We start from the raw sequence: 72,089 nt of genomic DNA, 5'->3' as shown, positions 1-72,089 counted from the left end.
GAAGAAAGGATATCAGAGGTCGAAGATCAACTCAATGAAAAAAAATGTGAAGGCAAGATTAGATAAAAAAGGGTAAAAAGGAATGAACAATGTCTCGAAGAAATATGGGACTATGTGAAAAGACCTAATCTAAGTTTGATAGGTGAACCAGAATGTGACAGAGAGAATGAATCCAAGCTGGAAAATACTCTTCAGGATATTATCCAGGAAAACTTCCCCAACCTAGCAAGGCAGGCCAATATTCAAGTCCGGGAAATACAGACAACACCACAAAGATTCCTCAAGAAGAGCAACCCCAAGGCACATAATCATCAGATTTACCAGGGTTGAAATGAAGGAGAAAATGCTAAGGGCAGCCGGAGAAAATGCTAAGGGCAGCCAGAGAGAAAGGTAAGGTTACCCACAAAGAGAATCCCATCAGACTCACAGCAGATCTCTCAGCAGAAACCCAAGAAGCCAGAAGAGAGTAAGGGCCAATATTCAACATCCTTAAAGAAAAGAGCTTTCAACCCAGAATTTCATATCCAGCCAAACTGAGCTTCATAAGTGAAGGAGAAATAAAATATTTTACGAACAAGAAATTACTCAGAGATGTCATCACCACAAGGCCTGCTTTACAGGAGCTCCTGAAAGAAGCACTAAACATAGAAAGGAACAACCAGTACCAGCCACTCCAAAAACATACCAAATGGTAAAGAGCATCAACAGAAAGAAGAAACTGCATTAATCAATGGGCAAAACAGCCAGCTAGCATCAAACAGCAGGATTAAATTCACATATAAAATATTAACCCTAAATATAAATGGGTTAAATGCCCCCATCAAAAGACACAGACTGGCAAATTGGGCAAAAAGCCAAAACCCATCAGTGTACTGTATCCAGGAAACCCATCTCACATGCAAGGATACACAAAGGCTCAAAATAAAGGGATGGAGAAGATTTACCAAGCAAATGGAGAGCAGAAAAAAGCAGGAGTTGCAGTTCTCATCTCTGATAAGATAGACTTTAAACCAACAAAGATCAAAAGAGACAAAGAAGGACACTACATAATGGTAAATGGATCAATGCAATAAGAGGAAATGATGATCCTAAATATAAACACACCCAATACAGAAGCACCCAGATACATAAAGCAAGTTCTTAATGACTTACAAAGAGACTTAGACTCCCACACAATAATAGTGGGGGGGACTTTAACACCCCATTGTCAATATTAAACAGATCAATGAGACAGAAAATTACAAGGATACCCAGGACTGAACTCAGACCTGGACCAAGCAAACCTAATATACATTTACAGAACTCTCCACCCCAAATCCACAGAATATACATTCTTCTCAGCACCACATCACACCTACTCTAAAATTGACCACATAATTGGAAGTAAATCACTCCTCAGCAAATGCAAAAGAACAGAAATCATAACAAACAGTCTCTCAGACCACAGTGCAATCAAGTTAGAACTCAGAATTCAGAAACTAATTCAGAACTGCACAGCTGCATGGTAACTGAACTGGCTCTTCAATGTTGACTGGATAAACAATGAAATGAAGTCAGAAATAAAGATGTTCTTCGAAACCAATGAGAACAAAGACACAACATACTAGAATATCTGGGACACATTTAAAGCAGTGTCTAGAGGAAAATACATAGCAATAAATGCCCATGTGAGAAAAAAGGAAAGATCTAAAATTGACACCCTATTGTCAAAATTGAAAGAGCTAGAGGAGCAAGATCAAAAAAACTCAAAACCTAGCAGAAGACAAGAAATAACTAAGATCAGAGCAGAATTGAAGGAGATAGAGACACAAAATACCCTTCAAAAAATCAAGAAATCCAGGAGGTGGCTTTTTGAAAAGATCAACAAAAGAGACAGAACACTAGCCAGATTAATAAAAAAGAAAAGAGAGAAGAATCAAATAGATGCAATAAAAAATGATAAAGTAGATATCACCACAGATTCCACAGAAATACAAACCACCATCAGAGATTACTACAAACAACTCTATGCACATAAACCAGTAAACCTGGAAGAAATGGATAAATTCCTGTACACTTGCATCCTCTCAAGCCTAAACCAAGAAGAAGTCGAAACCTTGAACAGACCAATAACAAGGGCTGAAGTTGAGGCATCAATTAATAGCCTACCAACCAAAAATACTCAGGTCCAGATGGGTTCACAGCAGAATTCTATCAGACACACAAAGAGGAGCTGGTACCATTCCTTCTGAAACTTCCAAACAATCCAAAAAGAAGGAATACTTCCCAAATCATTTTATGAGACCAACATCATCCTGATACCAAAACCCGCAGACACCCAGCAAGAAAAGAAAACTTCAGGCCAATATCCATGATGAGCATAGATGCAAAAATCTTCAATAAAATACTTGCAAACCAATTGCAACAGCACATCAAAAAGCTTATCCACCATGATCCAGTGGGCTTCATCCCAGGGATGCAAGGCTGGTCCAACATATGCAAGTCTATAAAGATAATTCACCACATAAACAGAACCAAAGACGAAAACCACATGATTATCTCAATAGATGCAGAGAAGGCCTTTGACAAAATTCAACAGTCCTTTATGCTAAAAACCCTCAATAAACTAGGTATTGATGGAACATATCTCAAAATAATAAAAGCTATTTATGATGAACCAACAGCCAATATCATACTGAATGGGCAAAAACTGGAAGCATTCCCTTTGAAACCTGGCACTAGACAAGGTTGCCCTCTCTCACCACTCCTATTCATTATAGTATTGGAAGTTCTATGCAGAGCAATCAGGCAAGAAAAAGAAATAAAGGGTATTCAATTAGGAAAGGAGGAAGTCAAATTGTCTCTATTTGAAGATGACATGATTGTATATTTAAAAGACCACATTGTCTCAGCCCAAAATCTCCTAAAACAGATAAGCAACTTCAGCAAAGTCTCAGGATACAAAATCAATGTGCAAAAATCACAAGCATTCCTATACACCAATAACAGACTTAAAGAGAGCCAAATCAAGAACGAACTGCCATTCACAATTGCTACAAAGAGAATAAAATACCTAGGAACACAACTAACAAGGAATGTAAAGGACCTCTTCAAGGAGAACTACAAACCACTGCTCAACGAAATAAGAGAGAACACAAACAGATGGAGAAACATTCCATGTTCATGGTTAGGAAGAATCAATATCGTGAAAATGGCTATACTGCTCAAAGTAATTTACAGATTCAACGCTATCCCCATCAAGCTACCTATGACCTTCTTCACAGAACTGGAAAAAACCACCTTAAACTTCATATGGAACCAAAAGAGAGCCCACATAGCCAAGTCAATTCTAAGCAAAAAGAACAAAGCAGGAGGCATCACACTACCAGATTTCAAACTATACTACAAGGCTACAGTAATCAAAACAAGATGGTGGCCGGGCGCGGTGGCTCAAGCCTGTAATCCCAGCACTTTGGGAGGCCGAGGCGGGTGGATCACGAGGTCAAGAGATCGAGACCATCCTGGTCAACATGGTGAAACCCCGTCTCTACTAATACAAAAAATTAGCTGGGCACAGTGGTGCGTGCCTGTAATCCCAGCTACTTAGGAGGCTGAGGCAGGAGAATTGCCTGAACCCAGGAAGCGGAGATTGCGGTGAGCCGAGATCGCGCCATTGCGCTCCAGCCTGGGTATCAAGAGCGAAACTCCGTCTCAAAAAAAAAAAAAAAAAAAAAAAAAACAAGATGGTACTGGTACCAAAACAGAGATATAGACCAATGGAACAGAACAGAGGCCTCAGTGGCAACACCACACATCTACAACCATCCGATCTTTGACAAACCTGACAAAAACAAGCAATGGGGAAAGGATTCCCTATTTAATAAATGGTGTTGGGAAACCTGGCTAGCCATGTACAGAAAGCAGAAACTGGAACACTTCCTGACACCTTACACTAAAATTAACTCCAGATGGATTAAAGATTTAAACGTAAGACCTAACACCATCAAAACCCTAAAAGAAAATCTAGGCAAAACCATTCAGGACATAGGCATAGGCAAGGACTTCATGACCAAAACACCAAAAGCATTGGCAACAAAAGCCAAAATAGACAAATGGGACCTAATCAAACTCCACAGCTTCTGCACAGCAAAAGAAACAGTCATTACAGTGAATCAGCAACCAACAGAATGGGAAAAAATTTTTTGCAATCTACCCATCTGACAAAAGGCTGATATCCAGAATCTACAAAGAACTAAAACAGATTTAGAAGAAAAAAACTAAGAAGCCCATTCAAAAGTGAGCGAAGGATATGAGCAGACACTTTACAAAAGAAGACATATATGAGGCCAACAAACATATGAAAAAATGCTCATCATCACTGGTCATTAGAGAAATGCAAATCAAAACTACATTGAGATACTATCTCATGCCAGCTAGAATGCTGATCATTAAAAAATCTGGAGACAACAGATGCTGGAGAGGATGTGAAGAAATAGGAACACTTTTACACTGTTGGTGGGAGTGTAAATTAGTTCAACCATTGTGGAAGACAGTGTGGAGATTCCTCAAGGACCTAGAAATAGAAATTCCATTTGACCCAGCAATCCCATTACTGGGTATATGTCCAAAGGATTATAAATCATTCTACTATAAGGACACATGCACACGAATGTTCATTGCAGCACAGTTTATAATAGCAAAGACCTGGAACCAACCCAAATGCCCATCGATGACAGACTGGACAGAGCAAATGTGGCACATATACACCATGGAATACTACACAGCCATCAAAAATGATGAGTTCACGTACTTTGTAGGGATATGGATGATCCTGGAAACCATCATTCTCAGCAAACTGACACAAGAACAGAAAATCAAACACTGCATGTTCTCACTCATAGGTGGGTGTTGAACAATGAGAACACATGGACACAGGGAGGGGAGCATCACACTGGGGTCTGTCAGGGGGAAATAGGGGTGGGACAGTGGGGGTGGGGAGGTGGGGAGAGATAGCATGGGGAGAAATGCCAGATATAGGTGATGGGGAGGAAGGCAGCAGATCACACTGCCATGTGTGTATCTATGCAACAATCTTGTATTTCATCACATGTATCCCAAAACCTAAAATGCAATAAAAAATGAAAAAAACAAAGAAATATATATTTCCACACACATAGAGGTAAAAAAAAAAAAAAGAAAGAAAGAAAGGAAGACAAAATGGCAAAGACGCTGCACTGAGGAGATACTCGGTGGCCCAAACGGGGTGGGGGTTGGTCAGGGAGGGGAGGGGGAAGGAGATTGTGCAAGGCCCAGGGCAGGACAACTAAGAGTCTGTCCTGAGGACCTCCTTGAGCTGCCATCTGGTTTGGTTCCCGGTAGAGGAGGAGCTTCAGGGTGCCAGCTGGGATCTGCCCACTCCTCCACGGATGCAATTTTGGATCACACCGGGTCGGCAGAGATGGAGTTACAATACAGTGAGGCGGAAAGGGCCTCACTGGGGCACAGAAAGATCCCATGTAACTCAAGGCACAGTGTCAGCTCAACATTCACTGACCCCTAAGCCCACTTCTTCCCTCCTACTCCCTATGGGGAGCAGTGGCCTGATTCAGTGTGCAAAGCCCAGGGGCTCCTGCATCCCAACACTCCTTTCTGGGACACATGCAAACAGGAACAGGGGTGAGTCCGAGGTGGAGCAAATGCAACCACATGTGGCACAGGCATCCCCCAAGAAAAGATGGAGTGAGCATGTGTCACTGTGGCCCTAAGGGGCAATAGTGAGAAGGTCGACGATGTCCAGGCATGCACCAGGGGGACACTGGAGCCCTCCCCAAAAAAGCCAAGGAAAAGCAAAGCACACCTGGGAACCAGGAGAGGGCGTGTGCCAGAGTCCAAGCCACGTTCGGGGATACCTGCCAGAGGAGCAGAGACATTTGTGCAAAGTAAACCCCACCCCAGGCAATGCAACAGCTAGGTAGCCTTGAGGCAACCTCCCCTGCACCCAGCCAAAACACCCAGTCTCTTTGGCTCCCTGACATCTTTGGCAGCCAAAAGATTCAGTGGTGGGAGGCAGTCTTACCCAGGAGCAGAGGAAGCTGATGTCCCTCAAGAATGAAACAGGAAGTCAAGATGAAAGGCAAAACCCCTTTCCAAGAAGGCAAAGGCCCACCACAGTCATCTACTGTTCATCCTGAATAAAACACGCAGCCATCAAGTGAGACATGGAGACCAAAGGAGCTTCCCTATCTGAGACAGGAATGGAAGACCAGAGCTCCAGGATCATCACACCTACCCAGTCTAGAGAAATAGGTTTGGAGAGAAAAACAATCATTAAACAGATCTCAACAAAGTTTCAACCTGGCTGGTGTGGTGGCTCACGCCTGTAATCCAAGCACTTTAGAGGCCAAGGCGGGCAGATCACCTGAGGTTGGGAGTTCAAGACCAGCCTGACCAACATGGTGAAACCCCGTCTTTAAAAAAAGAAAGTTTCAACATGATGAAATCAAAAGCGTTATTTGTTGAAGACATTGAATTAGACCAAGGAGGATCTAGGCCCCTCAGATACATGGCAGACAGAGCAAGAGGGAGGACCGAGCAGAGGCCAGAGCCTAGGCAGGATACAGCACAATGCCACCACCATGAGCATCTGGGAAGAAGGAATGCCCGATGGGTGACTTGGCCAGAAAGGCCAGCGTTTGAGTAACAGAGATCCTTGCCACATCCCATTCCCGGCTTCCTCTCCAAGCCTGTGTCACAGTGCAGCAACATTTCTCAATGAGAAAAGAGGGTGGGAGGAGTAAGAACCATCTAGAACCATCTTCTTTGACTTTAGTCTGCACCCGTCCTGCAGGAGGACAATGAGCTTCTAGAGGCTTTCGTCCATAGGTGTAATGTGCCAGTCTTGATCCTAGAAAAGAGACCACTCAAAAGAGGAGATTTCAACCCCTGCGGGTCTGATGCAGCTCCCCACATGGCCCAAGTTTCACAAACTCAAACTTGAACAACCAGGAAAATGACTGACAACTGGTCAAATGACCCAGCAAGAGATGCAGAAAGAGGCCACCAAAGACAGACCGACATGCAAACATTCGCCTCCAGCACACAGGTCACATTCGTCCAAACACACACACGCATATGGGCACAGACATGGGCACACAAACAGGGAGAGACAGAGAGAAAGAGACAGAGAAACAGAGAAATAGAGAGGAGAGAAAGAGAGATATACACACACAGCCATACAGCAGTGGCACAGAAGCACCACCCACCAGGCATCCCCTGAGGCTGCAGGTTCTGGGTTTCACTCCCGGTGAGAAAGGCCCTCAGGTCAGACAGCAGCCCGGGGGCACAGGCAGGCCTCTCCTCCAGATCACAGGGGTCACGAGTTTTGGGGAGCCTCACCCGTAGACCATCGGGCAGGCGTGAGTCTGGAATTACCCGTTGGTTCCCCAAAACTCCACTTCAGGTTTATTCAGCTCGGTCACCCTCTGCGACTCCTGGCATTTTCTTTACACTCGGGGTACTTCCTGTTGACACCCTGGAGAGATCAGGCAGGAGCCTCGCTGTCGTGTCCTGCTTTACCAAACCCAGAGACCCATCTCCCAGACGACGGTGAGGGTCACTGTGACTCGCTAATCTGCTCGCTCCTCGCGCATGCGCATTGGCTAGGCCGACTCGCGCTTAACTTCTAAGTCAGGCTGCGGCCCCTTTAATAAATGGCCGCGGTGCAGAGGCGGCGGGGTATGTAGATGGCAAGGCAGCAGTTTACGAGGACGGGGGAGGGCAGGGTGAGGCGTGGGAGAAGGGGCTGTGCTAGACCCAGGTCCAGACCCCTGCGCCTCCTGTCCTCAGGACCTCCTTGAGCCGTCCTCTGGTTTGGTTCCGGTGCAGGAGGAGCTTCAGAACACTGGCTGGGATCTCCAGACCCCTCTACGGATCTTATTTAGGGTCCCATTGGGTCAGCAACGATGGGGTGACAATCTGAGGAGGTGGGGAGGGCCTCGCTGGGGCACAGAAAAATTCCACGGGCCTCAAGGCGAGGTATCAGCTGAAAATTCACTGACCCATGATCTCACTTCCTCCCTCCTCGTCCTCCCTGGGCGGAGAAGTGGCCTGCCTCGGTCTGCAAAGCCCAGGGGCTCCTGCATCCCCACACAGCTTTCTGGGACAGGTGCAAAAGGGACAGGGGTGAGCTCGAGGTGGGGCAAATGTGACCACAGATAGCACTGGTGTCCCCAAGAGAAGATGGAGTCAGCCTGTGTTCCTGTGGCCTTATCGGCCGATGGTGAGATTGTCAAAGCTGTCCAGGCATGCACCTGGGGGAGCACTGGAGACCTCCCCAAGAAAGCCAAGGAAAAGCAAAGCACACCTGGGAACCAGGAGAGGGACCGTGCTGCAGTCCAAGCCACATTCAGGGATGTCTGCCAAAGGAGCAGAGAGGTTTCTGCAAAGTACACCCCACTCCCACCACTCCACGGACTAAGTAGCCCTGAGGCAGCCTCCCTGTACCCAGCCAAAACCCAATCCCTTTGGCTCCCTGACACCTGTGGCAGTGAAATGATTCAGGGCTGAGAGGCAGTCCCATCCAGTAGCAGAGGAAGTAGATGTCCCTCAAGAATGAGAAAGTGCAGATGAAATGCAACACCGCCTTTCCTAAAAAGCAAAGGCCAGCCACAGTCACCTTTGGCTCACTCTAGATGAAACGCACAGCCCCCCGCGTCGCCCAGGCCTTCACAAACCCGAAATTCACCCACGGGGAAAGTGACTGACAACCAGTCAAATGACTCAGATGCCGAAAGAGGATCGCCGAAGAGAGGCCGACATGCAACCATCCGCCCTCCAGCAAACAGACCACATTCCTTCCAATACACATGCACATGGGCACACAAACACCGGCACATGCACACACAGAGACAGAGAGAGGAGGCAGAGTGACATACACACAAAGACATGCAGCAGTGACATAGAAGCACCCACCTCCAGGCAGCCCCTGAGGCTGCAGCACTCTGCTCTCAGTGACAATGACCCTCGGCTCAGAGAGCAGCCTACGGGCCAACAGGCAGGCCTATCCTTGAGATCACAGGGGTCATGACTTTTGGGGAGACTCACTTGCACACCGTCCTGGCAGGTCTGAGGCTGTGATCCCCTGCTTGTTCTTCAGGACTCTGCCTGAGCTTTCTTTATCTTGGTTGGTCCTCTGGGAATCCCGGCATTTAGAGGCCACCCTGTCAACCTCCTTAGATCAGACTGGAGCTGCCATACGCACTGCCACGGAGGGCTTCATCCCCTCCTCAGGCACCCATCCCCCTGGTGATGCTGATAGTCACTGTGATGAGAGAACCTTCTCATGTTTCCTGCACACGCATTGGCTAGGCTGTGGTCACTGTGACGTGAGAATCTTCTCACCCTTCCTGCTTGCGCATCAGCTAGGCTGACTTCACTGCTCTCCTGAAAGTCAGGCTGCGGCCTCTTTGAAAACTGAGGGCGGGCCGGGCTCCATGGCTCACGTCTGTAATCCTAGCATTTTGGGAGGCTGACGTTGGGCGATCACCTTAGGTCAGGAGTTTGAGAGCAGCCTGACTAATTTGATGAAATTCCGTCTCAACTAAAAATACAACAATTAGTCAGATGTGGTGGCATGCACCTGTAACCACAGCTTCTCAGGAGGCTAAGACAGGAGAATTGCTTGAACCCAGGAGGCAGAGGTTGCGGTGATCGGAGATTGTGCCATTGCACTCCAGCCCATGTAACAAGACAAAACGCATCTCAAAAAAAAAAAGAAAAAAATTGACAGCAGCTCTGTAGCAGGGAGAGACAGATGAGGGAGGGTAAGGTAGTCATGGGATAGGGGGCTGCACGAGATCCATAGCTGAACACCTAAGCCTCTTGTTCTCGGTACCCTTTTGAGCCATCTTCTGGTTCAGTTCCGATGTAGCAGAGCTTCACAGGGTCGGTTGGTTTCACTTGGCATCCTCCTGTGTGCTGGGGACAGCAATATGTCACAATTCCTACTGTTGGCAAGGCCCTTGTAGAAGAGAAGAATTACATCAGCTGGGTGCTGCATTCAGTGTGATGGTTCTATCTTTCTGAGAGCAGGGCCCATTCACAGGAGTCATATATATAAAATTCTTGGCCCAGGTATGTGTCACAATTTTATCTGTAAACTGAACCCAGTCTGGAGAGTCAAATCGCTCACATGTTGGACAAATGTATATTTTACAATAACACTCGTGGAAAGTTCCATTGATGATTCCCCATCCCATACATGTCTTGGCTCCAGATACAAGTGTCACCATTGGCCAGCCACAGTTTCCTACACTTGTAATTCCAGCACTTTGGGAGGCCCAGGTGGGCAGGTCACATGAGATCAGGAGTTCAAGACCAGCCTGGGCAACACTGCCAAACCCCATCTCTACTTAAATAAATAAATAAGTTAAGTGTGCTGTCCTGTGCCTGTAATACCATCTACTCAGTAGGCTGAGGGCTGAAAATCGATTGAACCCTCGGAGGTGGAGGTTGCGTTGACCCAAGATCATGCCACTGTGCTCTAGTCTGGGCAACAAAGTGAGACCCTGTCTCAAAATAATAATAATAAAGTCATCATTGTGCCTGTGAATTGGTTCCAGGTCCCACGGCACGATACCAACTGTGGGCAGAGAGACAGCAAAAAAGGCACATCAACTGTGTGCTGGTCCGGGGATATGTAATCATCCCCTTTGTGGGCAGAATCCTGTCAGAAGGTGCTGGGTCCACTGTTATCAAAATCTTTCCTGTAGGCAGAGTTTAGGTAAGAGAGGACACTCACTTCACCTAGATGATTAGCCTAAATATATGTCACAATGACCTTCATGGGACATCAGTGAGAATGACCCTGGGTTCAGAGAGCAGCCTATGGGTCCACAGGCAGGCTTATCCTTGAGATCACAGGGGTCATGGTTTTTGGGGAGACTCACCAGCACTCCATCCTGGCAGGTCTGAGGCTGTGATCCCCTGTTTGTTCTCCAGGACTCGGCCTGAGCTTTCTTAATCTATGTTGGTCCTCTGGAAATCATGGCATTTGGAGGACATCCTGTCGACCTACTTAAGAGATCAGACTGAAGCTGCCATATGCACTGCCATGGAGGGATTCACCTCACCTCAGGGACCCATCCCCCTGGCCAAGGCAGGAGAGTGACATCACCCTGGTTCTTGGCTCAGTGATAGGTCACAATCACTTCAGTGGGCAGAGACCAGAATCACATCACCTATGTGTTGTGCTAAGTGATGTGTTACAATGCTTCCAGTAGAAAGAACTCAGGCAGGAGTGTCCCATTACCTGGGTTCAGTACCTAACTATATGTCACAATGCACTCTAAGTGCAGGACCAAGGCAGTAGAAGGAAGTCACATCACCTTTGTGATGGACCCAGAGATAAGTCACAATGCCCAATGTAGGCAGAGTCCAGGCAGGGGAGTCACATAACCTGGGTCAAGGCCAGGGAAAATTTAACATTACTTAGGTGATTGATTCATGTATATGTCACAACCTTATCCGTGGACTTGGTCTCAGAAAGTGAAACCTGAGTTTTGGGAAAAGGCACATGTTTGAATCACACTCAGGAATGTACACAAATGAGTTTCACAGTCCCACAGAAGTCCCAGCTTCAGGTAAGAGAGGCAACCCTGCCTGTGAGTTGGGTTCCAGTACAGGAGTCACAATCTCAACAATGGGCAAGAGCTGTGCATAGGAGCCCCAATCCCACCTGCAGATTGTGCTCCACTGGGGGAGTCACAGCCTCACAGGTCTGCTGACTCATGGTTCAGGAGTCACCAAGCCACCTGTAGACCAGATCCACATATAGGGGTAAAAATTCCAACTTGCAACTGTTTTTGTGTGTGAGATTAAGTGCCTCATCAGTAGGCTCTATTCATGTGTGAGTATTAAGATTATGCCATCCAGGTCTGCATATGAGAGTCACAATCTTACCTGTTAGTTGAAACCTGTTATAAAACTCTCTGTATCAGTCTAGGGCTTTATACAATAGGCCTGAGTGTTGTAATTCTCTATGAACTTTATACAAGTAAAAGAGGCATGACATTGCCTGTGGCCCTAAGCCTGGCTATGAGAGTCAAAATACCTCCTATTGGCTGTGTCCAGGTATGAGAGTCATCATTGTGCCTGTGATCTGGGCCCAGGTATATGTCCTAACTTCACCTGTGGGCAGGGACAAGACAGGAGAGTTACATCATCTTGGTGCTAGGTCCAGTGATATGTCACAATGCCCACTGTAGGCAGGGCACAGGCAGGAGAGTCACATCATCTCTGTTCTTGGTTTAGTAGTATGTCACAGTTCCTTCTGTAAGTAGGGCCCAGGCAGTGAGAAGAGTCACATTACCTCGATGCTGAGCCTAGTGATATGTCACAATGCTCCCTGTTAGCAGGGCCCAGACAAGAGGGAAGAGTCATATTACACAGCTGATTGGCACAGAGATTTGTCACAATCTTCACTGATGACAGGCCATAGGAAGAAAAGAAGGGTCACATTGACTAGGTGATAGGCCCAGCTGTATGTCACAATCTTTGTTGTAAGCAGAGCCCAGACAGGTTAGAAGAGTTGCATGAGTAACCTATGGTATGGACCCAGTGTTATGTCACAATTCCTACTGGAACCAGGGCCTGGAAAAACAGTAAAATCACAGCACCTTTGTGATGTTCTTAGAAATACATCACGGTGACCCTTTTGGGCTGGCCCAGGCAAGACATGAGTCACATCACCTAGGTAATAGACCCAGAGTTATGTCACAATTTTTCCTGAAGGCAGGGCCAAGGCAGGAGAGTCCCATCACCAAGGTTCTTGGCCTGGATATATGGCACAATCCCTTCTAAATGCGGGTACAAGCAGCAAAGAAGATTCACATAACCTAGGTACTGGGCCCAGAAATATGTCACAGTTCTCAGTGGAGACCAGGATCAGGCAGGAAAGTAGAGTCACATCACTTAGGCGATAAGCCCAAAGATATTTCAAATGCATTCTGTGAGGAAGGTCCAGGCTGGAGAGTTACCTCTCACAGATATTTGATCGAGGTATGTTACATTTGATTGAAGTATGCCTGGAAGGCAGCTGCCCGCTCCTCCCCAAATTTAGAACCTCACCAGTGGGATCTGTCCATGTGTGAGGGTGACAATTCTGTCACCTGGTTGTGCATATGCAAATAACAACCTCAGTTTCTTATGAAATTGGGCTGTGTACTGACAGTCTCTGTTTCCCCCTAGGGCATTATATAGTATGCATAAGTGTTGCAGTTTTCTGTGACCTCTGTGCAAGTGGAAAACCTAGAACCACACCCATTGCCCTAAGCCTAACAGTGAGAGCCAACATCTTTTCTATTAGCTGGATTCAGGTATAAGAGATAACACTGAGCTTGTGAGTTGAGTCAAAACATGACTTACTGTTCAACCTCTGGTCAAATCCAATCCCACAGTCACAATTCCAACCGTGGTGTGCATTCACATGTGAGATGTATAATCTCATCAGTGGGCTGTGTCTATGTTTGAAGGTAGAGGTGACAATCTCAAATGTTGGCTGGATTTACCTGTGAGAGTCACAATGCCCACTGTAGGCAGAGCCCAGGCAGGATAGTCACATTATTTGGGTGCAGGGTCCAGTGATATGTCACATTTCCTGTTGGAAGCAAGGCCCAGGCAGCAGGGAAGAGTCACATAATCTAGATGATGGGCTTAAAGATATATCACAATTTTTCCTGTGGACAGAGCCCAGGTAGAAAAAGATGGTAATGTCACCCAGGTTGTAGGCCCAGAGATATGTCAAAAATTTTCTCCAACAATAGGAACAAGATAGAAGAGTCACATTGCCAACTTATATGGCCCAAATGTATGCCACTGTCCCATTTTGAGCTTTATTTAAGCAAAATAGTCAAATATCAGGAGCTGGGCAAAGGTCTATATGACAATCACACCTGCAGGAATGTCCAGAGATTAGAATGTCTTCTTCCTCTAATCTGGGCAAGAAGAGCAAAACTCCATCTCAAAAAAAAAAAAAAAGAGAGAGAAACATGTTCTGAGAGTCACCAATGTACCTGCATACTGGATCCATGTATGAACATTACAATTTCAGCTTTCTACTGCCTTCTAGTGTGAGATTCAGAACCTCAACAATGGTCTCTGTCCGTGTTGGAAGGTGACAATTTTTAATGTCTGCTGAGTGTGTATACAAGAGACACAAATTTATCAATTCACCAAAGCAGGAGAGTCACATCAGATGGGTACTAAACCCAGTGATATGTCACAATGCCCACTATAGGCAGGGCACTCATAGGACAGCCTGATCATCTAGAATCATGTGTCCCATGATGACACTCTCTGTACCACCTGAAAGCTTTATACAGTATGTGTGAGAGTCACAACCTGTTCCAAGACTTTCATGCTGACATGGACCCAACATCTAATCAGTTATCAGTTGCCCTTAGCCTAGGTATGGGAGTCAATATCTCTTCTACTGGCTAAGTACAGGTATCAGAGTCATTAGGGTGCCTGTAAGTTAGGTCCTGAAATGAGTCAGTATCTCATCTGTACCTGGATCCACATATGACAGTAACAGTTCCACCCAGCAGTATGTTACAAATCCTTCTGTAGACAGAAACCATGCAGGAAAAGCAGTCACATCTTCTAGGTCCTCAGCCAGCAATATGTCACAATCCTGGTGTAAGTAGGTCACAGGCAACAGAGGAAAGTCATATAACATAGGTATTGGTTTCAGTAATATGTCACCATACCCACGAAGGCCAGGGTCCAGGCAAGAGAGAAAAGTTACATCACTTTGGTTACATTCTAGGTTCTGAAATATGCCACAGTGCATTTTGTGTGCTTGGCTCAGGCAGGAGAGAAGAATCATGTTACCTAGGTGACTGTCTGATACATATATCAAGGTTACCCCTGAGAGGGTCCCAGGCAGAAGAGTCATATCACATGAGTGTGTGATCCACATATAAGTACACATTTCAACTATGTGCTGGGCTTAGACAGAGCAAAACAAATCAGGTGCTAGGCAAAAGTATAAATCACAATTACCCCTGAGAGAAGGTCCAGAGATGAGACTTACAATCTTGCAAATGTCCAAAATCCAGATATGAGAGTCAACTCTTGCTGTGAGTGCCCCAACTTCATCTGCAAATATTGGCCTGGTGAGGTAGTCATGGCACCACTGGGGTGTGAATCTTGGTCCAAGAGTCACTGTATTACCTGTGGATTATATGTACATGTGAGAGTCAAAATTCCCACTTTCAATTACCTTTGGGTGTGAGATTCAGAACCTCAACAGTAGGCTGTGTACATTTAGGGGGTTGAGATGACATTCCTTACCATTTACTTGCTGAGTCTGCATATGAGGGTCACAATCTCACCTCTGTGCTGAGCTTTGTTATGACACCTTCTGTTTTACCTGAGGGCTTCACATGTTATGCTTGAGCATTTCAATCTTCTCTGAGACCTTCAGGTTATTATGGACCCACGATCTGACCCACTGCCCTAAGCCCAGGCATGAGCATCAATGTTTTTCTATTGGCTGGGTTTAAGAATGACAGTCATCACTATGCCTGTGAGCTAGATCCAGAAATGAGTGACTGTCCAATCTGTGACCAGATCCACATATGACAGTCTCAATTTCAACAGTGGACCTCATCTGTGAGTCAGATTCAGAATCTCACCAGTGGGATATGCCCATATGTTGGGGTAAATGTTCTAACTGTTGGCTGGATGTACATATAAGAGACACAATCTCAACTTTGTGTTGGGTCCTGTTATGACATTCTCTTTACCACCCATGGACATTATATAATATGTGTTAGTGCTGTAATCCTCTGTGACTTTAGTACCAGTAAAAGACTCACAACCTTACTTGTTCTTAGCATAGCTGCAAGAGGTAACATCTCTCCTGTTGTCTGGGACCAGGTATAAGAGTAAACACCATGCCTGTAAGCTGGGTCCAACTGTGGCCAGATCTACATGTGACAGATGACTTAAACTGGATTGTGTCTTCATGTGAGATTCAGAACCCATTAGTGGGCTTTTTCCATGTGTGATGGTGATGATCTATTTTTGATTTTGAGATGGAGACTCACTCTGTCACCCAGGCAGGAGTGCAGTGGCGCAATCTCGGCTCACTGAAACCTCTGCTTCTCAGTTTTAAGCAATTCTCCTGCCTCAGCTTCCTGAGTAGCTAGGATTATAGGAGCCCACCACCGCTCCCAATTAAGTTTCATATTTTTAGTGAGACAGGGTTTCACCATGTTGTTCAGGTTGGTCTTGAACTCCTGACCTCAAGTGATCCACTCTCCTTGGCCTCCCAAAGTTCTAGGATTTCAGGCTTGATCCACCATGCCCAGCTGAGGGTGACAATGTTAACTGTCAGCACAGTGTTCCTATAAGAGGCACAATCTCACCTGTGCTGTGGACCCTGTTATGACAGTCTCTGTACTACCCAAGGGCTCTATACGATATGCATAAATGTAACAATCCTCTGTTACCATTGTACAAACTGGATACCCAAAACCTTACCATGCCCATAAGGCTGTTGATAATAATAAAAATCTCTCTTATTGACTGGGCTTATGTATAAAATCCATCATCATACCTGTGAGCTGGGCAAGGTCTATGTAACAATCCACCCTGTGGACAGGCCCCATGAAGAAGAGTCACATTACCTTGATGCTGGACCCAGCGATATGTGACAATCCACCTTGTGGACAGAAACAAGGCATCAAAGGAGAGTAACATTAACTAGATAATGGGAACCCAGATATGTCAGAATGCCCTCTGTGGGGGGACTCAGACAGAACAGTCACATTATTTGGGTACAGAGCCCAGAAATATGTCACAGTGGGCTTTGTCCATGTGACAAAGTGACAATTCTTACTCTTGGCTGTGTGCCTATGACAGTCACAATCTCACCTGTGTGCTGGGCCCTGTTATGACAGTTTCTGTACCACCCAAGAAGTTTATGAAACATGCAAGTGAAAGGCTGAGAACATATGCTGGCCATTACCCATTTTACTAAGTCTAACTAGGACGGTCAAATTTCTCCTAATGGGTCATGCATGGTGGCTCACGCCTGTAATCCCAGCACTTTGGGAGGCCAAGGTGAGTAAGTCATCTGAGGTTGGGAGTTCAAGACCAGTCTGACCAACATGGAGAAACCCTGTCTCTACTAAGCAAATACAAAATTAGCCAAGCATGGTGACACATGCCTGTAATCCCAGCTACTCAGAGTCTGAGGCAGGAGAATCACTTAAACCAGGGAGGTGGAGGTTGTGGTGAGCCAAAATCATGCCATTTTACTCCAGCCTGGGCAACAAGAGCAAAGCTCCATTTCAATATATATCTATATATAGGCTGGGTTTATGTATAAGAGTTATCATCATGCCTGTGAACTGAGCTTAAGTATATGTCACAATCTCACCTGTTGGCAAGGACCAAGCAAGAAAGTCACTCTGAATGTTAGTTCAGAAATATGTCAATATTCCTGCTATGGGCAGGGCCTAGCAGGATGGTTCACATCACTTGAGTCCTAAGACCAGTAATGTGTCACAATATCTACTTAAGACTGGGCTCAGACAGGAGAGTCACAAAACCTAAGTGCTTAGCCCAGTGATATGTCACAATTTCTTGTGTAGGCAGGGCCCAGGCAGGAAAAATGAGTCACATCTTCTAGGTTCTGGGCCCAGAAATATGTCACGATCTTCTTTTAAAAGATGGCTCAGACTGGGGAAGAGAGGCATCACTTAGGTGATGGGCCCAGTGATACTTCAAATTCTCAATTGAGGCAGGGCCCAGGCAGAGAGTAGAACCACACCACCTAGTTGACAAGCCTAGAGATACATCACAATGGTCCCTGTGGGGATAGACCCCAGGGATATGTCACAATCCCCCTAAAAGCAGGGATCAGGTGGAAAAGCAGAGTCACATCACCTAGGTGATTGGCCCAGACATATGTCACAATTCCCCTGAGGGCATAACTCAGGCAGAAGAGTCACATCACCAAGGTTATTTTCCCTGGTATATTGTACAAGCCAAACTATAGGCTGAGCGCAGGCAGGAGAGAAAAATTAATCAGATGCTGAGTGAGTGTATATTTCACAAGCACAACTGCAGAAGGTCTAGGGATAAGATTCACAATACCACGCATTTCCTGGCTCCAGGTATTAAAGTCAACACCTCCTGTGAGCTGGGCCCAAGGGTGTGAGTCACAATCTTAACAGTGACCCAAATCCATGCATGAGAGCTCAATCCCCATTGACAGACAGTGTCTCACAAGTGCAATCACAGTCTCACAGAGATGCTGAACCTTGGTTCATAAGTCACTATCCTACCTGTGGTTCAGATCCACAAATAAGAGTCACAATTTTAACTTTCAGCTGGCTTCTGGTGTGAAACTCAGAACCTCAACAGTGGCTATGTCCATGTGGGAGGGTGACAATTCTTACCATCATCTGTGTGTGCATACAAGAGTCACAATTTCACTTCCTTGCTGGGCTTCATTATTGACACTGTGTATCACCGAGGGCTGTATATGGTATGCCAGAAAGTCACAATTCTCTCCTGTTATTTGATCTTTCCCATTACCCTAAGCCCAGGCACTACAATCAACACCTCTCTCATTGGATCAACTGGTTCAAGGTATAAGAGTCATCACCATGCCTGGAATTACAGTCTAGAAATGAGTCACTATCCCACCTGTTGCCAGATGTACATACAACAGTCACAATTTAAATTGTGGACTACATCAGTAAATGAGATTCAGGATCTTACTAGTCAGCTCTGTTTATGTGTGTAGATGACAATTTTAACTGTCTGCAGGCTGTGCATACAGGAATCACAATCTCAACCTTGGGGTGGGCACTGTTATAACACTCTCTGTAGAAACCAAGCCTTATACTATGTTAGTGAGTGTTGTAATTTTCTGTAACCTTTGTACAAGTAAGAAACTGAGGACCATACCTGTTGCTGTAAACCAAGGTTTGAGAGTCACCATCTCTTCTATTGGCTAGATCTAGGTATGAGAGTCATCACCATGCCTGTGAGCTGAGTCCAGAAATGACACACCAACCCACCTGTGGCCAGATCCATATATGGCAGTCAAATTTCCACCTGTGGACTGTGACTGCCTGAGGTTCAAGACCTCATCAGTAGGCTCTGCCCATGTGTGAGGGTGAAAGTCCTAATTGTTGTCTGGGCTTATGAGACTCACAATCTCACCTACATGGTGCACCTTGATATGACAACCTGTACCACCAAGGGGTATTATAAAATGTGTTAGTGTCACTATCTTCTGTGATCTTTTGACCAAGAATGAGACCCTGGACCCGATTCATGTCCCTAAGTCTAGCAAAGAGAATGAAAATCTTCCCTTTTGACTGGATTTATGTCTGAGAGTCATCATCATGGTAGTGAGCTGGGCCTAGGTATATGTCACAATCCCCTCTGTGGGACTGGACCAGAGAGGAGAGTCACATCACCTGAGTGGTGAGCCAGAGATAGGTCAGTATCTCCCTGTGGGCAGGACCCTGGCACAAAAGCAAAGTCACACCACCTGGATGCTATGCCAAGTGATATGTCACATGTCTTATGTGGGCAGTGCCTAAGCAGGAGTGGATTGTCACACAATCTAAATGATGCACTCAGCGATATTAACAATGTTCACTCTAGGCAAGGTCAAGACAGGAGAGTCACATCACTTGGGTGCAAGCCCCAGCAATATGTCACAATTCTCACTGAAAGTAAGACCAGGGCAGAATAAACACAGGCCATTATGTTGTTGATGGGCCCAGGAATATGTCAAAATTATTCTTAAGAAAAGAGCCAGGACAGGTGAGTCGCATCATTAAGGTGCTTGGCCCAAGTATATTCCACAGTTCTCTTTGTTGTCTTTACCCAGGAATTATAGTCAAATCACTCAGTTGCTGGGGGAAGATGTATGTTACAATCACAGTTGTGGGAAAGTTCAGGGGTAAAATTTACCATCCCACGCATGTCCCAACCCCAGGTATGAGAGTAAACACCTCCCAGGAGTTGGTTTCCAGCATGCAAGTCAGTCTCAATGGTGGACTGGATTCCTGCATGACAGTTCTAAGCCCCACCTACAGACTGTGTCTTGGCACGGGTGTAATAGAATTACAGGTGTGCTTAATATTTGTCTGAGAGTCACCATCCTTTCTGTAGATCAAATCCAAGTAAGAGAGTCACAATACCAACTTTCAACAGCTTCTGCATGTAAAATTTACAACCTCAACAGGCTGACTGTGCCTAGGAGAGCCACAGTTTTACCTGTGTGCTGGGTCCTGTTGTGATACTCTCTGCACAGCCCAAGGGCTTCACAAGGTATGCCTGGAAATGGAAATGTGCTCTGGGACCTTCCTGCTTGTGTGGAAGCCCAAGCATGTGAATGAACATCTTTGCTATTGGCTGGTCCCAGGTATGAGAGTCAACACTACACCTGTGAGCTGGGTTTAGAGATGAGTCACTGCTCACTTGTGACTGGATCTACCTATGATAGTCACAGTGCCAACTGTGGGCTGCATGTGTGAGTCAAAGTCATGACATCACCAGCTGGCTCTATGTTTGAGCATGACAATTGTAACTTTTGACTGGATGTGCATACAACAGTTACAATCTCAACTTCGGGGAGGGCCCTGCTATGATATGCTCTGTACCACCTGAGGACATCATACCATATTTTAGGGTGCCATAATTCTCTGTGAACTCAGCATAAGTAGAAATCCAAGGACTTTACCCATTTGCCCTAAGTCTAGCTATGAGAGTCAGCATCTGTTTTATTGGCTGAGTCTAGGAATAAGAGTCATTATCAGGCCTTTAACCCTGGCTAAGATAAATGATACAGCATCTGACCTGTGGCCAGATACACATATGAAAGTCACAATTCCAACTGTGGACTGAATATGCATTTGAGATTAAGAACCTCAACAGTGGGCTCTGACTACATGTGGGGTTGACAATCTTAATTTCCAGCTGTGTGTTCCTATAAGAGTCACAATCTCACTGTGAGCTTGTCTTTATTATTATTCTCTCTGTATCACCCAAGGGCTTCACAGGATATGTATAAGTATCTTAATCTTCTTTGACCTCTTTACCAATAGGAGACTTAGGACTTCACCCACTGCCCTAGCCTAGCTCAGAGTCAACATATTTTCTATTAGCTTGGTCCATGTATGATGGTCATTATCATGCTTTGAGCAGTGCCTACGTATACGTGACAATTTCACCTGTGGGCAGGAGACAGGCAAGAAAATCAAATCACTTTAATGCTGGGCCAGGAGTATGTCAATAGTTTCCCTGTGGACAGGGCCTGACAGCAAAATCAAATCACCTGTGTGAAGGCCTCAGCAATATGTCACAATTCTCTCTGTGGACAAGGCCAATGCAAAAGAGGAGCATCAAGTCACATCGTTGATGGTCTCAGAAACATGTCACGATGCCCTCTGTAAGCAGTGCCCAGGAACAAGAGGCCCAGCATCTGCTTTCAGGACTCAGTGATATTTTAAAATTCCCACTGAGAGAAGAACCTAGGCAGGAGTAGAGAGTCCCATCACCTAAAGTATCGGCCCAAAGAAATGTCACAATGCCCCCTGTTGTCTGGCAAAGGGTGAGAGGAAAGAGAATAGTCACATTACTGAGGACATTTCCTGTTTCTCTAAGCCTGGCTAGGAGGGTCAAAATCTCTTTTATTGGCTGGGTTCATGTATGAGAGTCATCAGCATGCCTGTAAACTGTGACTAGTTATATGTGGCAATTCCACCTGTAGCCATGCACCCGGCAGTAGAGTCACATGACCTGCATGCCAGATCTAGAATATGTCACAATTTTCTTTTTAAGCAGGGTCCTTAAAGAAGGGTCACATCATCCGGATGTTAGGCCCAGTGATATGTTACAATGTCCACTGTAGGCAAGGCCCAGGCAGCAAGGGAGAGTCACATACCTGGGTGCTGGGCTCAGGGAGATGTCACAATACTCCATAGTAGCAAGGCCCAGGCAGGAGAGGAGTCATATAAATAATGTGATGAACTCAGTGACATATCACAATTTCCACAGCAGGCAGGGCCAAGGCAGGGAAGTAGTGTCACATGATCTAGGTGATGAGCCAAGAGATATGTCACAATGTACCTTGTGGGTGGTGCCCAGGCTGAGATGTCACATGACCTCGTTTCTTGGCTCAGGTGTATATCACAATTCCAAAAATTTGCTAGACCCAGGCAAGAGAGTAAAATCAATCAGATGCTAGGCAGAATTGTATGTAACAACCAAATTTACACGTAGGTCTAGCAATGAGATTCACAGTCCTGCACATTTCCTACCTTGGGTTCAGATTTACATATGAGAGTCATAATTCAAACTTTTGAATGCCTCCAGGTGTGAGATTCAGAACCTCAAGTGAGCCAGGTACAGATATATATGTGGGCAACAATTCTTTTTTTTTGTAAGAGACGGAGTCTCTCTCTGTTACTTAGACTGGAGTGCATCAGCATGATCTTGGCTTACTGCAACCTCTGCATCCTATTTCAAATGATGCTACCACCTCAGCCTCTGCAAGTAGCTAGGATTACCAGTGCCTTCCATCATGCCCAGCTAATTTTTCTATTTTTGTAGAGACAGGATCTCACCAGGTTGGCCAGGCTGATCCTGAACTCCTGACCTCATGTGATCTGCCCGCCTCAGCCTCCCAAAGTACTGGGATTAAAGGCATGAGCCAAAGCTCCCGGTCTGTGGGTAACAATTCTAATTGTTAGCTACATGTGTTTATGAGATTCACAATCTCATATGTGTGCTGAGTTCTGTTATGACACTCTCTATGTCACTCAAGGCCTTTATACTGTATACACAATTGTCATAATCATCTGTGACCTTTCTACAAGTAGGAGACCCAGGGCCTTATTTGTTGCCCTAATCCTAGCTATGAGAGTCATAATTTCTTCTACTGGCTGGTGTGTGTATGAGAGTCATTGTCATGCCTGCGAGCTGGGCTTAGGCATATGGTACAGTCTCATCTGTGGTCTCATAGATATAGCACACATATTCCCCCTTTAAGCAGGGTCCAGGCAGTAGAGGATGGTCACATCAACTAGGTAATGGGCCCAAAGATAGGTCATAGTCCACTCTGAGGGAAGACTAAGAAAGGGTCACATCAGCAAGGTGCATGGTCCAGATGTATTTCACACTCCCATCTGTGGTCTGTACCATGCAGGATAATAAAATCGTCCAGGTATTGGGCAAAGTATATGTAACAATCACATCTGCAAAAAGGTATGGAGTGAGATTCACAATCCTGTACATGCTCCAACACGAGGTATGAGAGTAAACCCCTGCTGTGGGCTGGGTCCAACTATGCAAGTCATAATCTCAAAGGTGGATTGGATTCATGCATGGGAGCCTCAAGCTGCCTGTGGACTGTGTCCCAGTAGGTATAACAGCTACCATTTACAAGGTGCATAATAATGATCAGATACAGAATCCAGAGTTTTGAATGTATTTTATCTCATTCAATCCTCACAGCTATTCTTCTCTCAAAGAAGGACACTTGAGGCTCTGAGGGTAGGTTATTTACATAAAACCACCAAGTAGAATTGACAAGTGGGTCTGTTTGTTTATTTATTTATTTTTATTTATAAGCAGGGTCTTACTCTGTCACCCAGGCTGGAGTACAGTGGCATGATCATAGCTCACTACAGTCTACACCTCCTGGGCTCAAGTGATCCTCCCACGTCAGTCTCCTGAATAGCTGAGACTACAGGCCAGTGCCACCACGATATGCTACTTTTTGTTTTATAGGGCCAGAGTCTCCTGATATTGCCCAGGCAGAACTTGAAATTCTGGGTCTGAGGGATCCTTCCATCTCAGCCTCCCAAAGTACACAGCCTTGCATGAGGAAGGCCAAAGATTCATTTGTACCATCCTAAGGGGTCAGCAGGGAGGGAGTGTGACCACGGTGTGGAGAGGAGAAGCTGGGGTGTAATTACTTTTTTTTTTTTTTTTTGAGATGCAGTCTTGGTTTGTCACTCAGACTGAAGTGCAGTGGAGCAGCCATGACTCGCTGCAGCCTTGACCTCCCGAGCTCAAGCAGTCTTCCCACCCCACCTCCAGAGTAGCTGGGACTGTAGGCACACTTCACCACATCTGACCAACGTTTTATATTTTGTAGAGATGGGGGTCTCACTATGCTGCCCAAGCTGGTCTCAAACTCTTAGGATTAAGCAATTCTGCCACCTTGGCCTCCCAAAGTGCTGAGTTTACAGGCGAGCGCCCCGTGCCCCGCTGGGATGTCATCTTTAGCAGCCACCCAGAGGCCTCCCATGGCAGAGTGCTCCCTGGTGGGCTGGATAAAGGAGGACAGAGGAGGAGCAGTGGAGCAGCACGAGCTGGGCTTCAGATTACAACAAATACTTGGATGGAAGCACATACACTTCGGTTTATGCAGCCTAAACACCTACTGAACCTGAGGAAGGGGAAATCCTCCCACAACCTGACGGAAAGAAGAGTTAGAGGGCTGCTAAGGAGTCTGAGGGATGAGGAAGGAGCTGAGGGGCCGGAGGAGATCCACCCCTCCTGCTGGAGGCTGGAGAAGGAGACCATGACCCAGGGACATATTTGTTCCTGTCAGGATGGAGAAATAACACGGGGTTGCCCACCTTCTTAGAATCCCTGTTTCTACCTGGTCTAAAGGCAGAGATAAGGGGATGGATCAGAGGAAGATGGAGGAAAAGGGCCCCAGAGGAAAGCAGCCTGGCTGGAGCTCCATGAGGGAGGGACAGAGGTGTGAAGGGGTTGAAGGTCCTGCCCGTCCTGGGGGAATGAGGTCTCTGGAAGAGCGAGAGTCAGAAACGTGGAGGCAGACGCTCGAAGTACGCGGCAGGCGTTCATTCCACCCTAGGATCTCCCAGACAAGGGTCTGCGGCGCCCACGAACCTTATTCCTATCCTCTTTTCCCCTAACAACCCTCTTCCTCATCCTACCCTTTCCATGTCCACCCTGTCGGAGTCCCCCGAACGGCTCTCTTTGCCCCCTGCAGACCTGGGCGCCATCCCTCGCTTCCACCCGCTGCGAGTCGTGCCGCTGGCTCCTCCCTTTGTCCCTCTCAGTGTTTCTCGTGACCGACCCGCCACACCTCCCCTTTCCTAAACCCCTGGGCCCCCTCTAGCTCTCCCCGTGGTCCTCGTTTAAGTTCGCTCTTTGATCCTTACTCTCCCTTCCCTGAAAGAAACTCTCTTCTTTCTCTGATTCTAGCAGCCTCCCCATTTCCCAGTCTCAGGCTTCCTCAGTTTCCCTCTTCCTCTCAGGCTCCTACGCATGGTTCCGCGGCCCCGCCCCTCCTGCCCCTCCCACTTCGGGCACTGCCCCCCTCTGTCTCTCCCACCTCGGGGCGCATTCCGCCCCGCCCTTCTCTGCCCCTCCACCTCGGGACACCCGGAGTCCCGCCCCTCGCACCCTCCGAGCCACCGGGAGCCAGTGAGGCCGGCCCAATAGCCACGAGGCGGGAGGCGCTGGGGTGGAGGCTGGAAGCTAGAGCCCCGTGTCTGGGTTCGGCAGTTCATTCCGCCCACCGGCAACATTGTACCCACCGTGCAGCAAGGCGGTCTGGGGCTCCCCGGGCTCTCAGCTAGCCGGAAGACGCTGCTAGCTGCCGCCGCTGGCGTGATGCTGCTGCTGATGGTGGTGGTGCTCATCCCCGTTCTGTGGAGCCCGGGAGGCCAGACAGCTACCTGTGAGATGCGGGCCACCTGCCGCGTGCTGTGCCACTACTAACCTGCGGAGGGACCGGGGCTGCACGTGGCCGGATATGCTGAGCGAGCAGAGCGGTGTGCCCTCGCCTTTCACGCTGGCGCAGGGCCCTCAGAGGAAACCAGGGTGCACGAACCAAATGGTACCCCACGCTCTACTCAGGACAGTTCTGAAGCATCTTCCCAGCTTCAACGATTCCAGCTCAACTTCTCCCTCTGCAATCCTGCTTACTTCCCTTCCCTTACACAGGTGTTAATTCCCACAGCACTCCCCAGTAAACTCCTGCACATTGATCTCGGTCCTTACAGCCTCTCAGCACAGTGCTCAACCTGTGATACCTATGCCCAGTCTTATGTATTCACTAATTTTTTCAGCCAGTTATTTATCGAGGCCCAGTAGCAAGTGCAGGAGGCAGAGCACAAAGCTGACTATCCAGTGGGTGATCGCATCGTCTACCTCACAGAGAAGCCAGAAGTTACAAGAGGGAAACTCCATCAACTTTGCACCATAAAATTCAGTCTTCCTTGCATCTGTGCCTTTTCTCTTCTTCTTTCTTGGCTTCATAGACGATGGTCTAACTGCATCCTGTGCCATCCCACCAGGATGGCCAACCTGTCTTTTCTTGCCCAGGACTGTCCAACTTTTAGAACTGAAAGTCCTGTTTCTGTAAAAGCCTTCAGTCCCAGCCTGGCAACTTGTAGTGGTGGATCACTCTATCTCCCAACTTCTTGGAGACTTTGCTTAATTGATAACCACATCTCTTGATTAACATTCAGCTGCTCATTCTCGCTATATATATTTATGAGACAGGGCCTTGCTCTGTTGCCCCAGCTGAAGTGCAGTGGCACAATCGTAGCTTACTGGCACCTCCATCTCCTGGGCTCAAGTGATCTTCCCACCTCACCCATGCAAATACCTGAGACTGCACATGTCTGCCACCATACCTCACTAATTTTCATTTTATTTGTGTGTGTCTGTGTGTGTGTGTGTGTGCGTGTGTGTGCATGTGGAGATAAGTTCTCACTATGTTGCTCAGGCTGGTCTCCACCTTCTGACCTCAAGCAAATGGGGGCTTGGCCTCCCAAAATGTTGGGATTACAGGCATGAACCAATACACCCAGCACAGCTGCTCACTCTATATCAGCTTTTTTCATCATTATTTAAATCTCTTTTATTCTTAAAAATTCTCCCTTGATCCCTTACCCCTCTCCAGCTAATACCTAATTTCTTTGCTTTCTTTGTAAGCCAAATGCCTTAAAAGTTGTTGGTGGGGTGCAGTGGCTCATACTTGTAATCCTAGCACTTTGGGAGACTGAGGAAGGCAGAACACTTGAGGTCAGGAGTTTGAGACCATCCTGGGCAACATGTTGAACCCCTGTCTCTGCTAAAATGCAAACCTTAGCTGGGTGTGGTTGTGCAATCTTGCAATCTCAGCTACTCGGGAAGCTGAGGCACAAGAATCGCCTGAGCCCAGAAGAGAGAGATTGCTGTGAGCCGAGATTATGCCACTGCACACCAGTTTGAGCAAGTGAGTGAGACTCCATCAAAGACACACACAAAAAATGGTTACTACTTTATCAAGTCCATCATCTGGCCGCTGCCAATCCTCTGAAGCTGCTCCTGTCAAGGTCACCCATGACCTCCGTGTTAATAAGCCCAGTGGAAAATTTTCAGTCCTTTCCCTGTTTGGCCTCTGTGCTAGGCTAGTCCTGAACTTTTGGCCTCAGTTTAAGATGTCAACAATGGTATCTTGGATGTGAATCAAAGACCTTTTAGAATATGTCTATATTATAAAACTAATAGATCAAAAAGAAAAAGAAAAAAATTTAAAAAATAATAATATGTCTATATATGAAGAGGCCAGTGCCACACCTCGGTGCAAAGGATGTGCTGTGTAAGGGTGCAGGTTTGAGGATGTTTCTCTTTTCTGCTTCCCTTGAGCATCTAGGTTCGGCAGTCATGGAAATCACAGATAGTGTCAGATGTCCACACACCTCATAACATCACAGAGCCTACTGCCTTTCACATCCCCAATCACATCAGCCTAGAATCACCTTCTGCCTTCACACCAGAAAAAAAATTCTTCACCCAGCCTTCAGGACAGGGTTCTAGGACTTGAAATTCTTCTTTGGCAAATTCCAAGTCAAATCTCCTCTTAACAGCCTCTGTGATAGAGGCCTTAGGAGTTTTCCATTTGTTCCACTAAGGCCTTACCAAGACCTCTCAGGATCATTCAGTAAGGTTGGTCTTCACCTGTGAGATTATGTTCCCTTGTCATCTGAGCTCCAAGGAACAGCCTCTTTTGCCAGACTAGTTCTCAATCCTTCTTCAAACCATAGCTAGCACGCCACTACCCTACCCCCATGCCCCTACATGCTCTCATTAGAGATCCTGTCTCATATCATTGTTCATACCTAATTGTCCAATTTCCCCCAGAGCCTGCAAACTCCATAAGGGTAGAAAACGGGTGTTTATCACTGACCTCCCTATTTGCTGAGCCCACCTGTCTCATATTCCTGAAGAGTTGTTGAACAAATAAATATGGAAATACCCATTACTACTTAATTGAATGTCTGCAACGTGCTTTACCTACATTATTTCTAATCTTTGTAAAAAATTAAGCATTTTCTATTCTTTAGTTCTCTATTTTTACCTTCAGAAACTAAAGCTCTGAGAGACTTAGTGACTAACCCAAGATTATCCAGCAAGTATCCCCTGTCAACTGCCCACAGCAGAATCTGCCTCTGCCCTTTGCTTTGCTTTGTCCTGGCTCACCTCAGCTCCAGCTAATTGTCTGAACCTAAATAGGAACAGGGAAAGACCTGGCTTATAGAACACAAGAGGGTCCCTTGATGGCTTCTAGGGACCCCAAACCTCTATTGAAATGCATATCATGGTAAGAGATGAGAGACCCCTGATGCAATAAGCCACCATTTATTTTATATTTTTGATACAGAGTCTGGCTCTGTCACCCAGGATGAAGTGCAGTGGCATAATCTCAGCTCATTGCAACAGCCACCTCCTGGGCTCAAGCCATTCTCGAACTTCAGCCTCCCAAGTAGGGCCCAGGGGCAAATGTCACCTCTTCCAGCTAATTGTTATTATTATATTTTGTAGAGACAGGGTTTTGTCATGTTTCCCAGGCTGGTCTCAAACTCCTGAACTCAAAGGATTCATGCTCCTCAGCCTCCCAAATTACTGGAATTACAGGTGTGAGAAACTGGGTCTGGGCCATTTTTTATTGTTATTTCTCATGGGAAGTGGAGATGGCGAGAGTACCCAAACTTTCTTTCTTTCTTTCTTTCTTTTTTTAAAGATGGTGTTTCACCATGTTGGTCAGGCTGGTCTTGAATTCCTGACCTCAGGTGATCCGCCCTCCTTGGCCTCCAAACTGCTTGGATTACAGGCATGAGCCACCACGCCTGACCCCAAACTTTCTTTTAACTTTACAATGAGAGCATCTTCACATAGATTTTTATGTTTTAACTTCACAAACCAGGGGTACTGCTCTGTTTTATAAGGTTAGTTGAGTTCTAGATAGGTGAATAGTTTGGGCCAAGTCAACCAGGTTTTAAACAGTGAGTCTACTAACCTGATGTCAGGTGCGGAGTGGGAATCTTGCCTGCCCTTTCTCTTACATGCCCCAGACCTGCTCACAGCCCCAGGGTGGTGATAGATTACTTTTACTGGAAGTAGTGAGCACCTGGCTCTTCACAGCCATCACCTGCTTGATCCTGATCAAATGCAAAGAACATTATCCTCTTACATATGGTGGGGAGTTGGAGGGCTGTCATGTCCTTGCCGTCCTGGGTGAGAGGAATGGATGGGACATTTACTTCATTTTATAAATGAAAAAACGGACACTCAGAGAGCTGAGGTAACTCTCACAGTCTCAACACTAGTGATTGAGCCAGAAATGGAAACTCTTCCACCTTCACAATCTCTAGTGTTTGAAGACAGAAATGAGCTTGTTGCACAAGGATCCAAGCAGCGGGCAGCTGTGCAGGATGGAAGCAGCACACAGCACCGGTGGCACAAGGGGCCAGTCTTCATACACAGTCATCAGTCATGATGCTCCCCTGACACTGTCAAAAACAATCAGATGGAACTGCTATTCTTGGCATCCACTGGCTCTGCCACATCAAGGCTGTCCTTCAAGTTCATTCTTGGGATGGCCCTGGACTGGGAAGAGACGCTGGACTGCCGTTGACAATCCTCTCTTGGATAAATGATTGCAAACTTAGCCAAAAGAAAAAACAGATTTAAACGCTGTTGGATGTCTAGTTGTTGTAATCAGAGCTAAGACCTGTCCCAGGGACCACGGAGACTGGCCGTGGCCCCGCATATTCCAACCACGTACTGGTTTCTGCCTGCACTGGGGTCTGTTCAGCTTGAGAGACACTGCCTGGAACCTCCAGCCAGCAGAGGGACGTTTTCAAGCGCACTGTGAACAGCGCCCACTGTACTTTGTTACTCAGGAAACAGCTAATCAACGATCTGGACAGCGACCAATGGGAAGCGCGGACCAGCCGGCGCGGTTAATTTGAATGCGTGGCACCGGGTGGAGCACGGCGCCAGTAAGGGAGGCTGCGGGGCGCGCTCTGCTGTGGTGGGTGCTCCTGTCTATGACGGGGGCCCACGAGCGTTCACCGACGCTAGTGGTGGAAAAGTCATGGAGGGTAAATCCTGGCCCACGGCGGAACCGGCCTCATGGACTGCTGCGCTCAGGTCTCAGATGCACCGACCCAGCTGCTCTGCGGGGAGCCTGAGCCAGGCTTCTTTTTTGCTGGACTTGATGGTGCTGCGCAGAGACTGAGCTCTGCCGCCGCCCCGGCAGGTTCCAGGTGATCTCCTCCGAACAGGACAAGAAGCTGGGCGCTCCCTTAACACATCCGTGCCGGAAATGGGGACCTCTCTGCTCACCTGTGCTGAACGACTGGACCCGAACATCTGTAGCGGGGCCTGGCCCTCTGTACTTGGGCTCTGTGAAAGCTCCTGTTCCTCACCTGTGAGCAGGAATTGGGTTCATCTGCCCAATTCTTCATTAGACCTCGAGACCTGAGCATCCCTGCGTGTGAGTGAGTAACTAAGCCCTTCTGTATACATGTTTACAAAACTGAATGCAGAGATGCACGTGCCAGTGGCTATAGCTTAATTACTGTGGCACTCAGTCAACATTTGACTGAATGAAGGAGGATATCAAAAAATGTCTGTATGATAGAAGACCAGTTCTCTGTTACTTCTAATAAGTTGCTTCTCCTCTTAGCTTTGAACCTTTAGGGTACTGAAGTGACATGGCCAGTCTGTACCCATGAACTTAAAAATTTTATTGAAGATATTGATGCCTCTGACATCATGGAAAAAATGCCACGTGTCATATAATTCTGAAACTAATGGCTATCATGTATTGAACACTTACCAGGTTTGAATAAACTTATTTAATTTCCCCAAATCTAGGGGGCATATACTGATCATTTACAGCTCACAGATTGGGAAACTGAGGCACAGGGAAGTTAAGCCTAGCTCAGAGGAGAAAACCTCAGTTCTACGTTGCTTTCTCCAGTCTCCTCCCTATTTTTTCTTCTGCCTTCACTGCATCCATGCTTGAACTAATGTAAACTTATTTATTCATTCTCTGCCTGTCTCACTGATGAGTTTCCCCACCTCAGAGAATTACCTCACGGTGCTTGTCTTCATATTTAAAAGTATACAGCATATTCTTGCCAGGCACGGTGGCTCATGCCTGTAATCCTAGCACTTTGGGAGACTGAGGTGGGAGGATCATCTCAGGTCAGGAGTTCAAGACTAGCCTGAGCAATATGGTGAAACCCCGTCTATTCAAAAAAAAAAAAAAAAAAAGTAAAAAGTATATAGCATTTTCTCAGTCATTTTATATTCTACCTTACCACAAGAAAATCTAAAATATTATCAGAGTATTGTACCTATTGCATTCTTTTCCCAAAAGCAAGTAAGTTATAAATACCAATAAAAGAGAAAAAAAAATTCATATTAAGATTTTTAATACATTTATTCAAATAGAAAGTTATAACTGTAATTAAAAGATAATTAGCATGAAACAATAATATACTACTATTTGTAAAATGTGGTATGCAGTTAAAAAATACATAATGAGTAAGGTATAGTTTTAAATGCTTACATTAGAAATTTTGTTTAAAATGCTAGAAGTGGCTGAATGTGGTGGCTCACACCTGTAATCCCAGCAGTTTGGGAGGCCGAGGTGGATGGATCACCTGAGGTCAGAAATTCAAGACCAACTTGGCCAACATGGTGAAACCCCATCTCTACTAAAAATACAAAAAATAGCCAGGCATGGTGACAGATGCCTGTAATCCCAGTCACTTGGTAGGCTGAGGTAGGAGAATCACTTGAATACCGGAGGCGGAGGTTGCAGTGAGCCAGGATCGCACCATTACCCTTCAGCCTGGGCAACAAGACCGAAACTCCATCAAAAAAAAAAAAAAGCGGAAAGTTAGTGAGGCAAATATCAGACTTTAATAAAATAGAACAAGAGAGAACACATATGTAGATATAAAATAAGATGAAGTTAAAAGAATAAATTAATAAAATGAGAGGATTAACTTAGCCAAAAGTTGTATTTTTGAAAAGAATAATAAAAATGCCAAACTTCTGGCAATACTGATGAAGGAATCAAGAAGGAAAACACATAAAAAATAACCTTAGAAAGAAATATAGGAAAAGAGATAGAAATCAATGAAATTCGACACCAATTCATGATTTTCTGAAATATGTATTGAGAAATTAGAATGGTGATACTGTCAGGTCTCCATGTGCAAGCCAGGACCCAAAAAGTCTGAAGTCCTGCCTGCTTCTGCTAATCATCCCCCATCACCCGCTACCCCCCACCTCCCCAACCCCCACCCCTACCCCCATCTGCATTCCCTATTGTCCCTAACTGCCCAGTGGAGCTTCCCCAGACAAGACTCTCACCCAACCCTGCCATCTTAACTGTTCTTATCATTATGATAATGTGAAAGCTCCTTGCCCCATCCTGCCATCTTAACTGCTCATCTCCTCACCCCACCTGCCATTGTAACTGAACTTGTGGTCATGTATACTCCTTGCCCCTACCCCCCACCACTGTAACTGATCTTACTCTGCAACACCACCCCCCGCAAAAAAACTAAACCTATAAAGCCAATTCCTGCCCTTACCCTCTTCATCTGTCCTTTCTTGGATTCCGCCCACTTGCACAAAAGAGAAAAATAAAACGGCCTTGTCGCCCACACAAAGCCTGTTTGGAAGATCTCTTTATTAAATGCTTTTAATATTCTGTACTATTGGATGCGAATAACAGATACATTTCCTTAAACCAACGAAGTGTGAAATAAGAGCATTCTTTACAAATCAGAAAAGATATGAGGATACTCATTATTACTCTTTTTATTCAATAATGTGCTAGAGATCCTAGCCAGAAATGTAAGACAAGAAAAACAGATAAAATGATCAGATTAGGAAGAAATAAAATTATCATCAATTACAATTTTATAATTGTTTATTTAAAAAACAAAAAAACACAAATTTTCTCTCAGCAAGACTTCATATAAGAAAAAAACCAAGTGATCCTGGGATGCTCTTCTTTTGTGGGTAACAAGTTGAGGGTGACATGGGAGCTGCCAAAGCCCAAGTGCAGACAAAAATCGCCCAAGGATAACGTGGTGCCTTGGGTGACAAGAGGAAGTCAATTTCTGGCCTTGTTACTTTACATCTGAGAGACAAGTTCCTGTGCCTCCTGTTTTGTTTAGAGTAGAAATGTATCAACTGTCAAAGTTAAACACCATTTGTATAGCCCTTATCAAAGTGTCTGATGCATAGTGAGCACTGAGTAATTCTTAGCCATAGTAACAATTAGTTTCAGACTTTTGCATTCAGACTCTGCTATTCTCTTCCCCTAATTTATTCATAGAACAAATTCAGCATCTGCTGCATTTTGTGCCTGGTGTCCAGGTACCTGGTGTACAGAGACTACATCAGAAGAGGGTTCTGCACTGTTGGCACTTAAGCATCAAAAAACAAGCATATGACAGTTCTCAAGGAATGATGAAGGAGCCTGCAGCATCCCCTACTAAAGTAGAACATCCAAGAGCTAGGCTTCTTTCATTCTTTTTACCCCCACTGACTTCCCCAGCTTCCAGTGTCTGCAGGTGGATTCCCTCGAGTCCTCTAAAATTCTTCCCCAGGGCCTTCAAAAGAACTTGGGCTTGTTGAGTGTGGGCAGAGGAGGCTGCCCTGGATTAGAAACAGGATGTGGGCTGGTTGTGGTGTCTCACACCTGTAATTCCAGCACTTTGGGAGGCCAAGGTGGGTGGATCACTAGAGGTCAGGAGTTTGAGACCAGCCTGGCCAACATGGTGAAACCCCATCTTTAAAAAAAAAAAAAAAAGAAAGAAAGAAAGAAAGAAAGAAAGAAAAAGAAATAAATGAAAAAAAAAAAAAAAAAGAAAAGAAACAGGATGTGACTGGCTGCCTGAGAGTCCTAAAGATCTTCTAAAGGAATCATTTTTTCCTACACTTTGGGCTCATATGCTCTTTTCAATCAAGGATCAAAGCAAACTTAGAAAGTTTTCTCTCATTAATCTCCTCATCCTACTCGGGCAGGAGCCAAGCAGTGGCCGTTGTGTCCCATTCTTACAGGGCGAAGCTGGTGTGGCTTGTTTAAACACCTCCCCCTCAGACACATGCAGAACAGAGATGAGAACCAAGCAGTGGCCATGCCAAGTGTCACCTGCACTCACTGCCCTGTGTCCCCAACACTGATTCAGAAAGGAGGAGACATCTCACTAGGCAAACAGACTCAGCCACATTGTCTCTCAGGAGGCAGGGAAGAGAAAACTGTAAAGGGTACTCATACTCCTTTGCATATGTCCATTTAAATTTTCTGCTTCAAATGTTAGAATGTTAGGCTGCTCTGTGGCTCCTCCTCATCTAAAGTCTTCCCCCAGAGTGCTCGCATTGCCAGGAAATGCAGAACCAAGGCACTCTCTGCCTTCATTTCTCTGGGTACCAAAGTGAGGTTTCCTGGGGATGGTAATGCAAATATAAGAGATGGAAACTGTCTCTGTTGAAAATTAGGCACAGTCCATGTATCTGTAAGTTTTGCAAAAAATAATTCTATAACAAGGGATTATTTTGGCTGGACACAGTGGCTTACATCTGTAATCCTAGCACTTTGGGAGGCCAAGGTGTGTGAATTGCCTGAGGTCAAAAGTTTGAGACCATCCTGGACAAATATGGTGAAACCCTGTCTCTACCAAAAAAAAAAAAAATACAAAACTTAGCCAGGTGTGGTGGCAGGTGTCTGTAATTCCAGTTACTTTGGAGGCTGAGGCAGGAGAATTGCTTGAATCTGGGAGGCGAGATTACAGTGAGCTGAGATTGCACCACTGCACTCCAGCCTGGGTGACAGAGAGACTCCATCTCAATAAAACATAAATAAATCTAAGAGATTGTTTTAATTATTATATGAACATAAGAGACTATTAGAACAGTAAGATTATCATAGCTTAATATATTAGTACAAGGCAGCAGAGCCGGCTCTATAGTCTTACTGCCTTTTTTAGAATTAGGCTCAATCACTCACTAGCATTGAGACCTTGGGAGAATTGCTTAACCTTTCTGTCTCAATTTTCTTTCTTTTCTTTCTTTCTTTCTTTTTTTTTTAAATAAAGACAAGTTTTCACCATGTTGGCCAGGCTGGTCTTGAACTCCTGACTTTAGGTGATCCTCCTGCCCTGGCCTCTCAAAGTGCTGAGAATACAGGCATGAGCCACCACCACGCCCAGCCTGTCTCAATTTTCTAATTTAAGAAATAAGTATAATAATAGTATCTGTCTTGTGAGATTGCAATAAAAATTTTTTATTTATTTTTTATTTTTTATTTTTTTTATATAGAGATGGGTTTTCACCATGTTGGCCAGGCTGGTCTTCAACTCCCAACCTCAGGTGATCCACCCTCCTTGGCCTCCAAAGTGCTTGGATTACAGGCCTCCAAAGTGAGCCCAGCCAAAAAAATATATATTAATAATTGGTGCTGGCACCAATATTTTTACACTCTCTTGAGGCCCAAAACAGTGGCCAGCTTTTTTTTTTTTTTTTTTTTTTTTTTAAATTTGAGTATCACTCTGTCAGCCAGGCTGGAGTAAAATGGCACCATCTTTGTTCACTGCAAGGTTCAAGCCTGCCAGGTTCAAGCAATTCTCCTGCTTCAGCCTCCCGAGTAGCTGGGATTGCACACCCCCACCATGACATGATGCCTGGCTAATTTTTGAACTTTTAGTAGAGATGGAATTTCACCATAGTAGACAGGCTGGTCTATTGGCCCAGCTGGTCTTCAAATCCTGATCTCTTGATCTGCCCACCTCGGCCTCCCAAAGTGCTCATATTACAGGCACGAGCCACCATGCCCAGCCTCAGGGGCATTTTGTCAGGCATAAAGTGGAGTTGGTTCTCATCTCCATCATGTCTTGCCCATGTGTTGCCATGGTGATGGCTATGGAGGATGCCATGGTGCAGGTTTTGGTTCAGGTGCAGCCCCAAACCCCTCAAGAGATGAAAATCAAAATGGCCTGTGGTTCAAGTGGTGGATGAGCAGGTGCTGAGGTTTAACACTGAGAAGACCCATGGAGGGTTCCCTGGCTTTAAATTGGGCAGCGTTTATGATGGCTCCAAGAAGAAAAAAGACCTTACATTGTCTTTGTCTGGGTTTTTGATGAGGTGGCCTCATAACAGGATGTGTTCCTTCACACAACACACAGCATCGTGGACCGCTTCCTTCAGGGTTAGAAATGCTAAGATGAGAACGTAAGACCCACTTGGTAACAGCCTTGTTTCCCCATCTCCTTTTAGGGGCAGAGTTTCATGTGTCTTCTGGCCTCCCACACCTGGGCATGATTTATTGAGGATAGCTCTGGCCTCTTTATGCCCTGTGCGGCCCCATTTATTCATTGTGCTACATGCGAGGGATGCTACTGGACCTGGGAACACAATAGCAAATTAGACTAACATGGATTCTGTGCTCTTGGTGCTCACAGCCTAGAGGGGAAGAGACACTAAATACAGAAATAACAAATATGAGAAAAAAAATTGTGGACCTTTGACAGAGGAATCTGTCTAGCCTAGGGGAGGAAGGAATAGCCCACACCTGTAATGGAGATCTAGTTGTCCTGAAATCCACTAGCCCATGGGAGAACTGGAACAGAAACATAGAGAATGCCAACACTGCAGTGGAAACAGGGGGTATGAGTGGTAGGAGCAGGGGACTGGGGTACATAAAAGGCAAATGAGAGGGGCCTATGGAGAGAAGGGCTGAGCTGGGTGCAGTGTCCTGGGGCCTCTCTGCACTTTATTCTTACAACCCCCTGAGGAGGGACGTGAATTAGTGGAAAACGAAATGTTAGAAAACAGAGTTGGGGCCCACTGAGAGCTGATGGCATAGATACAGCTCAGTGAGATGCTGCTTAAGAATGACCCCCCACCCCCCACTTCACCCTGCTTTTGTCATTTAACATGGTCCTGTAAAGTGTCACTTATGCAATGGTCTGAGATACATCCTGGCCTCATGCTTTCCCAGCCTCTAGGAAGAGAGGTTTCCTGAAGGGTCCCTCTCCCTCAGGTGTTTTCTGTTCCCTTCAGGTGTGCGAGGAGCAGATCCAGGACCTCCTGGAGCCCAAGGGGCCCCGTGCCATCTGTGAGGACCTGGACAAAGGAGCAGTGGTACAAGGACTTATTTTCCACCAGGTATGGGATGGAGCTCAGGTGGGATGAGCAACCACTTTGGGGTTCTCCAGGGTTTCTTCAAAAAACTATTTGGAGATGCCCTGAGTTGTGATGATGATGGCAGTGGTGGCAGCAATGGGGGTTGACATTCATTCTGAAGAGCAGCCTTTTTCATTAGGGAAAAAGTCCTGGTGGGAGTGCCCACAGCCCTGCTCCTGGCCCTCTTCTCTGTAGCCAACCTAAGCAGAGCAGCTGCCAGAGATCCATAACTGCATGCAGCACCCCACTGATGCCAATGCAACTCTCTCCTGCTCCCATGCCATCTTCCAGGTGACAGGGATCATGAGTCAGAGCCTGAAGTGAGGGCTCCTAATGCCCAGCTTCTCCACAATCCCTGCTATCTGCTCCCAGACCTTTGAGAAGCAGCAGGACTGGGTTCCAGGACTAACCTAGTCTGTTAAGGTGGCCAAGATAAGCCTGATTGACCAGGTTGATGCTAAGCTGGCATTTGGTACCCAGGAAAAGAGGGAGCAGCAACAGGAGGGTGCCAACATCAATCACTCTCTGCTGGTGCTCATCAACATCCTCAATGCCCTGGCGGATGCAAAGGCTAAGCAGCAGAGTCCAGCATCCACCTCAGGATAGCGACCGAGTGTCTGAACCCTGGGCAAAAGGTTTTCAGGCCCCACCTGAGACTCCAGTCAGCCACTGCCACACTGTGATGCTCACAGCCATCAGCCCTTCCAGCCTGGCCTACAAGAACACATGTGACTGGGATCGGATTCCTGAGTGTGTGCCATAAAGAATCAGCTTGTGTGTGGTGGAAACCCTCATCCTGGAAGCAAGAAGGAACAGAACCCAGACACCTCCCTCAGATTCCTGGACAAAGTGTTTTTCAAGGCAGAGGAAAGAAGCTCCTCTGTCTCTATGGAGATCCTTTGTAATAGAAGCAATAGAATCCCCATGACTGTATGGGAAGTTGCCAGCTTGGAAAGGTAACATGCTGTTCAAAACAAAGTGAGATAACAGGAGCGGTGGTCTTTTATTGATCCATGGTCTAGTTCAGGCTTGTTTTTAGTGGCAGAAGCATATTTCCAGCAAAATATAAACACCAGTATATGATTTCTGCTGCATCTGCTTGGCTTCTCCATCTCTTCCTCCCACAGGGAACCCTGGCTCTCCTGGAGCCAATGTAGAGCAGTGGCCTTAGCCTGGCAAGAACGTCTTAGTCATAGAGTCAGGGGTCTTAGGCCCAAGGATACCTTCTACTTTTTCTCTGGCCTCAGGCACAGCACTGACCTTCTCTGGTGTGTTTTTCTATTTGTGTGGGTGGGTCACTGTGACCTGAGTGAGATGCCTAGTGACATGAGTGAGATGTCTGGCCATCAGAGGTGACAGATAAGACCTGCTTTGAATAAACAAACAAATATCTCTCCTGTGTCCTAAATCTCAGCTAAAGGACAATTTCATCAGCCAGAGCTGTCACATCAGCTGGTATACCACTATCTGGCAACAAATCCAGGCTGGGTGAGGCACCTGCCTGGGGAGCAGGTTTAGGGACAAAGAGGAAGAAGCAGAAGCTTTGGGGTATCACTGGGCCCCTGTGCTCACGCCTCACCTCCTGGGCTCAGCTGGGGTTCTGAGGGGCTGGGCTTCTTCTGCTCCAGGTGGCTGTAGTGGGGAAGGAGCTGCAAGTGTATTGGGAGGGAGCCTGGCCCCTACAACAGAGCCCTCAATTTTTTTTTTAAAGATGGTGTTTCACCATGTTGGTCAGGCTGGTCTTAATCTCCTGACCTCAGGTGATCGACCCATCTTGGCCTCCAAAGTGTTTGGATTACAGGTGTGAGCCACCACACCCGGCCATTTTTGTTTGTTTGTTTGTTTTTTTGAGACAAAATCTCACTCTGTCACACAGGCTGGAGTTCAGTGGCATGATCTTGGCTCACTGCAACCTCTGCCTCCCAGGTTCAGGCAATTCTTCTGTCTCAGCCTTCTGAGTAGCTGGGATTATAAGCATGTGCCACCACGCCCAGCTAATTTTTGTATTTTTAGTAGAGATGAGGTTTCACCATGTTGGTCAAGCTGGTCTTGAACTCCTGACCTCATGATCCACCAGCCTCAGCCTCCCAAAGTGCTAGGATTACAGGCGTGAGCCACCACGCCCAGCCCAGAACCGTCTATAATCCCCTTAGTCAAGGCCACCACAAAATAGTGAGTTTCACTGCCCACTCTGCCCTTACCCTGCAGCTTGGCCAGGGCAGGAAACCAGCTCCCCTTCTCCAGATTCTGGAGGTCAAGGCCTCCTTGCTTCTGTTCCAATACGTTGGGTTAAGGGTTCCCACCCAGTGTCCATCAACTGATTGTCACTTAGAATGCTCTGTGTCAAATGAGCAAATGGCACTTAAGCCCATATGAACAGGACCTACTATTCAAGAGATGGTGCACTTAGGGGTTGTGTGTTAATCCCTGACTCCTTTTGCCACCCTCAGCTACACCCATTTGTCACCCAAGCATCCATCCCTTACAGACTCTATACTACCTGGATGCCACAGAGATTTCACCCCCACCCCACTCTTCCCCCTGCCCCACACCCTGTTTCTCATGTCCTTCTTTCCTCCTTAGATATTCTAGCTCCCTTTCCCACTGAACTCTCCCACCCAGCCCTGCACCCTAGAGCTCTGGGCAAGACCTCAAGCCTTTGAAGCAGAGAGCCTGGGGACAGAAGCCGGATGAGGAGGGTTATGGAACAGTCACACACAAGAGGGATGGAGCTGGTCATCAAGGCCTGTGCATTTTTTTAAACCCGGTTTTCTTTTTTTTTTAGAGATAGGGTTTCACCATATTGGTCAGACTGGTCTCAAACTCCTGACCTCAGGTGATCCACCCACCTTGGCCTCCCAAAGTGCTGGGATTACAGGCATGAGCCACCGTGCCCAGCCAAACCCGGTTTTCTTAATAGTCTTATCTTCCTTAAAATGTGTGGTTCAGGTAGATACAGAATGAGTTGCCACTATGTCCATTTTCATTTTAATTCTGCCTTTTTTAAAAAGGCCGGTGGCAGTGTTATGAATAGAGTTATCATTTTCTAAGCACACAGTGACTGAGAGCAATGGAGTGGGTTTAGAGATGTCCAGGCAGGTAGATACCTGAGGATAAATCCTTTGCATTGATAACTCACAATTAATAATTGTTTATATTTCTTTATGATAAGTGTGACTTACAGAAAAAAAATGCTTTATTGAAATCTAAATTTACAACAATAATAGCATTACCTTGACAATTTCCTTTAAATAGCCCACCCAGTCCATGTGAAATACACATTGATTTGCAAATACTTTTTCAAGATTCTAATCATCAAATAAAGAGCACAGACCAGCGTATTTTTGAGAGTCTTCTCAGAACCAAGATGAACATAGCCTATCTATTTTCATTTTATTTTATTTTATTTTTTTGAGAGGGAGTTTCACTCTTGCTGCTGAGGCAGGACTGCAATGGCACAAACTCAGCTCACCGCAACCTCCACCTCCCGGGTTCAAGCAATTCTCCTGCCTCAGCCTCCAGAGTAGCTGGCATTACAGGCATATGCCACCACACCTGGCTAATTTTATATTTTTAGTAGAGACAGAGTTTCTCCATGTTGGTCAGGCTACTCTCGAACTCCCAACCTCAGGTGATGCACCCTCCTTGGCCTCCCAAAGTACTGGGATTACAGGCGAGAGCCTCCACACCTATTTTATATAATCTCCTCTAATTCTAATAAGGTAGATGATATTATTTCTATTTTACAGAAAACAATGTTTAGCTAAACTTAGAGTGCTTTTTATGAGCCAGATGTTCTTTAAACATATTTTATATAAACTACTTATCCAACCTTTCTAAAAATAATCCTAATAGGCAGATGCATTTTTATCCCTATTTTAAGGTTGTGGAGACTGAGATTAACCAATGCATCCAAGATCACACAGTTGGAAGATACTAGAGGAAGAATTGAGCAGGAAGCCGGCAGTCTGACTTGAGCTGGGTTCTTAACTGCTCCCTTGCATTGCCCGAGGTAGATAAACATAAATGTGCACTTTGAATGAAGTGTTAAAAACGTGCACTTTGAATGAAGAGATCCCCCAAACAGGCTTTGTGTGAGCAACATGGCTGTTCATTTACCTGGGTGCAGGTGGGCTAAGGCTGAAAAGGGTGTTGGTGAAGGGCAGTGGGATGCGAGTTGGTTTATAGGTTTGGGTGGGCAGTGGAAAGTTACAGAGTAAGATCAGTTACAGCAGTAGGGGCAAGGAGTATACATTACCATAAGTTCAGTTACAATGGCGGGTGGGGTAAGTCAAAGAGTAGTTAAGATAACAGGGTGGGCTGAGGAGTATTCACACTATCATAATAACAGTTAAGATGGCAGGGTGGGGTGAGGAGTATTCACACTATCATAATAACAGTTAAGATAGCAGGGTGGGGTGAGGAGTATTCACACTATCATAATAACAGTTAAGATAGCAGGGTGGGGTGAGGAGTATTCACACTATCAATAACAGTTAAGATGGCAGGGTGGGCAAGGTGGGGTGAGCCATCTGAACTGAGGGAAGATTCACTGGGCCATCAGGGATCCTGGAGAAGGCAGGCAGGGTGGGGATGGGGGACCAGGGGGCAGTGGGGGTGTGATCAGCTGAGGCAGGCAGGACTTCAGACTTTCTGGGGCCAGGCCTGCACATGGAGGCCTGACACACAGCACCAGCCAGTGACAGATCTGAGAGGAATCTAAGTCCTTCTAAGTCCAATACCACTTAGTGCCCTTTTTGTCCTTCCTAGGTAACTGTCTTTGTCATGGGGCATTTTTATTGGGTGACACCTCCCACCATTACCTGCAGCCATCATGGCCATCCTTGGCTTTCATGAAGTGTATGGCAGAGCAGGAGCCGTGTCTAGGAGGGTGGTGAGACTGGCCGCCTATCTGGGGTAAGGCAGAAGAGAACCAGGAAACCAGCTTAGGTTCCTCAACCACACCTGGGCTCATAGAAACAGGCCACAACACGGAAGCTCCTGGGAAGTCTGGGACTGAGGAGGGGTAAAAATTTCCATCTTCCTGTTCCAAGTTGGCCCTGAAGGTGCTGTGCTTGGCCCGTAAACAGTACTCCCTGCTCCAAGAAGCAAACCTCCTGACCTCCTATATGATCACAGAATTTGAGACCATGCAGCAGCTAGTGCAAGAGGAAAAAGTTGGGCCTCAATTGGAGGCCTCCAGGTCTTCTGGCTTGGCCAGGGCAGCAACTCTGGGTCAGGACCTGTGTTCAGGGTTGAGTGAGTCTCAGTCCTTCTCTACCCTGACTGTGGGTGCTGTCTCCAAGGCCCAGCTGGGGCTGAGGGATGTCCAGAGGTCTCAGTTGCTGGCTTATGCTACAGTAGAATTCTGCAACCCTGGGATCACAGACTTTTGTACATGGACACGCCCAAGGAGACCTGAAAAGTTAGGGGCTACTTTATGTCTCCAGTGTCTGGCTCTCCAAGTTTTACAAATACTCCTTCCTCTGACCAGTCCCTGATCTCTCCTCAGCACTCTCCTTCTCTCTGCCCTGAATCTCTAGAATTTTCTGGCCACATGACCTTAGCCATGGCAGGGTGATTGAGTGGTTCTATGCACACTCTGGTGATCCCACCTTGACTGCACCACGGCCAAGACAGTTCAAAGTCCCATGAAGAAGAAAAGGAGGAGACCATGCCCCTTAGAGCCAGACAGTCATCTGGCCCCAAAGTGGGTCACCAAGTGCTAACACAAGTCTTTCCTGCCCTGCCTGAGGAGAGGGTCTCTGCCTGAGACGCAGCCCTTACTTGGGCCCAGCACCCCCGAGGAAGGAAGAGCCCCCTTCCCCTGCCATTTTCCTTATGTCTTCTCAGCCACAGTCAACAAACTCTAGGCTCTCCTGGGCCCTTCCACCATGAAGAATGCTCCACCCTCTGGCCCCACCTACTTGAGATCTCAGTGCTGTGTTTGAGCTCTCTGAGGAGCCTCTCTCATAGCTCAGTTTTCATGAAAGCGTTGGCTGGGACAAAGTCCTTCAGGAGCTGAAAAGACCGGACCAGCCATTCATCCCAATGTGGGTCTCCTAGTCTCTCTCCCGTCCCTCCTGGCAGCGAGTCTGTGGTCAGCAAGGGACAATGGTGCTCCCAAGAAAACTGGAGGACAGCCTGACTTCTGGAGGCAGTGCATTTTCTTTCTTTTTCCCTTTGGTTGTAATCAGCTTTGCTCTCCAGGTTCAGGAGAGAAGAAGGTAGCGTTGCCAGGGAGGTGGGGTTTCTCTCAGAGCCTTGCCTGTCTATGCTGCAAACTGTTCACCCTGTGCTGGTTTGGGGCATGCTATGGGTAGCTAATGGGACCCCAACTTGGGAAGAGTCAGCAGAGAACAGGGATGAATGAGGGGAGGTCACTGTTGTCTGTTCTGCTTTGCTTGGGCCTTTTGGCCTGGCTGTGTTCGGTGTTCCACTGGGAATTACCTATTTCTACCACTTCCACTTCCAGGTTTTGCCCTCCAGCCCAGCATGTGAAATAGGGAAGGAAGACCTCAGAAGACTTGATTCAGCATTTTCTAGTGAGAAAATGAAGCTCTCACCCTTCCCTTCTATGCACATGGCAGGGTAGGGAAACAGCACCTCGCTCAGGAGAGTCCAAGGTGAAAAACAAGTGACAGAGCAACCTGGACTTGTGAGGCAGAGGCCTGAACACTGCACACCCCTAACCCTTCCCCTTCCAGAGCCTGAGAACCAGCTCTCAATAGGAAGCTTGTGGCTGAGCAAGTAGAAGGGGGAAAATGTTGGAACTCCAGTTTCCTGGATGCATCAGAAACTGATGTCTGCATGTCCTTTCAGAGCAAGCCTGTCACTTGGCTGTCAGCCAGGCTGAGTGAGACAGAGAGTTCAGAGGTCACCTTGTCCAACCACTTTCCCCCTACACCCCGCAACTGGGGGCTGGAGGAAGCGGCTGACCCCATTTCTTGTTCCCTGTCGGTCACCTTCTTTGCCTTTTTTTCCTCTTCGGTTGGCCCATCTTCTTTTTCACCATGAAGGGCCCCAAGCCAGCACCTTTCCTCTCTGGGACTTTAGCCTGTATAAAGAGGCACACAGTGAGGTGAGGTTTAGGAAGTTTCAACTGTGGGAGAAAGAGCTTTCACCAGGGCAGAGGACACCTGGGCCAACTCTGGGCCCACAGTGTGTCTCTGAAGTCCCTGGAGAAAGCAGCTGAGGTCCTGTGAGCAGGGACCTGCATCTAGTTCTCTGTGGTTTTCTTGCTGCTTGCTATTTCAGGTTCACTCCAGAGCTGAAGTGGGCTACAGGCCCCCTCTTCATTAGGAAGACATTTAGCTTCACTGACTAACCCAGTGATTGGGTTACTGGGTTATCTACCCACTCACTGCTAATTTCCTCCTGTGTCTTAAACCCCACATGCCTCTCCTCCTTCAGTGCCTCTGCTGCCTGGATCTGGTCCCAGAGGTGCCTGTTGATGGCCAGCATCCTGAGCGCTCAATGCTTAGTGTCTAGTACTCACACCCCCACCAAATGCATTCCCATAGTCCAGAGGCACGGCTGTAACCTTCCCATCTTTCCTTCTTTCCTCCTTCAGCTTCTCAGTATCCCAGAGCCACCGTCTCAGCACCCACCTTCTCAACAGCACTTTGAAGAGGCCAGCTGGGCCCCTTGCAATTTGAGGTGACTGGACTGGGGACATGAAGAGCCTGGAACAAAGAGCCAAATGAAGGCAGGAAGTAGAAGAGCTCAGGGTGGGCTGAGACCCAGATGAAAGGAGGGCCAAAGGCACTGCCAGGCATTTCAGGGACACTGATGAGACAGGTGGAAGACTGGCTGGGGGCAGGAGGACACTGGGACAGATCCTCACTTTATCCTTTTTTTCTGCCCTTTCCCCACTTTGAACTGACCTGCAGAGCTGCCTTTGTGTCCCCTGTGCCCTAGCAACTGGAGAAGTGAAAAAAGAAACTCTTTGTGATTGGGAGAGTGCTGTCAGCTGGGAATTGCATCCCCAGTGTGCTCTGACCCACCAGCCACTCCAGGCTGCCCACATCAACTTGGTCTTAGAGCCGCTCACATCCAGAGCACTGACATGCTTTTCCTCAGAGCAATTAGTGCCAACACACTTTTCCTTTATAACATCCTTTCCCCAATCATTCTTTCAACTGCTGATGCTCTTCATTAATCTTCTGTTACACTCAGCTTCTCTGCATGTAGATATTCATTTGTGGGGGTTAATGTGTTGCTATTTTAAGGGGTACTCCTAGCCAGGCAAAATGGCTCATGCCTGTAATCCCAGCACTTTGGGAGGCTGAGGCGGGCAGATCACCTGAGGTCAGGAGTTACAGACCGGCCTGGCCAATAAGGTGAAACCCCGTCTCTACTAAAATTACAAAAAAATTAGCTGAGCATGGTGGTGGGCACATGTAATCCCAGCTACTTAGGTGGCTGAGGCAGGAGATGATTCAACCCAGGAGGCGGAGGTTGCAGTGAGCCAAAATAGCGCTATTGCACTCCAACCTGAGTGACAGAGCTAGACTCTGTCTTAAAAAAAAGGGGGGTGCGACTGGGCGCGGTGGCTCAAGCCTGTAATCCCAGCATTTTGGGAGGCCGAGGCGGGTGGATCACGAGGTCGAGAGATCGAGACCATCCTGGTCAACATTGTGAAACCCCGTCTCTATTAATACAAAAAAATTAGCTGGGCACGGTGGCGCGTGCCTGTAATCCCAGCTACTCAGGAGGCTGAGGCAGGAGAATTGCCTGAACCCAGGAGGCGGAGGTTGCGGTGAGCCGAGATTGCGCCATTGCACTCCAGCCTGGGTAACAAGAGCGAGACTCCGTCTCAAAAAAAAAAAAAAAAAAAAAAAAGGGGGGGTGCTTCTATGTTCTTGTCTCATTGAATCCAACATAGTTTGCTTTGGGGAATTTAAAATTACATAGCTACTTTATTTTTGTTTGTTTTTATTATTACTATTATTTGAGTCAGAGTCTTGCCCTGTAGCCCAGGCTGGAGTTGAATGGCACGATCTTGGCTCACTAAAAACTCTGCCTCCCAAGTCAAGCACTTTTTTTTGCCTAAGCCCCCTGAGTAGCTGGGATTATAGGCACCAGCCACCACATCCAGCTAATTTTTGTATTTTTAGTGGAAACAGGGTGTCACCATGTTGGCCAGACTAGTTTCTTTAACCAGGATGGTCTCAGATTCCTGACTTCCTGATCCATCTGCCTCAGCCTCCCAAAGTGCTAGGATTACAGGCGTGAGCCACCGCACCCAGCCAGCTACTTTAAAAACAGTTTGAAAGTCTCTCAAATGTTAAACAGAGAGTGATGATCCACAATACCAGGTCTGGTTATATACCCAAGTGAATTAAATACACTTTCACACAAAAAATTTGTACATGAATATTCATAGCAGCCTATTCATTATAATCAGAAAGTTTAAAAAACCTAAATGTCCATCCACTGGTGAATAGACAAGCAAAATTGTATATTAGTAAGATATAATCAGCCTTCATAATTAATAAATTGCTGAGATGTACTACAACATAAATGTACATGGAAAACAGTATGCTAAATGAAAGCAGCCAGACACGAAAGGCCACTTATTTTGTAATTGCACTTACATAAAATGCTCAGAATAGGTAGATCCCCAGAAAAAGTAGATTAATGGTTTACAGGAGCAGAGGTATGTGAGATGTGTGGCATGACTATTAATAGGTATGGGGTTTCTTTTGGGGGCAATCAAAGTGCTCTGTGTCTTCTTATACATAGGTGGAATCTTCTCTGACTACCTTTTATATTTATCACTTCATATTGTATCATTTTAATCTATTGACCGGGCATGGTGGCTCACACCTGTAATCCCAGCACTTTGGGAGGCCTAGACAGGTAGATTACCTGAGGTCAGAAGTTCCAGACAAGCCTGGCCAACATGGTGAAATCCCATTTCTACTAAAAATACAAAAATTAGCCTGGTGTGGTAATCTCAGCTACTGTAATCTCAGCTACTCGGGAGACTGAAGTGGGAGAATCGCTTGAACCTGGGAGGTGGAGGTTGCAGTGAGCTGAGATGGAGCCACTGTACTCCAGGCTGGGTGACAGAGTGAGACTCTGTCTCAAAAAATAACATCAACAAAAAAAACTTTATATTTTTCCTGTTTTCTTCATTCTCATCTTCTATGTTTTTGTGATGATATCATGTCTATTGGTTTTTTTGCTTCTTCTAATTTTTTTCTAAAATTATTTTTTCTTTTGCTTATTTGTTCCTGAGATTTGTTACCACTATTTTGTAGTTTTCTGTTGTTTAATCATTTCTATCTCTTCCTAATTCATCAATATACTACTATTTAATAGCTATTATTGTTTTTCTAAATATTCTTCCCCCCTGCCAGTCTTAATTCACTTTATTTCTATGGTATAAAAACCCTATGTTTTACCCACATTTGGAGCCTGGGTCCTCTGCACGAGACTCCAGTGTGGGCTTGATGAGGTGGCCAGTGCATTCCTGATAGGGAGACTTGGTGAAGACAGTCTCCTTCCAGAGTTTGGGGGTCAGGTAGCTGTAGGTCTTAGAGATGGCATCAAAGATGGCCTTGGCTTGCAAGGGATGGTGTGGGGCTTGCTGATCTTGTTCGCCCAGTAGTCTCCCTGCATGGGAACAATGGAGAGCTTGGCCAGGATGATGGCGATGTGGATGGCAGTGGTCACCTCCTTGGGACAGTTAACACCCAGAGAGACGTGGCCATTGTAGTTGTGATGGCAACAAATGCCTTGAACCTGGTGCACTGGCCAGCACCGGTCGGCTTTTGCACCAGCATACTCTTCAAAACCGCATCCTTCAGAGAGGCCCCCAGGAAAAAGTCAGTGATCTCAGATTCCTTGATGAGCAGGGAGAAGAGATAGATCTCCTCAGGGCACTTGATCTTCATGTCCTTCACCAGGCATTCCCAGCTTGGTGATGGGCATCCACTCCTTATCCTCGGCCTTGCTTCTGTGAGCTCTGGGGCCTTGTCCATGGCCATGACCCTGGCTCTGAATGCCACCACCAAAACCTCCACAAAATCCAATACACCTCCCAATCCCAGGGTCCCCGGGGCCTATCCATCCCCCCACCACCTACTGCACTGGCATCATCTGCCATCTGGTGTTTTCTTGGAGAAGAAGGCTAAATAGTCTTAGTTACGGTTAGCTATATTTGAAATACTAGATTATAGCTTTCACCTGTGTTGTATGCATATCGTCACTTAATTTTGTGTTTTATAAAAATGTTTTATTGTTTATTATAGTTTTTAATCTTGTTAGCAATTTTTTATTTTATTTATTTATTTATTTATTTTGAGACGGAGTTTCGCTCTTGTTAACCAGGCTGGAGTGCAATGGCGCAATCTCGGCTCACTGCAACCTCCGCCTCCTGGGTTCAGCCAATTCTCCTGCCTCAGCCTCCTGAGTAGCTGGGATTATAGGCACATGCCACCATGCCCAGCTAATTTTTTGTATTTTTAGTAAAGATGGGGTTTCACCATGTTGACCAGGATGGTCTCAATCTCTTGACCTTGTGATCCACCTGCCTCAGCCCCCCAAAGTGCTGGGATTACAGGCGTGAGCCACCACACTGGGCCCGTCCAGACCTTTATTTTTATAGCATGCAAATGTTGTTGCACTTGACAGTTTGGCCCAGCAAAATAATTTTTAGTATGATCATATCTTGTCACTTCAATTGGTTAAATGTTGTAATATAATTTTGTTTGTTTTTGTTGTTAATTTAGTTTCTCCATTTATTGGGTTATTTTGAAATGTAAAAGATCTGTGCTAAAAGAATGCAATAAAAAAAGTGGTCTTTTCAACAAATAGTGCTGTCGCAATTGAACAGTTATGTGCAAAAATAATGAATTTAGATACAAACATGACATTCTGTATAAAAGTTAATCAAAATGGATCACAGACCTAAAAGTAAGATACAAAACTATGAAACTTCTAGATGATAACAGAGGAGAAAATCTAGATAACCTTGGGTTTGGAGAAGACATTTTGTAGGCAGCACTAAAGGCATAATCCATTTTTTTATGAAATGAATAAACTGCAATAATTGCAATTAAAAATTCATGCTTTGTTTAAGACACTGTCAAAAGTATAAGAAGATGAGCCACAGACAGGCAGAAAATATTTGCAAAAGACATATTAGATAAATGACTATTATTCAAAATATATTTTAAAAAAATACTTAGAAATCATCAGTAAGAAAATAAACATCCCAATAAAATGGATTAAAATCTTATACGGATAACTCACCAAGATGACAAATAGCTATATAAAAGGATGCTTCACAGGAGCTGCCGTGGCTCAGGCCAGTTGTCCTGACACTTGAGGAGGTGAGGTTGCATGTTTGAGGCTATCCTGGGCAACATAAGAACTTCTCATTCACTAGAAAAAAGAAAAAAAAGAATTTTTAAAAAAGGTGCTTCACATATGTTATTAGAGAAATGCAAATTACAACGACAATTAAATATCACTGGCCGGGTACAGTGGCTCACAGCTGTAATCCCTACACTTTTGGAGGCTGAGATTGGCAGATCACTTGAGGTCAGGAGTTTGAGACCAGCATGGCCAACATGATGAAACCCCATGTCTACTAAAAGTACAAAAATTAGCTAGGGAAGGTGTCAGGCACCTGTCATCCCAGCTACTCAGGAGGCTGAGGCAGGAGAATATATTGAACTCAGGAAGTGGAGGTTCCAGTGAGTCAAGATTGAGCCAAGCCACTGTACTCCAGCCTGGGAGACAGAGCCAGACTCCATCTAGAAAAAAAAAAAAAAAAAATATATATATATATATATATATCTCACATTATATGTACTAGAATGACCAAAATCTAGAACACAAAACAATGAACACTGGCAAGAGTATGGAGGAACAGAAAATCTTATTCACTGCTGGTGGGATTGCAAAATGTTACAGCCACTTTGGAAACAGTTTGGCAGTCTTCCAATCTAATTATACTCTTACCCCATGATTTAGCAGTCACGCTCCTTGGTATTACTCAACAGAGTTAAAAAGAGGTTTACACAGAAACCTGCACATGGATGTTTATAGCAGCTTTATTTATAATTGTCAAAACTTGAAAGTAACCAAAATATATTTTAGGAGGTGAGTGGATAAACAAACTGTGGTACATCTAGACAATAAGATACTATTTAGTGCTAAAACGTAATGAGCTACAAAGCCATAGGAACAGGTAAGAAACTTAAATGTGTATTACTAAGGGAAGTATGTCAATCTGAAAAGCCTACAAACGGGATGTTCCCAACTCTATGACATTCAGCACCACAGTTTGTTTAGACAAGACTATAAAGACAATAAACATATCAGTGCTTCCCAGGGGTTGAGAGAGGAAAATATAAAATATAAAGAGGAAAAACACTGAAAACGTTAACAGCAGTGAAACTACTCTGTTATGGTAGCTGCATGGTCATCATACATTTGTCCTGATCTGTAGAATGTACAACACCAAGAATGAACACTACTGTAGAGTGCGGACTCTGAGTGGTATCGATGTGTCAATGTAGGTGCATCAATTGTGATAAACATGCCACTCTGGTGGGAAGTATTGATAATGGGAGAAGCTATGCATGTGTCTGGGAAGGGGATATATGTAAAACCTCTATACCTTCTGCTCAATTTTTCTGGTAACCTAGAAGCACTCTAAAAATAAAGTATATTGTGTTAGGGTTTTCCAGAGAAATAGAACCAATTAGATATACACAGACACGTAAGAGGAGATTTATTATATCAATTGGCTTATATGATTATAAAGGCTCATAATGTGTCATCTGCAAGCTGGAAAACCAGAACACCCAGTAGTGAAATTCAGTCTGACTTCAAAGGCATGAGAACCAGGGGAGCCTCTGGTATAACTTTCAGTTCAAGGCTAAAGTTTTGCAAACACTGGAGCTCCAATGTCCAACAGCAGAAAAAGTGGATGTATCAGATTCAAAAGAGAGAGTACATTCACCCTTCCTCTCTGCCTTTATGTTTTATTTGCATCCTCATTGGATTAGCTGGTGCCTGTCCACATTTGACTGTCCGCATCTTTACTCAGTTCACTGATTTAAATACTAATGTCTTTCCAAAGCACCCTCACAGACACATTGGAAATAATGCTTACTTGGCTATCTGGGTAACCTTTAATACAGACACATAAAAGTAACTATCACACCAGGCACAGGCTGGGTGCAGTAGGTCATGCCTCTAATCCCAGCAGTTTTAGAGGCAGAGGTGGGTGGATCATGAGGTCAGGAGTTCAAGACTAGCCTGGCCAACATCTGTCTCTACTTAAAAAAAAAAAAAGAAAGAAAGAAATTAGCTGGGCGTGGTGGTACATGCCTGTAGTTCCAGCTACTCAGGAGTTTAAGGCAGGAGAATGGCTGGAACCTGGGAGGCGGAGGTTGCAGTGAGCAGAGATCACACCATTGCACTCCAGCCTGGGTGACAGAGTGAGACTCCACCTCAAGGAAAAAAAAAAGTCAGGCACAGTGGCTTATATCTGTAATCAATCCCAGCACAGTGGGAAATGAAGGCAAGAGGACTGTTTGAACTCAGAAATTCAAGAAAAGCCTGAATAACATAGTTGACAGAGCAGAGGCACCGTCATCTCAGACAAACCCTGCCACTTTAAGTTCCAGCTGCCTTTCCAGCTTCATGTATTTCAAGGAAATCACTTATTTTCTAAGTACAAGTAGCCAGAAAAGAACCAACAGTGAAACACAGATGCCTGGGAGTGATGGCTCATGCCTTTAATCCCAGTACTCTGGGAGGCTGAGGCAGGTAGATCACTTGAGGTCAGGAGTTCAAGACTAGCCTAGCAAACATGGTGAAATGCAGTCTTTACTAAACTACAAAAAATTAGCCAGGCAGAGGTTGAAGTGAGCAGAGATTTCCCCATTGCACTCCAGCTTGGGGGACAGAGCTAGACTCTGCCACAACAACAACAACAACAAATCACTAAGACAGCTCAGGCAAAGAGAAAGGCAGGGAGGAAGTCTCTGGAGTAAATGCCAAACATCACCCTCATACGATAGGGCCCCAGAAAAATAGTGGGCCTTAATAAGTGCATTCCTTTCCCTTCAGGTGCACTAAGATAAAGAAGCTAAAGGCAGACTGGTGGTGGCAAGGGGTGAGGGGGGATGGGGGCAGCGGTATGCCTGCAGCTGCAGAGAGATGTATGTGAACAGACAACCAACTCTTCCTCCCAGATAAGCACAACAAAGAGACACAGAGGCAGTCCAAGTCTAAGATAAACTCTCCCACCCTGAATCCTAAAAAAACAGTCTGGCCAAGCACAGTGGCTGAAGCCTGCAATCCCAGCACTTTGGGAGGCTGAGGTGGGTGAATCACAAAGTCAGGAGTTCGAGACCAGCCTAAACAACATGCTGAAACCCTGTTTCTACTAAAAATACAAAAATTAGCTGATGTGGTGGCACACACCTGTAATTCCAGCTACTCAGGAGGCTGAGGCAGGAGAATCATTTGAACCCGGGAGGCGGAAGTTGCAGTGAGCTGAAATCGAGCTACTCTACTCCAGCCTGGGAGACAGAGCAAGACTCTGTTTCAAAAAAAAAAAAAAAAGTCTTAGTCTGTAAGAGAGTGTGCCTGTGACCTAACTGGGTCCAGTGTCCCTCTCAGATTTAAAATAAATCTGTTATCTGTCGAGCCACTCTTTGTGTTTCTCTCCTCTTTAATTCTTACAATAGTAAGACCCCCCAAGTCTACAATAAACAACAACAAAAAAATCAGCTAGGCATGGTGGCATTGGTGACATGCACCTGTGTAGTCCAAGCCAGTCAGGATGCTGAGGTGGGAGGGTCACTTGAGCCCAGAAAGTCAAAGCTGTGGGGAGCCAAGATTGCACCAGTGCATACCAGCCTTGGTGGAAAAGCAAGACCCTGTTTTAAAAAAAAATCTGTGCTGCTGTTACTGATATCAGTAGCAGTCTGTTTTGTTTGTTTGTTTACTCAAATTTTTACTTTTTAAAAATGATACAGGCCAGAAGCAGGGACTCATGCCTGTAATTCTAGCACTTTGGGAGGCCAAGGCAGGTGGATCACCTGAGGTCAAGAGTTCCAGCCCAGCCTGGCCAACATGGTGAATTCGCATCTTTACTAAAAATAAAAAATTAGCCAGATGTGGTGGCCCATGCCTGTAATCCCAGCTACCCAGGATGCTGAGGCAGAATAGCTTGAAACCAAGATTGCAGTGAGCTGAGATTGTGCCACTGCACTCCAGCCTGGGAGAAACAGCAAGACTCCATCTCAAAAAGAAAAAAAGAGAATAAGGTCTGGGTGTGGAGGCTCATGCCTGTAATCCCAACAGTTTGGGAGGCCAAGACGGGTAGAACATCTGTGGTCAGGAGTTTGAGACCAGCCTGATCAACATGGAGAAACCTCATCTCTACTAAAAATACAAAATTAGTCTGTCATGATGGCGGGCGCCTGTAATCCCAGCTACTCATGAGGCTGAGGCAGGAGAATCACTTGAACCCAGGAGGCTGAGGTTGCAGTGAGCCGAGATCGAGGTCACTGCACTCCAGCCTGGGAGACAGAGTGAAACTCTGTCTTAAAAAAAAAAAAAGGGCTGGGCATGTTGGCTCATGCCTGTACTCTCAGCACTTTGGGAAGCTGAGGCAGGCGGACCACAAGGTCAGGAGATCCAGACCATGTTGGCCAACATGGTGAAACCCCCTCTCTACTAAAATACCAAAAATTACCTGGGCATGGTGGCGCCCACCTGTAGTCCCCGTTACTCAGGAGGCTGTTGTGGCAGGGGAATCACTTGAACCTGGAGGCTGAGGTTGCAGTGAGCTGAGATCGCACCACTGCACTTCAGCCTGTGACAGAGCAAGGCTCCGTCTTAAAAAAATAAAAAATAAGAAAAGAGAGAATACGGTGGAGTTTGAAATGTTTTATTTAATCTATGTGTAATGCTAATTTGTTTTCATAAATGAAACTAAAAGTTTTTAAAAATTATTAAATATTATTGTGTACTGAATAACATCTTACTCTACAAAATGTTAACCTAGTCACCTTGCTCAAGATTCTAGATAGTATATGGCAATGATGAATACTGGACAATGTAGGTTAATATTGATAGTGACAGGAGGCAGCCAAATGCCAAGGCGTTTGATTTTATTATGCACAGTTTATATTACATATATTGCTTTTTAAAATCTCCGACAAAATAAAGTCCTAAAAAGCCCAAATTTTAATTTCTGAACACTTTTAAGATTTGTTTTTTGTTGTTGTTGTTGTTGTTTTTTAAATTTAAGAACCCAGAAGAAAGTATTCACCAAGGCCATCACAAGTGATTTGCTGACATGGACACCAACACTATTAAGTCGTGCAGTGCTGGCTTTCTTCAGATCAGAACTTTTAAGATTTGTAAAGGCGAAGAGAAACTTAAAAACCTGGGTGCTCATTATTTATTTATTTATTTGTTTGTTTTCTTGGTCTACATCATTAAACTGTAATCTTCAAAGGGCATTGTAGCCAGCTCTGCAGGCTGCTAGTGTTATGATGAATTTATTGCTTCTTTCTAGGGAAAGAATAGCATATACAATTATCGTAATTGCTGGGACATATTTTTCATGAGTGCCCTCAACATGGCATATCTAAATGTTGAAGAATCGTAAAAATTGGTACGCACTGCCACTGCAACAAGAATTTTTTTAAAAACTTTGTACTGACTATAGAGAATTTTTAATAGTTTTTTTCTTTTTTTTCTGAACCTAAGGTTTAATAAAATAACTGGCTTATGAACTCGTAAGAGGAAAGCACATATTTAGCCATAGATACCAGCTTCTCAGGAAAAAGACTCTTCATCCTTCTCATTGACATTTCTCTGAGGGTAGTTTACTGATTTCAGGTAGAATTTAACATTCTTTCTAAAAACAGAAACAAACAAAAAGATTAAACTGACAAAAACTAATAAAAGCGCGCTCAAATATACTGACAAAATCATGGGTACGTCTAAATAATTAGACTCACCAGCTTTATGTAAATGAGCAAAAAATATAATTACAAAGAAGTCTTTACCCTTGGGGAAACAAAATGCCCCTTTTGATCAATTGTTGCCACATATACTCACCCAGGTCACCCAAGCACCCACCAGGAGGGTCCTTTCTCAGAGCAAAGCCATTGTGGCCTAGGCGGGGTGGGGCCGGGTTTCTGCAACCGCAGGGCCCTGTTCGGTCGCAGCCTGCACTGCCGGTTCCCCAGCAGAGGGCCGGGGTGGGTACCGAGCTGGCGGGCATCGAGCCGGGAACCTGCGGCACCAGGTCAGAGATCGCGGAATGGTGAGGCGCGCGGAGAGGCGGGGTGTCACCCACCCAGATTCAGAGCGGTCGGTGCAGTGGGACAGGGCCAGAGCTCGGGCTTCCCGCTCTGGGAAGTTTGTCCCTGCTGCTCAGTCAGGGAGGGACAGCGGCGAGCAGGACGCCACAGCACCACGCGGGCCTAGAGCTCTGCAGCGCGGGCAGGGCAGCTCGTCGGAGAATTCGGGGCGCAGGAGGCGGGCCGCGGCCACTTCCGCACTTAGCGCCCAGGTCAGGAGCCGCCTCCTCCTCCCGCAGACTCAGGAGGTGTGGGAGGCAGACCTGGGGGTCGCATGAAGACTCCCGGGCCCCGCCCTCGCCCTCAGCCCGGCCTTGGCCTCCTTGGAGCCCACACTGCCACAGACCCGCCACCGCCGTCCCTACCCTGCTTTTAAGCCTGGTGGGCTAAGGGATCCGTCTGTCCCTACAGGTGGGCATTCAAGGCCAGGCAGATGAGTTGGCAGGTGTGCCGGGGGTGTGGGGCCGCTGGCGGTCAACATCCTGCAAGAGGAAGAGGGTCTTCTGGGAGGGCCCCCAAGGCTAGAGAAGGGAAAGGTGCGCCGGGCCACCTTGCAAAGGCACCACGGCCCGGAGGTGCAGCACCTGCAGCTTCCAGCCAAGTCTCCAAGCGCTCTGGGTGCTGCCCTCCCCTCACACGGGCTGCCAGACTCCCGGCAGCTACCAGAGCCGGTCTGCCTGGTGGTCGGCTGACAAGAGTTTGCCCCATGAGAACATGCAGTTCTGATCCTGGACGAGATGAGCAAAAACTCCGCCATCCCTAGCCTGGCAGCACGCACACGGAGGCCGTCAGTTGGTGAGCAGGAAGGCTTGGGGTAGATGGGTGGCCCGGCCGGCCTGAGTGATTTACATGCGAATGAGCTGGGAGTGGAGCCGCCTGGGGCGGGATGAAGTGGTTTGCCGAGCCAGCCTCCAGGTGTCTTCCTAGAAAGCAGAACGAATACGGCAGGGCTGTTTGAAAGATCAGGCCAGGGCCAGGCGCGGTGGCTCACGCCTGTAATCCCAGCACTTTGGGAGGCCGAGGTGGGTGGATCACAAGGTCAAGAGATTGAGACCATCCTGGTCAGCATGGTGAAACCCCGTCTCTACTAATACAAAAAATTAGCTGGACATGGTGGCGCGTGCCTGTAATCCCAGCTACTCAGGAGGCTGAGGCAGGAGAATTGCCTGAACCCAGGAGGCGGAGGTTGCAGTGAGCCGAGATCGCTCCATTGCACTCCAGCCTGGGTAACAAGAGCAAAACTCCGTCTCAAAAAAAAAAAAAAAAAAAAAAGAGAGAGAGAGAGAGCACTTTATGAAATTAAATTAATAAATTAAACATTGAATTGCTCCAACCCTCAGGAAAGGAAGCCAAATGGAAATCTTAAGACTCTTCATCCCACTACAGTCTATCAGATAGAGACTGAGGCTGATGTCTTTACTATTATTGCAGAGTGCATGTTCTCTCTTAAAGAGAGCACTTTATGAAATGTCCTTTTGGACACATTTCCATCGAGGGTTTCATGTCCCAAGAGTCAATGAGACAAATCATGATAAAGTGGCCTTATTGTCTGGGGAGACACTTGAACTTCTTGATCTCACAACTAAGGAAATGAAGAATGCAGACACACCAAAAGTAAGGTTAGAGCAGAAGTTTAATACATGAAAAAAGAGAACAGCTCTCTGCTGCAGAGAGAGTTCCTGAAAAGGGGTGACCTCTCAGCAGTGAAATGCAAGGATTTTTATAGATGAGATTGTGGGAGGGAGTATCTTTTCCACATAGGGCTTGAAAAATAGGTTAGGAGCAGGTGTGTCATCTGCATAGAGCCTGAATCTTTGGCAGTGCACACCCCAAACTTTTATTATGCAGGAGGGTTCTTAGCCTGAGCTACTCCAAGTTGCTTATCTCTTTCCCACTGTACTTGTGCTAAAAATGGGGGTGGAGCCCCCATGTTGGATATGTCTGGTTCAAGGTGGTCCCTTCTTTCCATGTAGCTGCAGGCATCCCGGCCCATGCAACCTTCCAGCTTTCTTACCTATTATTGCTCCCTAATCGTCCAGGTTGCTATTTGTTAAAGAGAAGTAATTTCTTGGGCTGCTTTTTGTTAGAACCAACATTCTGTCGAGGACTCTGCTCTATCTGCCTAGCTAGCTTCTTTATACCTCCACTCTCAAGGATAGCTGTTCTAATATTAAGGGGGTTCCGGCATAGGAAACAGAAAATTTGGAGACCACAAAGTGCCTTAGAATAAGAATTCACCCTTTAATCAGCTTTAGTGTGAATTGCACATTTATTATAATATCTGTTTCATGCACTAATTAATATGACAAGAAGGGAAAATGTATCTTTTAAGAATCTAGATAACAAATGGTCTTCCCACAGATTCTTTGCATTTCCCTGTTTCTAGAATTTAGTCATTTCAGTGTAGATTGTCTTCTTTGGAATCACCAGGTGAGAAGAAAGCCTAGGCTGGCAGGCAGGACACAGTGGATTACTTGCTGGAGAGGCATTTTGTGGGGTCACTAAAGGGGCAGGCACTGCAGCCCACAGGAAAGCCTCAGCCGCACTGATCTCTGGTGCTGCCCTAGTGGTGTAAAGCAGCCAGCAAAGCTCTGATTCCCTGTCCTGAAGGGCTACCTCTGCCATGCAAGCCCCAGCCTTCAGGAAAAAAGGGCATATCAGGGAGTGCCCCATGTTCCAGCCTTGTCCTGAGCTGAGCCTGCAGCCTGCACTGGGGCATGACTTCTAGGTGCACTGGTCTGTTCTGGTCATTAAGGAGGCAGAAGACAACTTTTGTCCCCAAAACGCTGCCCTGTTGGCCAGGCCTGGGAAGGACTAGGGGTCTGCACAGCAGTTTGCAAGATTCCAGCACCCAGTTGTCACATTGTGATGACAAAGAGGATGGCCAGAAGTATGGGGGTGGGTGAGGGAAAGACAAAGGGTAAATAGGAGGAGAAGGCAAACTTCCAGAAAGAGGCCCATCGCAACTTAGTGCCTAGGTGGGCACGGGGATTGCTGGGTGCTGCTTGGGGACAAGGCCATCAGCCCTGCTGGAGATTGCCAAGATAACCACCCCTTGCCAAGGGTCACCAGAGATGGTTTGAAACCTTCAAAAACAATACCTGTCCCCATGGATCAAGAACTGAGAGAAGCTGCAGCTGCAGCAGCTGATCCAGCTGGTCTAGGGAACTGTATTGAGTACTCTTTGGACTGTAGCCCTGGGCATGCAGCCTGGGTCTGGGCACCAGTGGAGCACAACTGGCACCTCCACTGCCCTCATCTCTTCTAGCTTGCTCCTCTGGCAGTGCCAAGATTCTGGCAGCCTGATCTTTGCCCTGCCTGAGAAGTGTGCAAGGTTGGGGAGGCAGGGCAGTGGGAGTGGGGAAGGTGATCTCCAAGAGCCCTGCTTAAGTTCTAGGCACTGTGAGAAGAGAGAACAGAGGTGGTCATCTCATTCTGCTCAGAGAGGGGAGGAGAGGCCAAAGCTTATTACACACTATCTTTTTAAGGGGACTCCCATTCAAGTCCTATCCAGTCTCCATGGTCCTACACTTCTACAGACTGAGAAGATAAGGCTCAGGTAGCTGGATGTGGCCACAGAGGTCCGAATGCCCACCTTGAAAAACCCACAGACTGACAGCACTGGGGCCGGCACCCACAGAGGCTCTTCCAGTCAGCAGGGCGGTGGACTTCCGCATTGGCAGTAGGCAGCTCTCTGGACCCATCCACCAGGTGCCTGCCTCCAGTGAATGAGATTGTTAAGGCTGATCAGGCCCCTTTTTGGCAGGGCTGCTGAGATTCAGCATGACCTGAACAGATCAAGACTCAGATGGGCTGCTTGAGCCTTCATTGTCCTGGGCATCCTTCCTGGCCTTCAGAAGGCCCCTGTGAGCCTGAGTGGTCCAGGCCCTGACCCTGGCTGCATCTCCCTGGGAGCCCCATCTCACCTGCCCTCCATCCTCAGGGCTCCTGCTGAGCATGTTCCACTTTCCCAGGACAAGCCTGGCTCCAGCAGACATGTCTAGACCCTGTGTGTTTCTCTTTATGGTGACCAAAGAAAGAAAAGAATTTCCATTTTCTTGTTATTGTTTTCTAATTTTACCTGTAACTTACTTATTGTAAAAAGTCTTAGTCTGCCAGAGACGTAACCCACCCACCAGGAGGCCTCAGCTATTAATTCAGTATTTTCCCAACCTACCCTGTCATTAAATATTTTCACTCTTAACAAAATAGCGGGAAACATGGGCAAGTGCAATTTCACCGGCTCCAGTGCTGTGAGGATGGGCCAGAAGGTCGTGCCCATTAGGATTCTGTAGAAATTCTATAGAAATAAACAACTCAAGGTTTGTTTGAACCGATTGGCATGGAGAAGTAACTTTGATAGGTTCTAGTAACAGAAGTTAAGCTTCCTAACAGCCATGAGCTTACAGGTTGCTCTTCCTACATTTGGCAATGATTTTTGAGGTCCAAATTGCCATGATGGCCACACATATGTAGAATAGTTTATGCCATTCATTTTTCTATTACTAATTGTGCATTTTGGCCAACAGTGTTTCAGACATCATGCTTAGTTTCCCACCTTGCTTGAAAATCGGAAGTGAAGGCCTTTATGGAATGTTGTTTTTGATACACTTTAAGGCTCTTAAGATTTCAAGAAGGGACAATTGTCACCTTTGAAAAATAGAAGTGACCAATGATGGCCTTTCCTCAGATATTTTGTTTGTTTCTGGCACTTGGTCATGCCATTGTAGATTGTTTCTTTCTGAGTAACTGGAAGATGAGAAACCCCAGGCTGGAGAGCGGGACACAAAGGAATCCCTGTGAGAGAAGTGTTATTGGGGTCATCTGAAGTGGCAGACACTGCAGCCCATGGGAAAGCAGCATTTGGGATCCTCTCTGGCACAGCCCAGGTGCTGGATGAGGCAGCCGGTCCAAGAGCTTATTCTGTGTGTGGAAGGGCGACCCCTGGCTTGGACATGAACTCCCGCATTCAGGAGACAAGTGCGGGCCAGGAAGTACCTTACACGTTTTCCACTGTGGTATTTGGGGCCTGCATTCACCACTGGGCGCCCCACTTCTTTCTGTGGTACTGGGTTCTGTTCCATTCCTTCTGGAGGCTTCAGAGAACTTTTCTCTCTGACTCTCGGCATGTTCACCTGGACATTGCAGGATCCCAGCGCTGCATGTTTCCCTAGTTGCTACGGTGCCAAGTGCCCCATTGTGACAAGGAGGATGACTGAAAGTAGGGGATTAGGCCTGTGATTAAAAAAAAAAATGCAGGAGAGACGCTGTAGGGAGGAGACCTGATGTGACTGCCGCTAACCTGGGGCTGCTGGGGCTGCATGGGGACAGGACTGGTCGCTGCCAGGGTGAGGCGATCTGCTGTGCTGAAAACTCTCACAATGTCCACCCTTTCCCCATCAGGGTGCCTGGGTAATGAGCCGAAGTGCTAGTTCCACATCCGGAACAAGGACTGCAAACCCTGGCACAGGCTCCAACCTGCAAAACACAGGCATGAGCCACTGAGCACCCCACATGTCTAGGTTGTTTTGAGCTGGACTTGCAGCCCCCACTGGGCTTCTAACCTCTTCCTGGGGTGCAGGGCTTTTGATCTGTCCATTCTGGAGGTGGCAGATAACTTTTTTTTTTTTTTTTTTTTTTTTTTTTTTTTTACTTTCTACGTGTTTGCCTGACCCCTGCAGGACCTGGGAAAAGTGGGGTTACTAGGTGTCCACGGTGTCAGGAGCCCCATTGTGATGACAAGGAGGATGACTAAAACCACTGGTGGTTGAGGAAGAAAAGGAGGAGGAGTAGAGCTGCAGAGAGGAGGCACCACAGAATCGCCTCCAGCCTGGGGCAGCTGGGTTGGTGAGGTGGGGGCTGGTTGCTGCCTGTGGGAGGTGATAAACCATGCTGAAGAATGCCATCATCCCCACTTTCAGCTGGTAATGCCTGGGAGTATCTGAAAATTTTGGGAAAGTGTTGACGTTTTTGGTGCTAAAGAAAAGGAAGAAGTGGCAAATGCAGGGGCTGTTCCAGATCTTCCAGCAGCATCACAGACCTTGCCCCAAGTGCCACCTGGAAGACAGCCTGGGTCTTCAGCCCTGGGTCAGGGCACCGTGGTAGCACTGTCCTCTTTGAATTGGCTTCTCCCCCTGCTGTGCAGGTGTTCAGGTCTCCTTGTCTCTGGTCTGCCCAGTCAAATTGCAGAATTGGAGAAATGAGGGGTTGGAGTCAGGGGCCTCGTTCCAGTGCTGGGCATAGTGAGAAGTCAGAAGAGAGATAATGATCTGGTTGTGCTTAAAGGGGAGAGACAAAGCCCAAGACACTCTGCCTTTCTAGGGGACTTACCTTTTAAGCCCCATTTTGTCTCCACTGCCCTTTGCTTCTGAGCACAGAGGAGTTGGGGCTCTGTCACATGGATGTCTAAACAGATCCCAACCCTCACCCTGAACCACTGACAGACTGATAGCGCTATCTCAGCACCTAAATAATGTGACTCTCTTTTGCTACCTGTGCACTTCCTTCCTAAGAGATTGTGACATGTCACTGGGCCAAGCACCTAGGTAATGCAACTCTCCCACTTGTGCCCTGCCTACAATGGGCACTGTGACATATCACTGAGTCTAGCACCCAGCTGATGTAACTCCTTCTTTGGGATTTGTCAACAGAAGGGATTGTGACATATCTCTGGCCCCTCATCTAAGTTGATGTGACTCTTTTGCCTTCTGTTCACCCACAGGTAGGATTGTGACCTCTACGTAGGCCCAGCACACAGGCATCATGATGTCTCTCAGATGTGGAAACACACAATAAAGAGATTTTGACTCTCATGGATAGATTAAGGCCAAAGGATAAGGTCCCAAGTTTCCTGCTTATAAAAAGTTACAGAAAATTCTGACACACACACATGTATTATGAAGCCCTTTTGTGGTATGGGAGTTTCATAATACAAACTAGAACATTGGTGATATTTTGACTGTCATAGGCAAATCCTGCTGAAAATTAGAATTGTCACCCTCATACATGGACAGAGCCACTGGTGAGCTCCTGAATCCCACATGCAGATGAAGTCCACTGTTGCAATTGTGATTCCTATATGTTAATCTGGCCACAGGCGGGATGGTGACTCATTTCTGGATGCAGCACGGAGGCCAGTAATGACTCTAGTAGCTGAATTCAACCAATAAAATAGATGTTTGCTTTAGTAACTAGGCTGAGGGCAACAGGTAATGTCTTGGGTTTCTTACTTGCACAAAATTCACAGAGCCCTACAACACTCAAGAATATTGCACAGGCCGGGCACGGTGGCTCATGCCTGTAATCCTAGCACTTTGGGAGGCCAAGGTGGGTGGATCACCTGAGGTCAAGAGTTCAAGACCAGCCTGGCCATAATGGTGAAACTCCATCTTAAAAAAAAGAAAAAGCATATTGTACAATGCCCTCAGGTGGTAAAAAGAGTTTTATAACAGGTTCCATCAAGAAGAGGAAATTGTGACTCATCTCCACACTCAGCTAACAGTAAGGATTATCATCCACCTACCTGGGCACAGCCCATTGTTGAGATTCTGAATCTCACACCTGGAGGCAGTTGAAAGTTAGAACTGTGACTCTCATACATGGATCCAGACCACAGGTAAGATGGTGACTTCCGGATCAAGATTAAACACCCTATGAGGCTGCACTTCCTTTATTAGGACACTGATTTCAGATGAGGTTGGGGCTCTCATGAACAGATCCAGTCCACTGTTGACATTGTGACTCATGTACTTGGACAGAACTCACAAAATGTGTTGACTTTCATATTTGAAGCCAGGCCACATGCAGATGTGAATCTCACATCTGGACATTTCTGTAGGTGTGAATTTTACATATATCTTTTCCCAGCACCTCGTTGATTTTATTATTCTATCTGGGTCCCATCTAAACATAGGATTGTGACCTATACCTAGGCAAAGCTCACAGGGGATGTGACTCTCCTGCCTGAGATATTCTCTCAGAGAAGATATCAAAATATTTATGCACAAATTACCTAGGTGATGTGACTCTTTTTTCCTGCTTGAGCACCACCCCATTTGAAATTATGACATATCCCTGGTCCGATAACCTAGGTGATATGGCTCTTTTGCCTTGGACTTGCTTACCTGTGGAATTGTGATATATTACTGGGCCCAGCACCTGGTAGATTTGATTGTTCTTTTTTGCCTGGACTCCCCATACAAAAGTGATTTTGACAAATCAATGGGCCAAGCACCCAGGTGATGTGGCTCTCCTGTCTAAACAATGCCTGTATTTGGGATTGTGAAATATACCTGGGCCATATTTTCTAGGTGATGTAACTCTCCTGCCTGAGCCCTTCCTTCAGAGGGCATTGTGACATATCTCTGTGCCCATCACCTAGGTCATATGACTTTTTTCATTTGGGGGTGGCTCTGTCCACAGGGTAATTTGTGACATATTGCTGGACCCAGAACTTAGGTAATTTGATTCTCCTGCCTTGGCCCTGCCCACAAAGGGCATTGTGACACGTCAGTGTGCTCAGTAGCCAGGTGATGTGACTTTCCTGCTGGTGCTCTTCTCTCAAAATGGATATTGACATGTCTCTGGCTCAGCATTCAGGTGACGTGGCTCTCCTTTTTGGTCCCTGCCCACTGGCAGTATTGTCACATATACTTGGGTCCATATACTTGGGTCAGGGCATAATGATGACTCTCCTACATGGACACAAAAAACAGAAGAGATTTTTACTCTTTTAGCTGGGCTTAGGGCAATGTGTCATGTCTTCAGTATCTTACTTTTAGAAAGGTCACAAGCTACCAGGAAGATTATGCATATTCTATAATTCCCTTTGGTGGTACAGAGGTTGTCATTACAGGGCCTAGCACACAGCCAACAGTTAAAATTGCCAACCTCACACATGGACAAAGCCCACTGTTAAGGCCCTGAATGTCACTCATAGGCCAGTCCACAGTTGCAATTTTGACTGTCATATGTGGATCTTGCCACAGGTACAATGGGTGACTCATTGCTGGATCTAGTTCATAGGCCTGGTAACGACTCTCATATCTGAACCAGTCACTAGAAGAGATGTTGAATCTCATTTCTGGACACAAATGTTTCTGAGTGGATTGCAAATTTGAAACACATCATAAAAAGCTGCAGATGGTGCAAATAATAATAAAACAAGGCCCAGTGCAGTGTGGGGAGTTTGACTCATTGCATACACTGCCCACAGTAAAGATTTTCACCCTCTCACCTGGACACAGCCTACTGAGGAAGTTCTGAACTTCATACCCAAAGGCAGTCAAAAGTTGGTATTATTACTTTTATATGTGGATCCAGCCTTCAGGTGAGATCATGAGTCTCTGACCAAGATTCAGCAAATATGTTAGGCTCTAACCTTCCTACTGTGTGTTGTCTGAGGTTGAGGCTTTCTTGCATGGATCCAATTTACTTTCTAAAATCATGACTTGCATACTTGGACACATGAGGTGTTTAAAAGTTTCTGGGGTGCATACGTTTTTATGCTTGGACCCAGAACATGTGCAGGAATGTAACTTCCATTCCTGGACCTTCCCACAAGTGTGACTGTGACATGTCCTTTTGCCCAGCCAGAACTTGACTGATTTGAATATACTGCCTGAAGAAAGCCCACAGTTTAGATTGTGACATATACCTATGCCAATAACCTTGGTAATGTGGCCCTCCTGCACAGGGGCACTGTGAGATACTTCTGGTCTCATTTCCAGGTGATGTGATTGTCCTCTCCTGCCTGGGCCCGGTTCCCAAATGGCATTGTGACATATTGTTGAGCCCAGCACTCATGCAATGTAAGCCTTCAGCCTGGATTCTGCCCACAAGGGACATTGTGACAGATCACTTGTCCCAGCACCATAATGTTGTAAATACTCTACCAGCACTCAACTCACAGGGGCGATACTTATATATCCCTGGCTCAGTATTCAAGTGATGTGACTCTCCTGCCTGGTTCTGCCCACAGGTAGAATTGTGACATATAACTACGTTCAGGTCACAGTAATAATGATGACTGTCATATGACAGCTCAGACAATAAAAGAGATTTTGACTCTTATCGCTAAGTTTGGAACAATCAGTAAGATTCTGGGTCTTCTAATTGTATAAAAATAACAGATGATTATGATACTTGAGAATATTCCAAGAAGTATTTGGCTCTTATCAGAGTTCATTACATAGGTAAAATTTTGCTTCTCATAGGCACACTACACAATAATTGGGATTGTCACTCTCACACATGGACAAAGCCCACAGGTGAGGTTCTGAATTTCACATGTACAAACAGTCAGTATTGGGATGGTCATATGTGGATCTTGCAGCAGGTTGGAAGGTGACTCATTTCTGGACCCAGCTCATAGGCATATCAATGTCTCTCATGCCTCATCCCAGAAAATAGAAGACATGTTGATTCTAGTGTCTAGGCTTACAGCGACAGATAAGATCTTCAGTTTCCTACTTTACAGAGTTCTCAAAGAATTACAACACTCATGCATATTGTATAACACCCTAAGGTGGTACAGACATTATTAAAACAAAGCCCAGTTCAAAATTATGATTGTGACTCTTGTATGCACACAGCCCACAGTTAGGATTAATGTGAACAGAACCCACTTATGAAGTCCTGGATCTCAGTCACAGAAATAGTTCACAATTGGAATTGTTACTGTCATATCTGGATCCAACCACAAATGAGATGGTGGCTCATTTCTGGACCCAGTTCACAAGCACACTGATGACTCTCATACCTAGACCCAGCAAATAGGGCATATGTTGATGCTGATGCCTGAACTTAGGGCAACATGTAGGATCATGGGTTTCTACCATCATGAAGATCTCAGAGCAGGTTTCATTCTCATGCAGACCATGAAGCTCTTAAGTGGCACAGAGGATGTCTTATAAAGACCCAGCACCACCGGGTGCGGTGGCTCACGTCTGTAATCCCAGCACTTTGGGAGGCCGAGGCGGGTGGATCACGAGGTCAAGAGATCGAGACCATTCTGGTCAACATGGTGAAACCCCGTCTCTACTAAAAATACAAAAAATTAGGTGGGCATGGTGGCGCGTGCCTGTAATCCCAGCTACTCAGGAAGCTGAGGCAGGAGAATTGCCTGAACCCAGGTGGCGGAGGTTGCAGTGAGCCGAGATCGCGCCATTGCACTCCAGTCTGGGTAACAACAGCGAAACTCCGTCTCCAAAAAAAAAAAGAAGAAGACCCAGCACCACCAGTCATGGTGGCTCACTCCTGTAATCCAAGCACTTTGGAAGCCAAGGCAGGCAGATCACCTGAGGTCGGGAGTTCAAGACCAGCCTGACCAACATGGTGAAACCCCGTCTTTAAAAAATAAAAAAATAAAGACCCAGCACATAGGTAACATTGTGACTGTTCTTTTTTTTTTCTTTTTGAGACGGAGTTTCGCTTTTGTTACCCAGGCTGGAGTGAAATGGCGTGATCTCGGCTCACCACAACCTCCACCTCCTGGGTTCAAGCAATTCTCCTGCCTCAGCCTCCCGAGTAGCTGGGACTACAGGCATGCACCACCATGCCCAGCTAATTTTTGTATATTTAGTAGAGACGGAGTTTCACCTTGTTGACCAGGATGGTCTCGATCTCTTGACCTCGTGATTCACCCGCCTCGGCCTCCCAAAGTGCTAGGATTATAGGCATGAGCCACCACGCCCAGCCCCCATTGTGACTGTTCTATGCACACACAACATACAATGAGGAATATCATCTTTCCATACAGACACAGTGCATTATTGAAGCTCTGAATATCACACAAGATCAGTTAAAAGTTTACATTGTGACTCTCATACATGGATTCAGTTCACAGGTAGAATGGTGAATTTTATACCAAAACTCAGCACAAGTGTGAGCCAGCGACTGCCCTAATTAGACAGGTGAGGTTGAAGCTTTCATGCATAAATTCTCTCCATCACTGATGTTTCTATTCGTGTACTTATTACTAATTACATGTGTTGTCTCTTATACCTTGAGGCATAACACGTGTGGTGCTGTAAATCTCATCCCTGGACCTTTCTGCAGATGTGACTTTGACATAAAATTTTTTTCAGCACCTCATTGACTTTACTTCCCTGCATAAACCCTGCCAACAGTTGATATTACTACTTATACCTGACACAAACACCTAGGTGATGTGACTGTCCTGCCTGTAATCCCAGCACTTTGGGAGACTGAGGTGGGTGGATCACGAGGTCAAGAGATCGAGGCCATCCTGGTCAACATGGTGAAACCCCGTCTCTACTAAAAATACAAAAAATTAGCTGGGCATGGTGGTGCGTGCCTGTAATCCCAGCTACTCAGGAGGCTGAGGCAGGAGAATTGCCTGAACCCAGGAGGCGGAGGTTGCGGTGAGCCGAGATCGCACCATTTCACTCCAGCCTGGGTAACAAGAGTGAAACTCTGTCTCAAAAAAAAAAAAAGACATTTCAGATAAATAAAAACTGATGCAATTTGTTGCCAGCAGACAGACATTATATGGAAAACATTTAAAGCAGTTCTCAGACTGGGTGTGGTGGTTCACACCTGTGATCTTAGTGCTTAGATACCCCGAATAATTTTCTGAAAGTCTCCACTTGGAATTCCCACAACACACCCCCTGCAATGCCCCATAATGATTCCCACGCCTCGGCACAGTTCCCAACTCCCAGATCCGCGTCCACTGGGCCAGAGCCATTTAGATCCCTTCCCCCAAGGCCCCAAGACCCCATGCAAGCGGTGAAGTATCAGGATTTAAGGGTAAGGAAGAAACCGCCAAGGAGATGAGCACAAGTGCCTCCTGGGAAGGTATTTGGAGGTGGAGATGGGACAGAGTTGGTGGGCCGAGAAGGCGCTGGGGTGACCACATCGCCACCCTTAGTCATTTCAGATTTTGGGCAGGACGGGCTGCACTCCCAGCCAGGGCTGTTCACTGCTTAAAGGCTTTGTGGAGGCCTCAAAGAGGGCAAGGTGCCATCAGGCTGGGGAAAAAAAAAAATTGAAAAGACTTCCTGAAAGAGGCTGCAATCCCAGGTGGATTGGAGCTGCAGAGAAAGGATTGAAAAGTGATCCAGGCAGAGGGCATGGCTTGGATAAAGGTGAGGCTAGGAGAATGTCCTGGGCAAAAGACAAGGTGCCCCAGAGTTCCTCTCCCTTCCTCTCTGTATGTGATGCCTTCTGACTGCCCATGGGAGACTTCCAAGGTGGCACAGGTCTTCCCACTGAAGACAGGGCACCCAGGATCCCAAGAGAGGAGCAACAGCCTCTCAATCACACAGTAGAGCTGGAAGGCTCAGGGTTCCCTCCTGATAGGCTCTGGGCAGGAGCAGCAATCTCCTAGGTCAGTGTCACGGGCTGGGGCTCCAGCAGGAATGTCCAAAGCAGTGTGTATCAGCCAGGCAGGCCAGTGTTCCACTGTCCACCTGGGAGCTCAGATCCTGGAGTGACGTCTGGGCTCCAGGGGAATGGGAGAAGTGCCTTCCCAAAGTACCTCCTACCCCTGCCTGTTCCTTCAGCCAGTAGCCAGTTTCCCTAGGTCTTAGCTCTACCTCCTCCAGCCCAGAATACCTGGGGTTGCTGACGAGCAGCAGCACCAGCCTTCCTTCAGGCGCAGGAGCACTGTTGGATGGTCATCCAGCCGCTGCATGGTAGTAGAAGGCGCGCTCCTGAGAGCTAATGCTCTGTCCACTGGCTGGGCATGTAGGTAGCAGAGCTTGTCCCATGGCTGTACCATCAGCAATGGCAGATGCACCTTGTCCGCCAGATTCACTTTGATATGGGAGCACTTCCAGCATGCCAGACCCTTTCACAGCCCCTCCTCGGCGCTCACCTGGCTTGGTCTATGTCTCTGGCCCCCCTACACCCCGTGCGCCATCCTGATCCGCTCCCACCTCCCATTGACACCTTTTATAAAGCTCAGGCTTCCAGCTCAGAAGATCGGAAGCCAGGAAGGTTATGAAATCTGAAACTTCCAAATCATTTTCATTGTATTAATTTGCTAGCAACATGTGTACTGTGTAAGTGCACACATATTTACACACATAAATATAATTCAGAAGGTGATATAAACATGCATGCAAGGTTAAATGCAAATGTCCCTCAGGCAGGGCCAGGTCCCAGCACAGGGAGGAATCTCTGCTGGAAAACTCTGCAGCCAAAAACCGGCCACTCTGACCTCATTCAGCCCAGGTTCAGGTTATGTCTCCTGTCACTCATGGCCTGAAAGGGTGGAGCCTGGTGTCCCAGCCAATCTGTGAGGCCAACGTGAAAACTGTACAATCAGGTTCACAGCCAGAGACGAAGAGGCGGCCTCTGCAACCTGGAAGGGTCTTGTCCCCTGAGTTCAGTTCCGGTCTCCGTTGTTCTGTTTTCTCTGCTCCGGGAGCGCCTAGGTAAGGCTACCACAGCCCCTGTTACCCTGTGACCTGCGGGTACTTGGAGATCCCTAGGGAGGAGGCGGGAACATTCAGAGGCTGGAAAATGGTGAGTGTGCGGAGCGGGACTCCTGAGAAGGGAGAGAAGGCTGTTTGAATTCGGCGTGAACCGGCTGCGGTGGGATCTGGGCCTCGTGGTCAGCTCTGGAGATTGCAGACCCGAGTTCCCGCTGGCACAGCTCGGCCCTCCGTTCCCTCCGTCGCAGATTAGGGGCTGACACAGCAGCCACAACCCTGAGCGTCTTACCCATCCTTAAGAGCGAATTACTCCCCAGCCGAGAGCCCTTTCTGAGTAACTCTGTGCCGCAACCCCGAGTCTCCTTCAGATTGTGTGGGGACGATTGGAGGGAAGAAACTATGGTACGTGGAGCCCCAGCCCCTCCTTTCTCCTCTTAAAAATGAAGTTGAGGACTTTTTTTTTTTTTTTTTTTGAGACGGTGTCTCACTCTGTCATACGGGCTGGAGTGCACTAGCATAATCAGGACTCACTGCAGCCGCCACTTCTCGGGCCCAGGTGATTCTTCTACCTAGGACCCCAAGTAGCTGGGATGGCAGGCGTGCGCTACCATACTTGGTTAAGTTTTGAATTTTTTGTATAGACTGAGTTTTGCTATGTTGCTCAGACTGGTCTGGAACTCCTGAGCTCAAGTGGTCCACCCGCCTCGGGCCTCCGTTAGTGCTGGGATTACAGGCCTGAGCCATTGCCCCAGTCTAAGTTGAGGCATCTTTAGAAAGTTAAGCAGTGATATAATTTGGATGTATTTCCCAGCCAAAATCTCAAATTTAAATGTAATCCTCAATGTTGAAGGTTGGACCTGGTGGGAGGTGAATGGATAATGGGGGTGGATTTATCATGAGTAGTTTAGCACCACCTCTCTTGGTATTGTCTCTTAAGTAGTAGTTTTTTGGGAGATTTTGTCATTGAAAGTGTATGCCTCCCTCCATCATGAGGTCAGAAGATGGAGACCATGCTGGTCAACATGGTGAAACACGGTCTCTACTAAAAATACAGAAATTAGCCGGGCATGGTGGCATGCGCCTGTAGTTTTAGCTTCTCAGGAGGCTGAGGCAGGACAATTGCTTGCACCTCGAACGCAGAGGTTTTAGTGAGCCTAGATCAGGCCACTGCACTCCAACCTGGGCAACAGAGCAAGACTTCATCTCAAAAAAAAAAAAAAAGTGTATGTCATTCCTCACCCCCATTGCCCTAGTTGGAAGCTCCTGCTTTGCCTTCCACCATAATTTTAAGCTTCCCGTAGTTTTCCCGGAAGCAGATGCTAGTGTTTGTTTTCTGTAAAGCCTGTGGAAACATGATCCAGTTAAAACACTTTTCTTATAAATTATTCAGTGTGATGTATCTCTTTATAGTAATGCAGGAATGAATTACTACAAACGTTTATTTGCCTAAACAGCAATTTATGAATCAGAGAGCACCCAGCTATGTTTTGTTCGTGGGCTTAAAGGTGGGACTTGAAGAAAAGGCATGGGGAAGAAAGAAGCATGAGGAAGTAAACCACATTTAATACTTGACTGAGTATACTTATATATTGCATCTGCACACGTCAGGTGGAAGTGTCCTGGTTATGTAGTCAGAGCTTTATTGGCAGTTTGTGATTGGTTAAGCCTAAGTTTTGTTTTTCTCAAGGTTAGTAATTGACAAGAAATTCCTTTGACATAGTTGAGTTTCCTCAGGTAGAATCCCAGGGCACTATGGTGATTTTAGTCAAATTGCCAGTTCTTTAAT

General features: G+C 46.4%; 1 pseudogene; it reads right to left on the bottom strand.

Annotated features, from left to right (window-relative positions):
- Positions 1 to 47,946: 47,946 nt before the first annotated feature.
- LOC105730216 (small ribosomal subunit protein uS5-like) lies at positions 47,947 to 48,661 on the bottom strand (annotated as a pseudogene).
- Between the last annotated feature and the right edge of the window lie 23,428 nt (positions 48,662 to 72,089).

Source organism: Aotus nancymaae, unplaced genomic scaffold (genome assembly GCF_030222135.1).
Source record: "Aotus nancymaae isolate 86718 unplaced genomic scaffold, 86718_ANA_hifiasm-v0.15.2.pri h1tg000049l, whole genome shotgun sequence".
Classification (NCBI taxonomy): Eukaryota; Metazoa; Chordata; class Mammalia; order Primates; family Aotidae; genus Aotus; species Aotus nancymaae.
The sequence above is the reverse complement of the archived record's forward strand: the minus strand, read 5'-3'. Positions and strand labels throughout refer to the sequence as shown.